Source organism: Mobula birostris, chromosome 11, assembly GCF_030028105.1.
Source record: "Mobula birostris isolate sMobBir1 chromosome 11, sMobBir1.hap1, whole genome shotgun sequence".
In the NCBI taxonomy this organism is placed as follows: domain Eukaryota; kingdom Metazoa; phylum Chordata; class Chondrichthyes; order Myliobatiformes; family Myliobatidae; genus Mobula; species Mobula birostris.
In genome coordinates this window covers 116,522,008-116,594,096 of record NC_092380.1, presented here as the reverse complement: position 1 = coordinate 116,594,096, position 72,089 = coordinate 116,522,008, and the positions used below count along the sequence as shown (strand labels likewise).

At 46.0% G+C, this 72,089-nt stretch overlaps 2 protein-coding genes across 2 annotated transcripts; one reads left to right on the top strand and one right to left on the bottom strand.

Moving 5' to 3' along the window:
• The first annotated feature begins 4,299 nt into the window (after window positions 1-4,299).
• cox8b (cytochrome c oxidase subunit 8B) lies at window positions 4,300-5,479 on the top strand. Its single transcript, XM_072272941.1, has 2 exons — window positions 4,300-4,570; window positions 5,304-5,479. The coding sequence occupies exons 1-2, from the start codon at window positions 4,451-4,453 to the stop codon at window positions 5,409-5,411; spliced, it is 228 nt and encodes a 75-aa protein (XP_072129042.1). The 5' UTR covers window positions 4,300-4,450; the 3' UTR covers window positions 5,412-5,479.
• Window positions 5,480-12,416: 6,937 nt separating this feature from the next.
• On the bottom strand, window positions 12,417-59,862 carry psmd13 (proteasome 26S subunit, non-ATPase 13). The gene is made up of 13 exons (XM_072272940.1): window positions 59,717-59,862; window positions 48,198-48,276; window positions 48,081-48,115; window positions 46,181-46,236; window positions 43,919-43,962; window positions 43,695-43,781; window positions 34,604-34,775; window positions 30,916-30,995; window positions 28,403-28,528; window positions 27,888-27,950; window positions 15,922-16,002; window positions 13,899-14,015; window positions 12,417-13,221 (listed from the first exon to the last, which is right to left on the bottom strand). The coding sequence occupies exons 1-13, from the start codon at window positions 59,815-59,817 to the stop codon at window positions 13,126-13,128; spliced, it is 1,137 nt and encodes a 378-aa protein (XP_072129041.1). The 5' UTR covers window positions 59,818-59,862; the 3' UTR covers window positions 12,417-13,125.
• Between the last annotated feature and the right edge of the window lie 12,227 nt (window positions 59,863-72,089).

Sequence of the window (72,089 nt, the reverse complement as noted above, 5' to 3'; positions counted from 1 at the left end):
TGGTTCGGGAGGGTTTAAACTAATTTGCAAGGGGGATGGGACCCAGAGTGATAGAGCAGTGAAAGAAGTGCATGGAGTAAAGCCAGATCTAACACACAGAGAGGCTTTGAGGAAAGAGAAGCAGAATAAACGGTGTAAAGACAGTAAGGTAGAAGGGCTGAAATGTGTGTACCTCAATGCAAGAAGCATCAGGAACAAAGGTGATGAACTGAGAGCTTGGATACATACATGGAATTATGATGTAGTGGCCATTACAGAGACTTGGTTGGCACCAGGGCAGGAATGGATTCTCAATATTCCTGGATTTCAGTGCTTTAAAAGGGATAGAGAGGGTGGAAAAGGGGGAGGAGGGGTGGCATTACTGGTCAGCGATACTATTACAGCTACAGAAAGGGTAGGTAATGTAGCAGGATCCTCTTTTGACTCAGTATGGGTGGAAGTCAGGAGCAGGAAGGGAGCAGTTACTCTACTGGGGGTATTCTATAGGCCCCCTGGTGGCAGCAGAGATACAGAGGAGTAGATTGGGAGGCAGATCTTGGAAAGGTGCAAAAATAACAGGGTTGTTATCATGGGTGACTTTAACTTCCCTAATATTGATTGGCACCTGATTAGTTTTAGGGTTTAGATGGGGCAGAGTTTGTTAAGTGTGTCCAGGATGGATTCCTGTCACAGTATGTGGACAGGCCGACCAGGGGGAATGCCATACTAGATCTAGTACTAGGTAATGAACCGGGTCAGGTCACAGATATCTCAGTGGGTGAGCATCTGGGGGACAGTGACCACTGCTCCCTGGCCTTTAGCATTATCATGGAAAAGGATAGAATCAGAGAGGACAGGAAAACTTTTAATTGGGGAATGGCAAATTATGAGGCTGTAAGGCTAGAAGTTACGGGTGTGAATTGGGATGATGTTTTTGCAGGGAAATGTACTATGGACATGTGATCAATGTTTAGGGATCTCTTGCAGGATGTTAGGGATAAATTTGTCCCGGTGAGGAAGATAAAGAATGGTAGGGTGAAGGAACCATGGGTGACACGTGAGGTGGAAAATCTAGTCAGGTGGTAGAAGGCAGCATACATGACGTTTAGGAAGCAAGGATCAGATGGGTCTATTGAGGAATATAGGGAAGCAAGAGAGGAGCTTAAGAAGGGGCTGAGAAGAGCAAGAAGGGGGCATGAGAAGGCCTTGACGAGTAGGGTAAAGGAAAACCCCAAGGCATTCTTCAATTATGTGAAGAAAGAAAGGATGACAGGAGTGAAGGTAGGACCGATTAGAGATAAAGGTGGGAAGATGTGCATGGAGGCTGTGGAAGTGAGTAAGGTTCTCAATGAATACTTCCCTTCGGTATTCATCAATGAGAGGGAACTTGATGATGGTGAGGACAATATGAGTGAGGTTGATATTCTGGAGCATGTTGATATTAAGGGACAGGAGTTGTTGGAGTTGCTAAAGTACATTAGGATGGATAAGTCCCCGGGGCCTGACGGAATATACCCCAGGCTGCTCCACGAGGCGAGGGAAGAGATTGCTGAGCCTCTGGCTAGGATCTTTATGTCCTCGTTGTCCACGGGAATGGTACCAGAGGATTGGAGGGAGGCGAATGTTGTCCCCTTGTTCAAAAAAGGTAGTAGGGATAATCCGGGTAATTATAGACCAGTGAGCCTTACGTCTGTGGTGGGGAAGCTGTTGGAAAAGATTCTTAGAGATAGGATCTCTGGGCATTTAGAGAATCATGGTCTGATCAGGGACAGTCAGCATGGCTTTGTGAAGGGCAGATCGTGTCTAACAAGCCTGATTGAGTTCTTTGAGGAGGTGACCAGGCACATAGATGAGGGTAGTGCAGTGGATGTGATCTATATGGATTTTAGTAAGGCATTTGACAAGGTTCCACATGGTAGGCTTATTCAGAAAGTCAGAAGGCATGGGATTAAGGGAAGTTTGGCCAGGTGGATTCAGAATTGGCTTGCCTGCAGAAGGCAGAGGGTGGAGGTGAAGGGAGTACATTCAGATTGGAGGATTGTGACTAGTTGTGTCCCACAAGGATCTGTTCTGGGACCTCCACTTTTCATGATTTTTATTAACGACCTGGATGTGGGGGTAGAAGGGTGGATTGGCAAGTTTGCAGACGACACAAAGGTTGGTGGTGCTGTAGATAGTGTAAAGGATTGTCAAAGGTCGCAGAGAGACATTGATGGGATGCAGAAGTGGGCTGAGAAGTGGCAGATGGAGTTCAAGCCGGAGAAGTGTGAGGTGGTACACTTTGGATGGACAATCCCCAAGGTAGAGTACAAAGTAAATGGCAGGATACTTGGTAGTGTGGAGAAACAGAGGGATCTGGGGGTACATGTCCACAGATCCCTGAAAGTTGCCTCACGGGTGGACAGGGTAGTTAAGAAAGCTTATGGGGTGTTAGCTTTCATAAGTCAAGGGATAGAGTTTAAGAGTCGCAATGTAATGATGCAGCTCTATAAAACTCTGGTTAGGCCACACTTGGAGTACTGTGTCCAGTTCTGGTCACTTCACTACAGGAAGGATGTGGAAGCATTGGAAAGGGTACAGAGTAGATTTACCAGAATACTGCCTGGTTTAGAGAGTATGCATTATGATCAGAGATTAAGGGAGCTAGGGCTTTACTCTTTGGAGAGAAGGAGGATGACAGGAGACATGATAGAGGTGTACAAGATAATAAGACGAATAGATAGAGTGGATAGCCAGCGCCTCTTCTCCAGGGCACCACTGCTCAATACAAGAGGACATGGCTTTAAGGTAAGTGGTGGGAAGTTCAAGGGGGATATTAGAGGAAGGTTTTTTTACTCAGAGAGTGGTTGGTGCGTGGAATACACTGCCTGAGTCAGTGGTGGAGGCAGATACACTAGTGAAGTTTAAGAGACTACTAGACAGGTATATGGAGGAATTTTTAGGTGAGGACTTATATGGGAGGCAGGGTTTGAGGGTCGGCACAACATTGTGGGTCGAAGGGCCTGTACTATTCTATGTTGCATGGTTTTGGGGTACTTGAAGGCACATGAAAAAAATAGGCAGTAGTCAGCATGGTTTCCTCAAGGGAAAATGTTGGCTGACAAATCTTTTACTGGTGAGGCCTCACTTGGAATATTGAGAGTTTTGCACCCCTTATCTAAGAAAGGATGTGCTGAATCTGGAGAGAGTTCAAAAGAGGTTCACGAGAATGATTCCGGGAGTGAAAGGCTCACATGATCATATGAGGAGTGTTGATGGCTCTGGGCCTGTACTCACCGGAATTCAGAAGAATGGAGGTCGGGGTGGGGGGTCTCACTTAAACCTATTGAATGTTGAAAGGCTTCCATAGCGTGGATGTGGAGTGGATGTTTCCCATGGTGGAGGAGTCTAAGGCCAGCAGGCGCAGTCTCGGAATAGAGTGCCATCCATTTAGAACGGAGAGGAGGAGGGATTTCTTCAGACAGAGTGGTGAATCTGTGGAATTCGTTGCCACAGGCGGCTGTGGAGGCCAAGTCATTGGGCAGAGGGTGATAGACTCTTGATTAATCAGGGCCCGGAGGGATAAGGGGAGAAGGCAGCAGACTGGGGCTGAAAGGGAAATGGATTGGCCATGATGACATGGTGAAGCAGACTCGATGGGCCAAATGGTCTAAATTTGCTCCCATATCTTGTGGAATGACGTAATTGTCAACACTTTGAGGAATTTCTAGGGGGCATAGATTTAGGGTGGGAGGGGTAAGTGTTAAAGGGAACCTGAGGGGTGATTTCTCACCCAGAGGGTAATGAGCATATATAGAACCAACTGCCAGAGGTAGCGGTTCAAGCAGATACAGGTACAACCGCATCATTTAAGAAACACTTGGATGGAGCGGCGAAGCCAGAAGGGATTATGCATCAAACGAGGCAAAATGCTCCTGCTGGGTGGAATGGGGTAGTTGGGCGAAGGGCCTTATCGGCGCTTTCAGTGAGTAACGAGTTTGTGACAAGGAGAAAATCCAGAGCCTATGTGTCAGTAGCGGAGGTTAGCCGCCAATTTGGAATTGGGAAGACGTTTGTCGAGGTAAAGCAACACAGATTAGCCGTAACCTCCCGAAAAGTGTCGAGATGATGAATGGCTGTAGTTGTGTTCAGCCTGGCGACAAGTGGCTGTTTGAAAGTTGGCGGAACTCTGTTAACAAGTGCGAGACTGTAAATCGATCCACCACCAACTGTTGCGACACGGGTTGGTGTTAACAGGTGCCCTCTCCAAATTTATTTCAAAGCAAGCAACACGTCCCTCAAAGTCAGTGCGTCACCAGTTAGCGGAGTTAATACCCTACTAGGTAATAGATCACTAGTGGCTGCTGGGGCCGAGAAGAGGCCAACCTCACTGATAGTGAAGTGTTGCGTTAACCCAGTGTCCTTGCCGTTGACTTTGGCGTGACGGGAATCCCACCCGCACTAGTTCAGCAGCTAGCCGTGCTCGAACGCGATGCAGAGTGTGAAGCGCCCCGCTGCCCGGGCCCTACGCCTCCTGCTCCCGCCGCTTCAGCGACTCGTCCCCGCCGCCAGGATCGTGTCCAAACCGGGCAGGGAGAAACTGACCGCGACGGTAGGAGGCTGCATCATCGCGGGGAGGGGTGTGGGGATGGAGAGAGGGTGGGGGGCTCCAGTGTTCACACCCAGCAATACTCCTTCCACTTGTTGTCCGCGCGAGGGGCTCATCCCCCTCTCCCCAGATATTGTCCATGCGGCGGACGCAATCTCAGTCCAGCTCTTATTCTTGCGGGGGTCCCACCCTCAAGTCCGACTTTTGTCCGTGTGAGGTACGCACCCTCAGCCCAGCTGTTGTCCGCGTGTGGGATACACCCTCAATCCGGCTGTTGTCCGGTGTGTGGGACGCACCCTCAGTCCGGCTGCTGTCCGGTGTCAGGTACGCACCCTCAGTCCGGCTGTTGTCCGTATATGGGACGCACCCTCATTCCGGCTGTTGTCCGTGTGAGGGACGCGCCCTCAGTCTGGCTGTTGTCCGTGTGAGGGACGCACCCTCAGTCCGGCTGTTGTCCGTTTATGGGACGCACCCTCATTCCGGCTGTTGTCCGTGTGAGGGACGCGCCCTCAGTCCGGCTGTTGTCCGTGTGAGGGACGCGCCCTCAGTCCGGCTGTTGTCCGTGTGAGGGACGCACCCTTAGTCCGGTTGCTGTCCGGTGTGTGGGACGCACCCTCAGTCCAGTGTGAGGGGCGCAGCTTCCAGTTGTTCCGTTCATAAACAGGCCCTCACAGATGTGATACAGAGCGGTGGCACCCTCGCTTCAGCCCCTCACCAGCTGTTGTTTGCCCTACAGGATCAGATCGTGGCATTTGTGGTGATAACCGCCACTCTGCTGCTGCCCAGCAGCTGGGTCATCAGTCACCTGGAACCACACCGGCGTCGAATGAGGAAGGGCCAGTGACGAGGCCGCAGCCAGAGACCATCGGGAGTCGAAGCTGGAGCCGCTTTAATAAACCCTTCTAACCGTAACCCCGGAACCGTTGCAGATTCTTCAACCCCGGCCCCTTCTCCTCCAACACCGACCCCCCACCAATCCCAACACTCTCTTCCAATCACAGATTCACCACCCTCTTAAGAATTCCCTCACCTCCGCTCCGAATTCCAAGCCTTTGGTCTTGGACTCCCCCACCATAGGAAATATCATCTCCACATTCACTCTGTGAAGGCCTTTGGATAGGTTTCAATGAAGTCACCCATTCTGAATTCCAGTGCGTAGAGGCCCAGGGTCAAACACTCCCCAAAGGACAAGCTTTTCAATCCAGAACCATAGAAACTACAGCACAGAAACAGGCCTTTTGGCCCTTCTTGGCTGTGCTGAACCATTTTCTGCCTAGTCCCACTGACCTGCACACGGACCATATCCCTCCATACACCTCCCATCCATGTATCTGTCCAATTTATTCTTAAATGTTAAAAAAGAACCCGCATTTACCACCTTGTCTGGCAGCTCATTCCATACTCCCACCACTCTCTTGTGTGAAGAAGACCCCCCTAATGTTCCCTTTTCCCCCCTCACCCTTAACCCATGTCCTCTGGTTTTTTTTCTCCCCTTGCCTCAGTGGAAAAAGCCTGCTTGCATTCACTCTATCTACACCCACCATAATTTATATACCTCTATCAAATCTCCCCTTATTCTTTTACGCTCCAGGGAATAAAGTCCTAACCTATTCAAATTTTCTCTGTAATTCAGTTTCTCAAGTCCTGGCAACATCCTTGTAAACCTTCTCTGCACTCTTTCAACCTTATTTATATCCTTCCTGTAATTTGGTGACCAAAACTGAACACAATACTCCAGATTCAGCCTCACCAATGCCTTATACAACCTCATCATAACATTCCAGCTCTTATACTCAATACTTCGATTAATAAAGGCCAATGTACCAAAAGCTCTCTTTACAACCCTATCTACCTGTGACGCCACTTTTAGGGGATTTTGTATCTGTATTCCCAGATCCCTCTGTTCCACTGCACTCCTCAGTGCCTTACCATTAACCCTGTATGTTCTATCTTGGTTTGTCCTTCCAACGTGCAATACCTCACACTTGTCTGTATTAAACTCCATCTGCCATTTTTCAGGCCATTTTTCCAGCTGGTCCAAGCCTCTCTGCAGGCTCTGAAAACCTTCCTCACTGTCTACTACACCTCCAATCTTTGTATCATCAGCAAATTTGCTGATCCAATTTACCACATTATCATCCAGATCATTGATATAGATGACAAATAACAATGGACCCAGCACTGATCCCTGTGGCACACCACTAGTCACAGGCCTCCACTCAGAGAAGCAATTCTCTACTACCACTCTTTGGCTTCTTCCATTGAGCCAATGTCTAATCCAATTTACCACCTCTCCACGTATACCTAGCGACTGAATTTTCCTAACTAACCTCCCATGCGGGACCTTGTCAAAGGCCTTACTGAAATCCATGTAGACAATATCCACTGCCTTCCCTTCACCCACTTTCCTGGTAACCTCCTCGAAAATCTCCAATAGATTGGTCAAACATGACCTACCACGCACAAAGCCATGTTGACTCTCCCTAATAAGTCCCTGTCTATCCAAATGCTTGTAGATTCTGTCTCTTAGTACTCCCTCCAATAACTTACCTACCACCAACGTTAAACTTACTGGCCTATAATTTCCCGGATTACTTTTCGATCCTTTTTTAAACAAAGGAACAACATGAGCCACTCTCCAATCCTCCGGCACCTCAACTGCAGACAGCGACATTTTAAATATTTCTGCCAGGGCCCCTGCAATTTCAACACTAGTCTCCTTCAAGGTCCGAGGGTACACCCTGTCAGGTCCCGGGGATTTATCCACTTTAATTTTCCTCAAGACAGCAAGGACCTCCTCCTTTTCAATCTGTACAGTTTCCATGATCTCACTACTCGATTCCCTTAATTCCATAGACTTCATGCCAGTTTCCTTAGTAAATACAGACGCAAAAAACCTATTTAGGATCTCGCCCATTTCCTTTGGTTCCGCACATAGCCGACCACTTTGATCTTCAAGAGGACCAATTTTATCCCTTACAATCCCTTTGCTCTTAACATACCTGTAAAAACTCTTTGGATTATCCTTCACTTTGACTGCCAAGGCAACCTCATGTCTTCTTTTAGCACTCCTGATTTCTTTCTTAAGTATTTTCTTGCAATTCTTATACTCCTCAAGCACTTTATTTACTCCCTGCTTCCTATACATGTCATACAACTCCCTCTTTTTCTTTATCAGAGTTGCAATATCCCTTGAGAACCAAGGTTCCCTATTCCTATTCACTTTGTCTTTAATCCTGACAGGAACATACAAATTCTGCACTCTCAGAATTTCTCCTTTGAAGGCTTCCCACCTACCGATCACATCCTTGCCAGAGAACAACCTGTCCCAATCCACGCTTTTTAGATCCTTTCTCATTTCTTCAAATTTGGCCTTCTTCCAGTTCAGACCCTCAACCCTAGGACCAGATCTATCCTTGTCCATGATCAAGTTGAAACTAATGGTGTTATGATCACTGGAACCAAAGTGCTCCCCTACACAGACTTGCGTCACTTGTCCTAACTCGTTTCCTAACAGGTGATCCAATATTGCATCCCCTCTAGTTGGTCCCTCTATATATTGATTTAGAAAACTTTCCTGAACACATTTTACAAACTCTAAACCATCTAGACCCCTAACAGTATAGGAGTCCCAATCAATATATGGAAAATTAAAATCCCCTACCACCACAACTTTATGTTTTCTGCAGTTGCCTGCTATCTCTCTGCAGATTTGCTCTTCCAATTCTCGTTGACTATTGGGTGGTCTGTAATACAATCCCACTAATGTGGCCATACCTTTCCTGTTTCTCAGCTCCACCCATAATGACTCAGTAGACAAACCCTCTAATCTGTCCTGCCTGAGCACTGCTGTAATATTTTCCCTAACAAGCAATGCTACTCCCCCACCTTTCATTCCTCTGCCTCGATCACATCTGAAACATTGGAACCCTGGAATATTAAGCTGCCAGTCCTGCCCCTCCTGTAGCCAAGTTTCACTAATTGCTATGTCATAATTCCACGTGTCAATCCACGCCCTCAACTCAACTGCCTTCCCCGCAATACTCCTAGCATTGAAATATATACACCTCAGAAGATTTTTACCACCATTCACAACCTTTCTATTAGTGGATTTGCTTGAACTTTTAACATCATTTATTTTCACCCCAGCCACACTGTCAGCTCTGGCACCGTGGTTCCCATCCCCCTGCAAATCTAGTTTGAAGCCTCCCCAATAGTACTAACAAACCTCCCTGAAAGGATATTGGTCCCCCTGTAGTTCAAGTGTAACCCGTCTCTCCTGAACAGGTCCCACCTGCCCCAGAAGAGGTCCCAATGATCCTGAAATCTGAAATCCTGCCCCCTACACCAGTTCCTCAGCCATTTGTTCATCCTCCAGAGCATCCTATTCCTACCCTCACTGGCACGTAGCGCAGGTAGCAATCCTCAGATTACCACCCTGGAGGTCCTGCTTTTCAACTTCCTACCAAGCTCTCTATACTCACTCTCCAGGACCTCCTCACTCTTGCTTGCTATGTCTTTGGTACCGATGTGCACCACGACATCTGGCTGATTACCGTCCCACTTCAGAATGTCATGCAAGCGATCAGAGACATCCTTGACCCTGGCACCCAGGAGGCAACAAACCATCCTAGATTCTCTGTCATGACCACAGAACCTCCTATCTGTACCTCTAACTATCGAGTCCCCTATCACTACTGCTCTCCTCTTTTTCCACCCTCCCTTCTGCACTGCAGAGCCAGACTCAGTGCCAGAGATCCGGCTACTACAGCTTGTCCCAGGTAAGTCATCCCCCCCAACAGTCTCCAATGCGGTATACTTGTTGTTGAGGGGAATGGCCATAGGGGAACCCTGCTCTGCCTGCCCTTTCCTCTTCCCTCGCCTGACAGTGACCCAATTTCCTGTCCTCCGCTCCATTTTTGTTAACCTCTCAATTCTCTCCAATATCAGCACCTTTCTAAAGCCTCAACTGTATATTCTAATCCTCTTGAAATGGATGCTAACATCACATTACCTTCCTCACCCACAGACTCAATCAGAAAACTAACCTTTAGGGAATATTGCACGAGGACTCCCAAGTCCCTTTGCACTTAAGATTTTTGAATTTTCTCCCCATTTAGAAAACAGTCCACTTTTATTTCCTTTACCAAAGTGCATGACCATACACTTCTCTACACTGTATTCCACCTGCCACTTCTTTGCCCATTCTCCTAGATCTGTCCTTCTGCAGCCTCTGTGCTAGCTGCCGCTCCACCTACCTTCATATCATCTGCAAACTTTGCAACAAAACCATCAATTCCGTCAATTGAATCATCAACACCGAACATAAAAAGAAGCGGTCCCAATACCATCCCTGCAGAACAGCACTACTGACTGGCAGCCAAACAGGAAAGGACCCCTTTATTCCCACTCTCCACAGAGTCAGGGAAAAGTACAGCCCAGAAACAGGCTCTTCAGCCGATCCAAATCATTTAAACTGCCTGCTCCCATCGACCTGCACCAGAACCATAGCCCTTCACACCCATGTACCTATCCAAACTTCTCGTAAATGTTGAAACTGATGTCTCATGCACCACCTTTACTGGCAGCTGGTTCCACACTCTCACCACCCTCTGAATGAAGAAATTTCCACTGGTGTTCCCCTTAAACTTTTCACCTTCACTCCTAACCCACCACCTCTAGTTGCAGCTCCACCCAACCTCAGTGGAAAAAGCCTGCTCGTGTTTACCATCATAATGTTGTATACTGCTATCAAATTTCCTCTCAATCTTCTCCGTTCCAAGGTCCTAACCTATTTAACCATTCCTTTCAAAACTTATTTGCATCTTTCCTATAGGTAGGTGACCAAAACTGCACAATTAGGCCTCACCAACATCTTATACAACTTCAACAAAACAACCCATCTCCTGTACTCCATACTTTGATTTATGAAGGCCAACGTGCCAAAAGCTTTTTTTGAAGCGACCCTACCTACCTGCGACACCACTTTCAATGAATTCTGGAGCTGTGGTTCCAGATCCCTTTGTCCTACCGTTCCTTATGTAAAACCTACCCTGGTTGGTCCGACCAAAGTACAACACCTCGCACTTGTTTGCATTAAATTCCATCTGCCATTTTTCAGCCCATATGTCCAGCTAGACTCTGCAATCTCTAATAGTCTCCTTTGCTGTCCATTCTCCCATTTAGTCCCGCTCCCCCATCTTCTCACCATAACCTTTGATGCCCTGGCTACTCACATACCTATCAATCTCTGCCTTAAATACACCCAATGACTTGGCCTCCACTGCCGCCCGTGGCAACAAATTCCATAGATTCACCACACTCTGACTGAAAAAATTTCTTCGCATTTCTGTTCTGAATGGGCACCCTTTAATGCTTAAGTCATGCCCTCTCGTACTAGACTCCCCCATCATGGGAAACAACTTTGCCACATCCACCCTTTCCATGCCTTTCAACATTCGAAATGTATCTATGAGGTCCCCCTTCATTCTTCGAAACTCTAAGGAATACAGTCCAAGAGCGGACAAACGTTCCTCATATGTTAACCCTCTCATTCCCGGAATCATTCTAGTGAATCTATGCCAATCAGCCAATGCTGTAACTGTGCTAGTATCTTAGCTGTAATACCATGGGCTCTTAACTTATTAAGAGCCTCATGTGCAGCCCCTTGTCAAAGGCCTTCTGAAAATCCAAGCATACATCATCCACTGATTTTCCTTTAAAAATCCGGCTTGTTTTTTCTTCAAAAAATTCCAACAGATTTGTCAGGCAAGATTTTCCCTTAAGAAAAACGTGCTGACTGTGGCCTGTTTTATCATGTACCTCCAAGTACACCGAAACATATCCTTAACAATCTACTCCAACATCTTACCAATCACTGAGGTCAGACTAACTTCTTTCCTTTTTTCTGCCGCTCTCCCTTCTTGAAGAGTGGAGTGACATTTGCAATTTTCCATTCATGCAGAACCATGCTAGAATCGATTGCTTTTTGAATGATCATTACTAATGCCTCCACAATCTCTTCAGACACCTCTTTCAGAACTCAGGGGTGTAGCCATCTGGTCCAGGTGACTTATCTACCTTCAGACCTTTCAGTTTCCCTTCTATCTAGTAATGGCAAATTCACTCTCTATTGCCCCTGACACACTCAATCTTCTGGCATACTGCTAGTGTCTTTCACAGTGAAGACTGATGCAAATACTTAATCAGTTTGTCCACCATTTCCACCTCTACAGCATGATTTTCCAGTGGTCTATTATCTACTCTCACCCCTCTTTTACACTTTATGGATCTGAATAACTTTTGGTATCTGTTTTAATATTATTGGCTAGCTTACCCTCGAATTCCATCTTTTCTTCTTTATGACTTTTCTAGTTGCTTTCTTTCATACCGGACAATCTCCTACTGCACTACAAGATCATCCTTTCCAGTTTAGTCCCCATTATAACTCATCTCATGCAACACCCTGTACACCCTTGTCCAACCCCAACCCACTCCACCCACCCCCGGACCACTTCTGCCCAGTCCCCTCCTCCAATTCCAAGCCCCTCCTGTCTTCCTCAGCAACCCCATTCTATCCCCCCTCCAATCCAGAGCCCCAAAATCTCTTCACTCCCCACCCCAATACAGCCTTCAACACCTTCATACTTGTGGGGAGGACAAACAGCCAGATACCAACATACAAGGTGCCGGAGGAATCAGGTTGTGTCGGGGGTGGAGGTGGTCTCGGGTGCAGATGGGGCCACAGAGAGGGGGAAAGCAGGAGGTGATGGAGAGGAGGGAGAATGTGGGAGTTGGGGCGAGTGAAGGGAGAGTGCAAGAAGGGTTACTGCTGAATAATGAGGGGAAGTGCAGAAGGTCACACTTTATTAAAAGCAGCGTCAACTCACAAACAAATGCTTCCTCCCCCCAATGAGCTGCCACTCTAGGGGCTCCTTCCCCGAATAATTTGTTGCCCCACTCCCAAGATGATTTCATAAAAACTTCAATCCTAACATCTAAAAAATCAGTTTAAAAAGGAGGGGTAGCGGACTAACCCATTGCCACAGCCCTACTCCTAGGGAAACTCTGGTAGCCAGGACCATCTGCCTCCCTGCCCTTTTCCTCCAAGGAGTGTGGATGTCAGGGACATGGGCCAACACCCCTTCTGCATCAGGTACACAGGACCACCCCCACTCACCCTCATCCCCGGGGTGTGTGAAGGTCAGGAGTACGGCACCACTCATTTCTCCACCCTCAACCACTCAGGCTGTGAGGCAGTAGAAGATGTGAGAATGCCTTGGGCAGTGGGAGAGGTAGGGGGTGAGTGAGGGGCCGGGGGAGGGGGGGCGGTCAGTGAAAATGCCCTGGGCGAATGGAGTGACCCAGACTCAGAGAACTGCTCCAGCCTGAGGAAACCCCCAGCCCAAGCAGCTGACTCCCTGACTCCAGGCAAAGAAATCAAACTGCTTCATCCTAATCCCAACACCGTCCCCGCACAGACGAGATTAAAATGTGTGGTTGTAGAGGTGACTGATGGGTGTCTGCGATGGGGCTGGTGTGCAAAGGGCAGCTATGGCTCAGGTGAGGATGTCCTGTGCTTGGTGTTCCACCAACAGGGCCACATTCTTCACGTCTTCGCACCAGTAATCCAGACGCTCCTTCATGCCTTTGATCTGGAAAGGAGAACAGGGGTTTAAATGCCTGTGTGGCTCCGGCCCTGGGAACCGGATAGATATAACAGTTTTGAAAGAAAGATTAGCTTTACCTATCAAACAAAAAAGTGAAATGTGTCATTTTTGCATTGATGTCCAACAGAGTCCAGCTCAACTAGATGTCCACAGTACCGACCTCGCACCAATGTCACTGCTGTGCATCAGCCTCCTTACACCCTCTTCTGAGAGGGCAGTACAGGCAGGTCGTTATGCTGTTTAAAGGTGACTGGACAGGTACTTTAGATAGGAAAGGCGTGGAAGGGCAGGGGTATGAATCAGACCATGGGATTAGCATACATATACATCATAAACAAGAGATTCTGCAGAGACTGGAGGGACGCAGCAGGTCAGGCACAATCTATGAGCTGGATGGAGAAGGCATATTCGTAAAGGTGAGCTTCATTTGTCACGTACATCAAAACATACAATGCTGGTTACATCAGCAACCACAGTCCAAGGTTGTGCTGAGGACAGCTTAGACTGTTGCTACGCTTCTGGTGCCAACATAGCGTGCCCACAGAAAGAGGTTGGCACCAGAACAACAGAACTTCCTTTCTATGGAAATGTTACTTCAAACCATGTGATTCCTCACATGCTAATATCGGGATACTCTGTAATACCCAAACTCTGGCACTTACCTGCTGCAGATCAAGCACTCGGGGCTGGACCCACGTCATGTGAACTCGCTCGTCCACCTCGTCAATGCTTCCCTTCACCAGACCCACAGACAATGCCTTCATCACCAGCAGTTCCACCTGTGGGCACAGCACAGGTTTACACTCAGCCGCACTCAAACAAAGAGACACACCAGCAAGGGGATGTAAAATCCTCAACGTTACCATTTCAGAGGATCTGCCCAGGGCCCGCATGGAGAAAACACAGCATCATCTCTACTTTCTTAGCTTTGTGAAGCTCTGGCATGTCATCTAAAACTCTGACACACCTCTACAGATTCACAGTGGAGAGTGTCCTGACTAGTCACATCACAGCCTGGTACGGAAACACCAATACCCTTGAACAGATAGTCTGCAAAAAGTAGTGGACGTGGCCCAGTCCATCACGGGTAAAGCCCTCCCCGACATTGAGCACATCCACATGAAGGGTTATCGCAGGAAGGCAGCAATCCTCAACAACCAACACTACCCAGGTCATGCCCTCTTCTCACTGCTGCCATCAGGAAGGTGGTACAGGAGCCTCAGGACCCACATCACCAGGTTCAGAAACAGTTATTACCCCCCCAACATCAAATTCCTGAACCAGAAGGGATAACTTCACTGAACATCACTCATCCCAACATTGAATTGTTTCCACAAGCTATGGACTCTCTTTCAAGGGCTCTTCATCTCATGTTCTCGATAATTATTGCTTATTTAGTTATTTATTTATTTTTGTTTTTGTATTTGCACAGCTTTTGCACACTGATTGCCTGTTTTATATGTGGTTTTTCATTAATTCTATTGTGTTTCTTTGTATTTACTGTGAATGCCCACAAGAAAATGAATCTGAGGGTTGTACATGGTGACATACACTTACTTTGATAATAAATTTACTCTGAACTTTGAACACTGATAGAGCAGTGGCAGGAGGCAGAATGATCCGAATTGGAGCACCCTGGACTCTGGAAACAAGGACGCAGTCCGGTGCTTCCTAGCGTTCCATGAGGAGAGCTGATCTCAGTACGACACTGAGGAAATGACAGAGTAGATGCTAAGAGGTTCTTACCACTGACTAAATTTGAATTGAAGGGGCTGCCGAGAAGTTGCTTTACTGAAAGTCACAGATCCTTTGTAAATCACCAAGTATATTCGTGAGCAAGGTAGAGAGGCATGGGATTCAGGGACAGAGCAGTGGAGGGCAGGATGTCATGAAATGAAAACAGAAGACTCTGCCCCTTCGCTGCATGGACTGACAACAGCCAAACGCAAATACTTCTAACACTTAACCATCCTATCACGTTTAACCATTCACAGAGAACAGCAGAGCCCGGAGGACTGTTGTAGAACAGAAGGCACTACGAGTACAAGTACAAGTGGAGCTACAGGTAAACAGGGTGGTGAAAGTGGTTTTTTGGCATACTGGCCTTCATCATTCAGGACACTGAGTAAAATTTAGAGGTCATGGTGCAGTTGTAGAGGTTGCTGCCAAGGCCACACTTGAGGGAGTATTGTGTTCAGTTTTGACCAAACTGCTGAGGAAAGATATCATTAAACTGGAAATAATACAGAACACATTTACAAGAATGTTGAGGGACAGCGTGAGAAGCTGGGACTTTATTTAGTAGAGCACAGAGACAGAGGACATCTGGTAGAGGTGTATAAAATCATGAGGGGAACTGAGGTGAATACACTCTCTTTTTCTGAAAGAGTTGCAGTATTCAGTATCAGATGGTATGAGCTTAAGATGAGAGGGGAGAAATTTAAGAGGAACTTAAGGGGCAATTGTTTTTGTTTTACACAAAGGGTGGTGTGTATGTGGATTGAGCTGCCAGAGGAAGCGATGAACAGCTACCTTAGCAATGTTTAAAAGACAGTTGGACAGCTGTATGGATTGGAACACTTCAGCAGGTAATGGGTGAAATGCAGGCAAATATGACGAGTATGGTGGGCCAAAGGGCCTGTTTCTGTACTCTATGACTCTAGACACTATCACAATTCAGCTCACCTCACTAACAGGAACCTTGGCGATTTCCGAGATCTCCCTGAAGGTCAGCTGCCGGTGGTTAGCTGGGCGGGTGAAGGTCATCTATACAAAGAGAAAACTTACACTAAGACACACTGAATAATCAGCCATTGTAACCAGGGACCCCATTGGTTAACCATGTACCCAACCTGACAGTGCTGTTGTGCAATACCCCACCATCTCCAAAACTCCATCACCCTTTGCATTTTTAGTCCTCATGGTATTTCAGACAGTACTGACTTGTCCTTGCTGAATTCCACATGAACCAAGATGAATGAAAGGAGATGAGAGGGGCTGTATTCACCAGAAGGTGGTAAGCAAAAAGGATGAGATGCCAGAGCAAGCTGAAGAGGTGGGCACAATTACAACATCTCAAAGGCATTTGGACAGGTAGGTGCATAGGAAAGATTTAGAGAGACAAAGCTAAACGTGAGCAAATGGGACCAGCAAAGGAAGACACCTTGGCTAACAGAGACAAGTTGGCATCTCCCATGGCAGGGAACTAGAGCTGCAGCTCAATGACCTACGGCTTGCTAGGGAAAGTGAAACAGCAATAGACAAGAGCTACAGGGAGTTGGTCACCCCAAGGCTATAGGAGACAGTTAATGAGTGACTGTCAGGAGATGGACGGCGGAATGTCAGATAGCGGAGAGCACACCTGTGGCTGTCCACCTCAACAATAAGTACTTCATTTTGAGTCTTGTTGGGGGGCATGACCTTCCTGGGCGAAGTAACAGCGACAACAAACAACAGGAATTCTGCAGATGCTGGAAATTCAAGCAACACACATCAAAGTTGCTGGTGAACGCAGCAGGCCAGGCAGCATCTCTAGGAAGAGGTGCAGTCCACGTTTCAGGCCGAGACCCTTCGTCAGGACTAACTGAAGGAAGAGTGAGTAAGGGATTTGAAAGTTGGAGGGGGAGGGGGAGATCCAAAATGATAGGAGAAGACAGGAGGGGGAGGGATGGAGCCAAGAGCTGGACAGGTGATAGGCAAAAGGGGATACGAGAGGATCATGGGACAGGAGGTCCGGGAAGAAAGACGGGGTGGAGGGACCCAGAGGATGGGCAAGGGGTATATTCAGAGGGACAGAGGGAGAAAAAGGAGAGTGAGAGAAAGAATGTGTGTATAAAGATAAGTAACAGATGGGGTACGAGGGGGAGGTGGGGCATTAGCGGAAGTTAGAGAAGTCGATGTTCATGCTATCAGGTTGGAGGCTACCCAGACGGAATATAAGGTGTTGTTCCTCCAACCTGAGTGTGGCTTCATCTTTAAAGTAGAGGAGGCCATGGATAGACATGTCAGAATGGGAATGGGATGTGGAATTAAAATGTGTGGCCACTGGGAGATCCTGCTTTCTCTGGCGGACAGAGCGTAGATGCTCAGCAAAGCGGTCTCCCCGTCTGCGTCGGGTCTCGCCAATATATAAAAGGCCACATCGGGAGCACCGGACGCAGTATATCACCCCAGCCAACTCACAGGTGAAGTGTTGCCTCACCTGGAAGGACTGTTTGGGGCCCTGAATGGTGGTAAGGGAGGAAGTGTAAGGGCATGTGTAGCACTTGTTCCGCTTACACGGATAAATGCCAGGAGGGAGATCAGTGGGGAGGGACGGGGGGGACGAATGGACAAAGGGAGAAGTAACAGCGGCCATGCCTCTGGCACTAAGGCCCAGAAGGGTAAGGAACTGAAGATGGCAGCAGTTTTTGCGGACTCTATACTCAGGGGGACAGTGAGGCGATTTTGTGGATGCAAAAAGGAAACATGGAGCCAGGGTCCAAGATGTTTATGGGCAGGTCCACAATATCCTGATACGGGAGGGTGAGCAGCCAGAAGTCGTAGTACATATTGGTACCAACAACATAGGAAGAAAAAGGAAGGAGATCCTGAAAAAAATATATAGGGAGTTAGGAAGGAAGCTGAAAAGAGGGACCACAAGGGTAGTAATCTTGGAATTGCTGCCTGTCCCACTAGATAAAGAGGACAGGAATAGAATGAGTTGGCAAATAAATGGATGGCTGAAGAATTGGAGCAGGGGGCAGGAATTCAGATTTCTGGATAATTGGGACCTCTTCTGGGGCAAGTGTGACCTGTATAAAGGGGGCGGTTTGCACTTGGATCCAAACGGGACCAATATTCTTCTGGTCAGATTTACTAGTGTTGTTGGGGGTGGTTTAAACTAATATGGCAGGGGGATGGGAACCAGGATGATAGAGCTGAGGATGAGCCAGCAGGTTTACAAGTAAGGAATGTACTAACTGCCAGTTGGTCCTGACGAAGGGTCACAGCCTGAAACGTCGACTGTACCTCTTCCTAGAGATGCTGCCTGGCCTGCTGCGTTCACCAGCAACTTTTATGTGTGTTGATGAGTTCGGAGAAGGACATACAGATACAGAAGGTGCTGGCATGGAGGGCTATGAATGTCATGAAGGAAATCTGGAAGTTGAACCTGACCAGAGGGATTAAAAAGAGGATTTTCATAGCAGTCATACAGCCCATTCTCACGCACGGATGCGAGAGGTGGACACTCACCAAGACAATGCAGAAGTCCCTAGGTGGCTGCTATACACGAATGCTCCGGATGGCTCTTGATGTGAGTTGGCAATAGCACATGACGAACATCGAGCTCTATAACGACCTACCGATGCTCACCACTAAAATCGAGGCGAGAAGACTGCAACTAGCAGGGCACTGTCTACGCCACCCCGAGCTACCTGACGGCCTAGTCATCATGTGGGAGCCCAAGCACGGGAGGACGAACCCTGGGCGCCCTCCCAAGACCATGGTCAACACGCTCCTAGAAGACAGCGGCGCGGCTAACGTAGAAACATAGAAACATAGAAAATAGGTGCAGGAGTAGGCCATTTGGCCCTTCGAGCCTGCACCGCCATTTATTATGATCATGGCTGATCATCCAACTCAGAACACCGCCCCAGCCTTCCCTCCATACCCCCTGATCCCCGTAGCCACAAGGGCCATATCTAACTCCCTCTTAAATATAGCCAATGTACTGGCCTCAACTGCTTCCTGTGGCAGAGAATTCCACAGATTCACCACTCTCTGAGTGAAGAAGTTTTTCCTAATCTCGGTCCTAAAAGGCTTCCCCTTTATCCTCAAACTGTGACCCCTTGTTCTGGACTTCCCCAACATCAGGAACAATGCATCTAGATGCTTCCTGCATCTAGCCTGTCCAATCCCTTTAGGATTTTATACGTTTCAATCAGATCTCCCCTCACTCTTCTAAATTCCAATGAGTACAAGCCCAGTTCATCCAGTCTTTCTTCATATGAAAGTCCTGCCATCCCAGGAATCAATCTGGTGAACCTTCTTTGTACTCCCTCTATGGCAAGAATGTCTTTCCTCAGATTAGGGAACCAAAACTGCACACAATACTCCAGGTGTGGTCTCACCAAGGCCTTGTACAACTGCAGAAGTACCTCCCTGCTCCTGTACTCAAATCCTCTCGCTATAAGTGCCAGCATACCATTCGCCTTTTTCACCGCCTGCTGTACCTCCATGCCCACTTTCAATGACTGGTGTATAATGACAGCCAGGTCTCGTTGCACCTCCCCTTTTCCTAATCGGCCACCATTCAGATAATAATCTGTTTTCCTATTTTTGCTACCAAAGTGGATAACTTCACATTTATCCACATTAAATTGCATCTGCCATGAACTTGCCCACTCACCCAACCTATCCAAGTCACCCTGCATCCTCTTAGCATCCTCCTCACAGCTAACACTGCCACCCAGCTTCGTGTCATCCGCAAACTTGGAGATGCTGCATTTAATTCCCTCATCCAAGTCATTAATATATATTGTAAACAACTGGGGTCCCAGCACTGAGCCTTGCGGTACCCCACTAGTCACCGCCTGCCATTCTGAAAAGGTCCCCTTTATTCCCACTCTTTGCTTCCCGTCTGCTAACCAATTCTCCATCCACATCAATACCTTACCCCCAATACCATGTGCTTTAAGTTTGCACACTAATCTCCTGTGTGGGACCTTGTCAAAAGCCTTTTGAAAATCCAAATATACCACATCCACTGGTTCCCCCATCCACTCTACTAGTTACATCCTCAAAAAATTCAATGAGATTCAGACATGATTTTCCCTTCACAAATCCATGTTGACTTTGTCCGATGATTTCACCGCTTTCCAAATGTGCTGTTATCACATCTTTGATAACTGACTCCAGCAGTTTCCCCACCACCGACGTTAGGCTAACCGGTCTATAATTCCCCAGTTTCTCTCTCCCTCCTTTTTTAAAAAGTGGGGTTACATTAGCCACCTTCCAATCCTCAGGAACTAGTCCAGAATCTAACGAGTTTTGAAAAATTATCACTAATGCATCCACTATTTCTTGGGCTACTTCCTTAAGCACTCTAGGATGCAGACCATCTGGCCCTGGGGATTTATCTGCCTTCAATCCCTTCAATTTACCTAACACCACTTCCCTACTAACAAGTATTTCACTCAGTTCCTCCATCTCACTGGACCCTCTGTCCCCTACTATTTCTGGAAGATTATTTATGTCCTCCTTAGTGAAGACAGTACCAAAGTAATTATTCAATTGGTCTGCCATGTCCTTGCTCCCCATAATCAATTCACCTGTTTCTGTCTGTAGGGGACCTACATTTGTCTTTACCAGTCTTTTCCTTTTTACATACCTATAAAAGCTTTTACAGTCAGTTTTTATGTTCCCTGCCAGTTTTCTCTCATAATCTTTTTTCCCCTTCCTAATTAAGCCCTTTGTCCTCCTCTGCTGAACTCTGAATTTCTCCCAGTCCTCAGGTGAGCCACTTTCTCTGGCTAATTTGTATGCTGCTTCTTTGGAATTGATACTATCCCTAATTTCTCTTGTCAGCCACGGGTGCACTACCTTCCTTGATTTATTCTTATGCCAAACTGGGACGAACAATTGTTGTAGTTCATCCATGCAACCTTTAAATGCTTGCCATTGCATATCCACCGTCAATCCTTTAAGTGTCATTTGCCAGTCTATCTTAGCTAATTCACGTCTCATACCTTCAAAGTTACCCCTCTTTAAGTTCAGAACCTTTGTTTCTGAATTAACTATGTCACTCTCCATCTTAATGAAGAATTCCACCATATTATGGTCACTCTTACCCAAAGGGCCTCTCACAACAAGATTGCTAATTAACCCTTCCTCATTGCTCAAAACCCAGTCCAGAATAGCCTGCTCTCTAGTTGGTTCCTCGACATGTTGGTTCAAAAAACCATCCCGCATACATTCCAAGAAATCCTCTTCCTCAGCACCTTTACCAATTTGGTTCACCCAATCTACATGAAGTGAACACACTGATGAGGGAGAGGGAGAAGTGGAGAGTCCGTCATCGTGCCCAACGCCAGTCACCTAGGCGAATTGACGTAGTAGTAGTAGTAGGTAGTGCCTGAATACGAGAGCATGCCTTACGAAAATAGGTTGAGTGGAACTTCGCATTTTCTCCTTAAAGCAATGGAGGATGAGAGGTGACCTGATAGGGGTGTTTAAGATGATGAGAGGCATTGATCATGTGGATAGCCAGAGGCAATTTCCCAGGGCTGAAATGGCACAGTTTTAAGGTGCTTGGAAGTAGGTACAGAGGAGGTGTCATGGGTAAGGTGTTTTTTTTAAACACAGAGAGTAGTGGGTGTATGGAATGCACCGCCAGCAGATAACAGTAGGGTCTTTTAAGAGACTCTTAGGCACACAGAGCTTAGAAAATCAGAGGGCTATGTGGTAGGGTAATTCTAGGCAGCTTCTCGACAACGTTACATGGTTGCCACAACATTGTGGGCTGAAGGGCCTATAATGTGCTGTAGATTTCCATGATTCTATGTTACTATAAAGGAAAATCTAGCCGACAGCCCTGTTAAGAGTTTTTTCAAAGAAGTAACAAGCATAGTGGACAGAGGTGAGGCAGTGGATGTCATTTACTTGAATTTTCAAAAGATGTTAGTTACGGTGCCACGCATGAGGCTGCTTAATAAGATAAAATCCTAAACCGTTACAAGAAAGACACTGGCATGAATAGCAGAATGGCTGACAGGCAGGGGGCAGTGAGTGGGAATAAAAGGGGCCTTTTCTGTTTGTTCCTCAGGGGGTCAGTATTGGGACCGCTACTTTTCACATTGTTTGTCAATGATTTAGATAATGGAATTGATGGCTTTGTGGCAAAGTTTGCGGATGATGCGAAGATAGGAGGGAGGGATAGGTAGTGCTGAGGAAGTAATGTGATTGCAGCAGGTCTTTTACAAATTGGAAGAATAGGCAATAAAGTGGCAGATATAATAGTATTGGGAAATGAATGATAATGCATTTTGGTAAAATTAACAATAGTGTGGACTATTATCTAAATCAGCGGTCCCCAACCACCGGGCCGCGGACTGGTACCGGGCCGCGAGGAAGCGATATGATTTGGCGATAGGAGTCAGCTGCACTGTTCCTCATTCCCTGTCACGCCCACTGTTGAGCCATTACGCACTTGAAATCATTACCCGCGCGACATCCACGTCAGCACGGGAAGAAGATCAACTCCTCGAGCTTGCAAATGACGGCAGGCTGAAAAGTATGTTTGACATAACATCTCTGCCGGCATTCTGGATCAAAGTCAAGGCTGAATATCCTGAGATAGACACGAAAGCACTGAAAACATTGCTTCCATTTCCAACATATCTCTGCAATGAATGCAACGAAAACTAAATTGTGGAATAGACTGGACATAAGGAACCCCCTTCGAGTATCACTGTCTCCCATCAACCCTCGATAGGACCGTCTTGTTGCAGAAAAACAAGCCCAGGGCTCCCACTGATTCAGCGATATTGGTGCGTTACAATGATTTTATATGTTCATACGAGGAAAATATGCGCTGTGTGTTTAATATCCAAACGTTACTTAAAATGTTATGATGCTATTGACTTATATAACTATATAACAATTACAGCACGGAAACAGGCCATCTCTGCCCTTCTAGTCCGTGCCGAACGCTATTCTCACCTAGTCCCACCGACCTGCACTCAGCCCATAACCCTCCATTCCTTTTCTGTACGTATACCTATCCAATTTTTCTTTGAATGATAATATCGAACCTGCCTCTACCACTTCTACTGGAAGTTCGTTCAACATTTACTTCAAGCTCCCCTCATCCTCCCCTGATAATTGACATCACTATATTCATGCGAGGAAAATATGCGCTGTGTGTTTAATATTAAATTCGTTAGATAATCCCTTTTAGAAATGAAATTGAGTGTATTAGCTAATTATCATCTATATTGCGGTCGTGATTAACACCAACCACCGAACAGAATCGCCAAAAACGATTTGTAGAAAAAAAATCGCACACGCATGCGCAAGTTACGCATGCGCACTGGTGCCCGCGCAAGGCTTCATGGTCATTGTAGTCTTTTCTGGGTAAACCCAGCGTATGGACCGGTCTGCAGTGCGAAAAAGGTTGGGGACCCCTGATCTAAATGGGGAGAAGGTTCAAACAGCAGAGGTGCAGAAGGATTCGTGCAAGACTCCCAGAAGGCTAATTTACAGGTTGAGTCTGTGGTAAAGAAGGCAAATGCAATATTGGCATTTATTTCAAGGGGAATCGAATATAAAAGCAAGGAGATAATGCTGAGCGCTTATAGGACACGAGTCAGGCCACACTTGGAGTATTGTCAACAGTTTTGGGCCCCATATCTCAGAAAGGATGTGATTGTCATTTGAGAGAGTCCAGTGGAGGCTCACAGGGGTGATTCCAGGAATGAAGGGGTTAACACATGAGGAGTGTTTGGCAACTTTGGGCCTGGACTCACTGGAATTTGGGGGGGATCTCACTGAAACCTACCTAGTGTTGAAAGGACCATAGAGGGTGGATGTGGAGAGGATGTTTCCTATGGTAACATGAATGTAAGGAAGGAGAAGCCAATGATTGGGTACAACTGCAGACACAGCAAAGAGTTAAGCTGTAACACAGAGGCAAAATTCATCAGAGCAAAGAATGCAGGAATGCAGACTGTATTTAAATGCACGTAGCATTTGGAATAAGGTGGACAAACTCCTGACAAATTAGAGATTGGTTGGTATGAGACTGTGGGCATCACTGAGTTGTGGGTGGAAGAAGGTCATAGTTGGGAGTTTAACATCAAAGGATATATTTGTATCGAAAGGACGAGCAGAAAGGCATAGGCGGTGGTGTGGTTCTATTGGTAAAAGATGGAATTACAACTTTAGAAAGAAGTGACATAGGGTCAGAGAATGTTGAATCTTCATGGGTGTAGTTAAGGAACTGCAAAGATATTTTAAAGATCATTATCGCCACCCACAGCTCCAATCTGCTAATTAAATTTGCCAATGACACAACATTGATTGGCCTTATCTCAAACAATAATGAGACGGCCTACAGTGATATCAAGAAAACAACCTCTCCCTCAAAGTCGCAAAAACAAAGCAGCTGGTTGTGGATTACGGGAGGGATGGAGACAGGCTAACCCCTATTGACATCAATGGATCTGGGGTTGAGAGGGTAAACATCGTTAAGTTCCTCATCACCGAGGACCTCACCTGGTCTTGTACACACCAGCTGTGTGGTGAAAAAGGCACAACAGTGCCTCTTTCACCTCAGATGGGTATGGGCCCCCAAAACCTAAGAATTTTCTACAGGGGCACAACTGAGAGCATCCTGACCAGCTGCATCACTACCTGGTGTGGGAACTGTACCTAAATCACAGGACTCTGCAGAGAGTGGTGTGGACAGCCCAGTGCATCTGTAGTTGTGAACCTCCCATGATTCAGGACATTTACAAGAACAGGTATGTAAAAAAGGCCTATAGGATCACTGGGGACCCAAGCCAGCCCAACCACAATACATTCCAGCTGCTACCATCCAGGAGGCAGTACCGCAGAATAAATGCCAGGACTAACAGGCTCCGGGACAGCTTCTTCCACCAGGCCATCAGACTGATGAACTCACACTGATTTGAGTGTATTTCTATATTACATTGACTGTTTTATTTATTATAATTTACTATGATTGCACACTTAGATGGAGACGTAACGTAAAGATTTTTACTCATGTATGTGAAGGATGTAAGAAATAAAGTCAATTCAAATAAGGGCTTCAAATAGTAGTCAAAATGTGGGGTTGAGATTGCAAAGGGAGCTGGAAAAGGTATGTAATATGGGATTGAGAAAATCAGGTTGGTGTTGGATCGCAAGAGAGGGAAATTGTTGAACGCCTATGAATGGCTTTTTAGAGCAGCTTGTGCTTGAGCCTACTTGGGGAAAGGTTACCTTAGATTGGGTGTTGTGTAATAACCCATATTTTATTAGCTTATCGTAAAAGATTCCTTAGGAGGCCATGACCATAATGTGATCGAATTCATTCTGCAATTTAAGAGGGAGAAGCACAAGTCACATGTATCAGTATCACAATGGAATAAAGGGAATTATAGAGGCATGAGAGAGCAGCTTGCCCAGATGGATTGGAGGGGGATACTGGCGGGATGATGGCAGAGCAGAGGTGGTTGAAGTTTCTGGGAATAATTCACAAGGCGCAGGATAGACATGTCCCACAAAAGAAGTAGTTCTGAAATGGGAGGGGTAGGCAACCATGGCTGACAAGGGAAGTTAAGGACTGCATAAAAGCCAAGGAAAGGGCATATAGGGTAGCAAAAGTGAGTGGGAAGTTGGATGCTTAGGAAGCTTTTAAAATCCAACAAAAGGCAACTAAAAACGCCCTCTTACAGTATATAAAGAGTAAAATGGAAGTGAGAGATGATTTTGGATCACTGGAAAATGATGCTGGTGAGGTAGTAATGGGGGGACAAAGAAATGGCAAGATGAAATTATTAAGTACATTGGTTCAGACTTCACTATAGAAGACACTAGCTGTATGCCAGAGGTCCGTGAGTGTCAGGAAGCAGGAGTTGGTGCCATTGCTATTACAAAGGAAAATGTGTTAGGCAAACTGAAAGGTCTTAAGGTGGATAAGTCACCTGGGCCTGATGGACTACATCCCAGAGTCCTGAGAGGTTGCTGAAGAGATAACAGATGTATTGGTCCTGATCTTTCAAGAATCACTGGATTCTGGCATGGTCCCAGAGGACTGGAAACTTGCAAATCTCACTCCACTCTTTTAAGAAGGGAGGAAGACAAAAAAGGAAATTATAGGCCAGTGAGATTGACGTCAGTGGTTGGGAAAATGTTGAGAGTCCATCATTAAGGACGAAGTTTCAGAATACTTGGAGGCTAATGATAAAATAAGACAAAGTCAGCATGGATTCTGTGAAGGGAAATCTTGCCTGACAAATCTGTTGGAGTTCTTCAAGGAAGTAACAAGCAGGGTGGACAAAGGAGAGGCAGTGGATGTCATTTACTTGGATTTTCAGAAGGCGTTTGATAAAGCGTCTCACATGAGGCTGCTGAACAAGTTAAAATCCTGTGGTGTCACAGAAAAGATACTGGCACGGATAGAGGAATGCTGACAGGCAGGAGGCAGTGAGTGGGAATAAAGGGGTATTTTCTGGTTGGCTGCCAGTGACTAGTGGTGCTCCTCAGGAGTCAGTATTGGGACTGCTGGTTTTCACATTGTTTGTCAATGATTTAGATAATGAAATTAATGGCTTTATGGCAAAGTTTGCAGATGATACGAAGATAGGCGGAGGGGTAGGTAGTGCTGTGGAAGCAATGTGATTGCAGCAGGATTTAGACAAACTGGAAAATGTGGCAGATGGAATACAGTGTTGGGAAATGTATGATAATGTATTTTGGTAAAAGGAACAACACTGCAGACTATTTTCTAAGTGGGGAGAAAATTCAAATATCAGAGAGGCAGAGGGACCTAGGAATCCTTGTGCAAGACTCCCACAAGGTTATTTCACAGGTTGCATCTGTGTTAAAGAAGGCAAATGCAATGTTGACATTATCAACAGTTTTGGGCCCCATATCTTAGAAAGGATGTGTTGTCATTGGGTAGAGCCCAGAGGAGGTTCATAAGGATGATTCTGGGAAAATGAAGAGGTTAGCATACGAGCAGCGTTTGGCAGCTCTGGGCCTATACTCACTGGAATTTAGAAGAATGTAGGAAAATCTCATTGAAACCTACCAAATGTTAAAAGGACTACATAGGGTGGATGTGCAGAGGATGTTTCCCTTGGTGGGGGTATCCAGAACTGGAGGGCACAGCCTCAAAATTGAGGGATGACCTTGTAAAACAGAAGTGAGGAGGAATTTTTTTAGCCAGAGAGTGGTGAATCTGTGGCACGCTCTGCTACAGACTGCGGTGGAGGCCAGCTCCATGTGTACATTTAAAACAAATGTTGATAAATTCCTGATTGGTCAGGTATCAAGGGATATGGTGAGAAGGCAGGTGGTTAGGGTTGAGTGGATCCAGGATCAACCATGATGAAATGGTATAGCAGACACGATAGGCTGAATAGCCTAATTCTGTTCCTATGCCTTATGGTTTTAAGGTGGGCTGAAAGGCCTGTTTCTATGCTGTATAACGTCATGACTGACTTGGTTCTATCCACGAGGAACTTTGTCAAATGTCAATATGGACAGCATCTACTGTCTTACCTTCTCAAAACACTCATCCAAGTTTATATGATGTTACACCCTACAATGGTATTCCAAGTGCTCTTACATCCTAGCCCAAAAGTTCTTCCCAACAGCTTCCCTCCCACTGCCTTGAGTCTCACTGGCCTATAATCTCCTGGATTATTACTATTAACCTCCTGAAATAAAATAACAGTACTAAAACACAAAAAGAGATTTTAAATGCAAAACAAAATAAATAGATATTAAAAAACAATTTAAGTGAAATAGAGGGTTATGTGGGATGGAAAGCTTCGATTGATAGGTTAAAATGTTGGCATCGTTCGATGTTTATGGTTTTCCTCCACCATCACAGGCAATAACAGAGGTTGAACGGGGCTGGGGGGAGTTTGTTCACTCACCTCCATCAGACATAGCAGTTGGATTTTCTCCATCAGCCGCAGTTCGTTAGCCCTCAGGTCCGGCTGCAGACACATAACAGTCAGACTGTTCATCAGTAACCTGCCAAATTATCCTGCCCACACCATCCCCAGTCACACATCTCCTCCGAATCAGTCTCTCCTCCACACACCAACCACCAGCTCCACGTGATCCATTTCCGCAGCCTCCTGCAACAACGACCCAGCTTTTCTCCGACCTGTCCCGGCCAACCATGTGCACAGCCCTACCCACCTCCCCAACCTCCCACCTTCGGAGCCACAGTCCTGCCAAACCAACCTTCCTCCTGACCATCCCTCTCCATGCGTCCCACCACCCCAAACCATTGGCCCACACAGCCCTGTCTCCACAACATGGCGCCTTCTCAATCTCCACCCACTGAACAGGTATCCCATCCATATCCCACCTCTAGTGCTCCCCCCATTATCCACCGACCCTTGTCCCACCCACAAACATCTCCTTCCCCAGAATATCCCACCTGCTGCCCCCAGGATGTCTTCAGAGCCTGGAACTTCTCCACGTTGCCACTGTTGAAGGCATACAATGTATCGATCAGCCACTGCTTGTCGGTGCTCCGGAGCGATTCCAACACAGGATGCATCAGCTGGAGAAGGTCACAGGACAATCCAGTGTCACTCACACACAACAACACAGTTATAGACAGTTAAACACTTCCCACCCGGAGACGCTCACTGGGTAAACTGCCCCACCCAGAGACACTCACCAGCTAAACTCCCCCACCCAGAAACACTCACCAGCTAAACTCCCCCACCCAGAAACACTCACTGGGTAAACTCCCTCACCCACAGACCCTCACCAGGTAAACTCCCTCACCCAGAAAAACTCCAGGTAAACTCTCCCACCCAGAAACACTCACTGGGTAAACTCTCTCACCCAGGAACACTCACCGGGTAAACTCCCTCACCCAGAAACACTCTCCGGGTAAACTCCCTGGCCCAGAGACACTCTCCGGGTAAACTCCCTGGCCCAGAGATGCTCTCCGGGTAAACTCCCTCACCCAGAGACCCTCACCGGGTAAACTCCCTCACCCAGAAACACTCTCCGGGTAAACTCCCCCACCCAGAAACACTCACCGGGTAAACTCCCTCACCCAGAGACCCTCACCGGGAGAACTCTCTCACCCAGAAACACTCTCCGGGTAAACTCCCCCACCCAGAGACGCTCTCCGGGTAAACTCCCTCACCCAGAGACCCTCACCAGGGAAACTTCCTCACCCAGAAACACTCTCCGGGTAAACTCCCTCACCCAGAGACGCTCTCCGGGTAAACTCTCTCACCCAGAAACACTCACCGGGTAAACTCCCTGGCCCAGAGACACTCACCGGGTAAACTCCCTCACCCAGAGACGCTCTCCGGGTAAACTCCCTCACCCAGAAGCACTCACCGGGTAGACTCCCTCACCCAGAGACGCTCTCCGGGTAAACTCCCTCACCCAGAAGCACTCACCGGGTAAACTCCCTCGCCCAGAGACCCTCACCAGGTAAACTCCCTCACCCAGAAACACTCTCCGGGTAAACTCCCTCACCCAGAGACGCTCTCCGGGTAAACTCCCTCACCCAGAGACGCTCTCCGGGTAAACTGCCTGGCCTAGAGACGCTCTCCGGGTAAACTCCCTGGCCCAGAGACGCTCTCCGGGTAAAATCCCTCACCCACAGACGCTCACCCGGGTAAACTCCCTCACCTACAGACACTCACCGGGTAAACTCCCTCACCCACAGACGCTCACCTGGTAAACTTCCCCTCACCCAGAGACGCTCTCCGGGTAAACTCCCTCACCCAGAAAAACTCCAGGTAAACTCTCCCACCCAGAAACACTCACTGGGTAAACTCTCTCACCCAGGAACACTCACCGGGTAAACTCCCTCACCCAGAAACACTCTCCGGGTAAACTCCCTGGCCCAGAGACACTCTCCGGGTAAACTCCCTGGCCCAGAGATGCTCTCCGGGTAAACTCCCTCACCCAGAGACCCTCACCGGGTAAACTCCCTCACCCAGAAACACTCTCCGGGTAAACTCCCCCACCCAGAAACACTCACCGGGTAAACTCCCTCACCCAGAGACCCTCACCGGGAGAACTCTCTCACCCAGAAACACTCTCCGGGTAAACTCCCCCACCCAGAGACGCTCTCCGGGTAAACTCCCTCACCCAGAGACCCTCACCAGGTAAACTTCCTCACCCAGAAACACTCTCCGGGTAAACTCCCTCACCCAGAGACGCTCTCCGGGTAAACTCTCTCACCCAGAAACACTCACCGGGTAAACTCCCTGGCCCAGAGACACTCACCGGGTAAACTCCCTCACCCAGAGACGCTCTCCGGGTAAACTCCCTCACCCAGAAGCACTCACCGGGTAGACTCCCTCACCCAGAGACGCTCTCCGGGTAAACTCCCTCACCCAGAAGCACTCACCGGGTAAACTCCCTCGCCCAGAGACCCTCACCAGGTAAACTCCCTCACCCAGAAACACTCTCCGGGTAAACTCCCTCACCCAGAGACGCTCTCCGGGTAAACTCCCTCACCCAGAGACGCTCTCCGGGTAAACTGCCTGGCCTAGAGACGCTCTCCGGGTAAACTCCCTGGCCCAGAGACGCTCTCCGGGTAAAATCCCTCACCCACAGACGCTCACCCGGGTAAACTCCCTCACCTACAGACACTCACCGGGTAAACTCCCTCACCCACAGACGCTCACCTGGTAAACTTCCCCTCACCCAGAGACGCTCTCCGGGTAAACTCCCTCACCCAGAGACACTCACCGGGTAAACTCTCTCACCCAGAGACTCTCACCTGGTAAACTTCCCCTCACCTAGAGACGCTCTCCGGGTAAACTCCCTCACCCAGAGACACTCACCGGGTAAACTCCCTCACCCACAGACGCTCACCCGGGTAAACTCCCTCACCTAGACACTCACCAGGTAAACTCCCTCACCCACAGACGCTCACCCGGGTAAACCCCCTCACCTACAGACACTCACCAGTTCCCCGAAGTTGTAGACACCTTCACCCAGCAGTCCCGCCAGTCCCAGGGTGAACGCTCGCTCCTGGTGCTCGGCCACTGCAGAAGGAGGAAGGAAGGATTACCATGAGTCTGCTGCAACAAACAGCTGGGGTCAATAGGTTGAAAGAGCTCGCACTGAGGAACTATTGATGAAACAGGGTGAGGTGTTCTCCCCATGCACTGCTGAGTCCCCTCCTCATCCAATAACGCAAGGGCTCCCCTGCACATGGGCCACAAACTCAAGCCTTGACCGCAAGTTGGAGGGTGGGAATTAAAGTTAAATATCAACAGCATTTGTCGCTCATACATCAAGGCATGCAGCACAACGTGTGGTTTCCAGTCAAAGACCAACACAGTACAACGAATCTAATTCTCCTATTATATGTTATGGTCTTATAGGATGGGACTGGGAGATACACGGCCAAGAGCTAAGGACGTGCGGCCTCACTCCTGGCACCACAGGAGCTGATCTGGACATAGCAATCAGACCCGTTATATCTGCCAAAGTACCATACTGTCATAGGGTTCCCAAGGACAAGAATTCAACTAATGTACTTCACTCGGTAAGAAAAAGCTGGGATTTACATCACAAGACTTAGAAGAAGAATTAGGCCATTTGGCCTATCGAGTCTGCTCCACCATTCAATGATGGCTGATCCTTTTTCCCCTCCTCAGCCCCACTCCCCGGCTTTCTCCCCATAACCTTTGATGCCATGTCTAACCCAGAACCTATCAAGCTCTGCCTTAAATACACCCAACGACCTGGCCTCCAAAGCTGCGTGGGGTAACAAATTCCATGAATTCACCACCGTCTGGCTAAAGAAATTTCTCTGCATCTCTGTTTTAAATGGAAGCCCCTCTATCTTGCGGCTGTGCCCTCTTGTCCTAGATTCCCCCACCATGGGAAACATCCTTTCCACATCTACTCTGTCTAGGCCTTTCAACATTCAAAGGTTTCAATGAGACTCCCCGCTCATCCTTCTAAATTCCAGCAAGTACAGATCTAGAGCTATCATACATCCCTTGTATGATAGCCCTTTCATTCTTGGAATCGTCCTTTTGAACCTCCTCTGGACCCTCTCCAATGCTAGCAATCTTTTCTTAGATGAGGAGCCAGAAACTGTTCACAATACTCAAGGTGAGGCCTCACCAGTGCCTTATAAAGCCTCAGCATCACATCCTTGCTCTTGTATTCTAGACCTCTTGAAATGAATGCTAACATGGCATTTGCCTTCCTCACCACCGACTCAACCTGCAAGTTAATCTTTAGGACTCCCAAGTCCCTTTGCATCTCAGATTTTTGGATTTTCTCCCCATTTAGAAAATAATCTACACATTTATTTCTTCTACCAAAGTGCATAACCATACATTTTCCAACATTGTATTACATTGCCATTTTTTTGCCCATTCTCCTCATCTGTCTAAGTCCTTCTGCAGCCTACCTGTTTTCTCACTACCTGCCCCTCCACCAGTCTTTACATCATCTGCAAACCTGGCAATCCAGCCATCTATTCTTTCATCTAAATCATTTATATACAGCATAAAAACAAGCGACCCCAACATTGACCTCTGCGGAACACCACTATTTACTGGCAGCCAATCAGAAAAGTATTCCCACTCGCTGAATCCTACTAATCAGCCAATGCTCTAAGCACGTTAGTAACTTTCCTGCAATACCATGGGCTCTTAACTTGGTAAGCAGATTCATGCGTGGCACCTTTCAAGGCCTTCTGAAAATCCAAATATACAACATCGACTGTATCCCCTTTATCTATCCTACTTGTAATCTCCTCAAAGAATTCCAGCAGGTTCACCAGGCAAGATTTTCTCTGAAGGAAACCAAGCTGATTTTGTCCTATCTTGTCTTGTGTCACTAACTACTGCTTAATAATGGACTGCACATCTTCCGAACCACTGAGGTCAGGCTAACTAATCTATAATTTCCTTTCTGCTGCCTTCTTCCTTTCTTAAAGACTGGAGAGACATTTGCAATTTTCCAGTACTTTGACACCTTACCAGAGCCCAATGATTTTTGAAAGATCATTACTAATATCTGCACAATCTCTACCGTTACCTCTTTCAGAACCCTAGGGTGCAATTCATGTTGTCCGGATGACTTATGTACCCTTAGGTCTTTCAGCTTTCGACCACCTTCTCCCCTTGTAATAGTAACTGCACTTACTTCTCTTCCCTCACACCCTTCAACATTTGGCATACTGCTAGTGTCTTTCACAGTGAAGACTGATACAAAATACACAGTTAGTTCATCTGCCATCTCCTTGTCCCCTGTTATTATTTCTCTGGCCTCATTTCCTAGCAGTCCTATATCCACTCTCATCTCTCTTTTACTAGAAAAAACTTTTACTATCCACTTTTTTGCCAGCTTGCCTTTCAGATTTCATCTTTTTTCCTTTGAATGATTTTTTAGTTGCTCTCTGTAGGTTTTTACAAGCTTCCCAACCCTCTGTCTTACCACTAATTTTTGCCTTGTTATATGCCCCCTCTTTTACATTAATTGACTTCCCTTGACAGCCACACTTGTACTATTTTGACATTTGAGTATTTCTTTGTTCTGAGAATACATCTGTGCTGCTCTTCTGTCAACCTTGCCAGCATCCCTTTCTAACTTACTTTGGCCGACTCCTCTCTCATACTACTGCAATTTCCTTTACTCAACTGATATATGCTATGTCAGACTTCAATTCCTCCCAATCAAATTTCTTCCATAGTGATTAATTAATCAATCTGGTTATCAGTGGTGGGCATGATGGGGACTGGTTAATAGAACAGTTAGAATAAAACAGGTAACCTTCCCTTTGGCAGAGGGGGATTAACACTGAGATTCCAGTCGTTACAACCATTCCACTAATTCAAAAGAGGATAAGTGTAAAAAATATACCAAGCTGGGAAACAGTGAGTGGTGAGAACTCAGTGAGGCTTCAGGAGGGTACAGATAGGCTGGACAAGTGCGGATACTGGCGTTCAGAGAGATCTCAGTATCCCTGTTTGCAAATTAATGAAAGACCACACACAGGTGCTAAGTTACCTGTAGAGCAGAGAGGCTGAATACAAGAGCATAGACCACACCTGGAATACCGTGTACAGGTACGACCTGTCCATGGAAGGAGATACTGTGATGAACGGTGAACAGCCAAGATTCATCAGATGCAGACAGCTCAGACAGATTGCACTACACTCAAGTTTGCAAAGTCTGAGAGATGACAAAATTCCGAAATCACAGGAGGAAGGTGGGGGACATGGTTGAAAAACTCGGCTCGGACTCAAAATGACCACTTGGTCATTCACCACCAGAAGCCGGCATAATTTTAGAATTCTCTAGTCAGGATGTGTGGGGAGGCTCGGTCACCAAATACACTCAGGTCAGAGCAGTAGTTATTGATGCTGAGGAAAGCAATGAAAATGGTTAAGTGTAGGAAAGTGGTTTTATTGAATGATGAAGCAGACCCCGGGATTGAAGGAAAATCTCCCGTTTCTGCTGAGGGGGAGTTTGCATTACCAGACAGACAGACTGTACCCAGAATTTTAGATCTTCCTAAATGAACAGGTGAAGGGCCGCAGCTGGGGATTAATTGCAGTGTTACCTTTTTCATAAGCCCAGCAGGATCAATATCAAATCTGCAGCAAGACTTCCTTGCCATCTTTACCTGGAAGATCTTTGATGTCAATGCAGCCCAGAAACCTCAGGGCATCCTTGTAGTAGGAAGCGTAGTTTCCAACGATCTGATAATACTTGCTGGAGAGATCATAGAAGCGCCCGTGAACTGAAGTGATCCCTGGGAGGTTGGTGAGCATCTCATCTACCTCTTCAATTGTTTTCTGGAAAGAAACCAGTAAGCGTTATAGCCATCACAGAAACACTTTTGTTTTATAATCCTGCTCGAGCTCTCAGTTATTCATTCAGCAGTCTCTTGAATTTAAAAATCACTTACAAAGGATAATTGGCAGGTCAGGTTTTTGGGCTATACTCCTGAACTGTGGACCTCAATACCTAAACCTGGCAGACTCAGTTGAACTTTTTAACACGCCAGCTCAAAACCAATTTATTTAACCTTGCCTTTAATTAACATCTTTTTGTCTTTAATTTTTATGTTGGCACTTAATCCCATTGTAAACCACATCGTTTGTATGAAAAGCGCTCTATAAATAAGTCATTATTGTTCTTATTCTGAAAAACACGTACATCTGGGCAAAATGGCACCAGTGACCAACGCAACTAACAGCGACGTCCTGCAGACTGTTCACAAAACTACTACTTCTTCTCCTTTGTAATATACTTCTACTACTGATCTGCGTGCGACTGGACCCTGCAACTTTACATTTTGAGAGTGTATTTTTGGGCTGATGAGCGATCCGGCACTTTTGCTGTCTCCAGGGGAAGTCGGTGTGGTTGAGAACGAAGTGAGCGCGAACCCGTGACCAGCTCTAATTCTCGTCCAACTCACCAATTAAAGGGTTGAGCAAGATTGAAAACAATGAGGACGAGCACCGACTGCCTGCATTGGACTGGTTTCCCTCGTCCTCTTACTTGCTGCTGCTGCAGCAGGTGCCTTGGGTCTTGGGCAAGGTTTGATCAGTGTGCTTTGTGGATTGGACTCATTTTTAGAGAACTGCGCAGCTCATGTTATATGTGTGTCTTTTTTTAACTGCTATTTTGAGCGATTTTGATTGGGGTGGACAGTCTGAAGTCAAAACAACACAGCATTAAATTGAACTGGACTGAACTAAACTGGACATTCCTAGACAGTTTCAAGGACCCTGCAGTTTGATATTTGATATTCTGTGTATTATTCATTCATTTTTTACCGCCTGCACAATTTGTTCTTTTTTGCATGTTGGGTGTTTAATGTTTTCTTTGAACAGGTTCCATGTTTCTTTGTTTCATGGCAGTCTGCGGGAAGACAAATCTCAGGGTTGTTTACTGCATACATACTTTGATAATAAATGTACTTTGAATCCTTCCAAATAGTAGAAGCAGAAAAAGGCAAGCTGAAGATGAGATGTATTTGTCACACATACATCAAATCAAACAGTGAAATACATCGTTTGCATCAAATTAAATCAGTGAAGGAATGTCGCATGGCAACACAGAATGTCAACAACTCACTAACCGTAACCACACATCTCATATGGGAGGAAACTGGAGCACCCAGAGGAAACCGGAGCACCCAGAGGAAACTCATATGGCCACAGGGAGATGGTACAAGCTCCTCATAGAGTGCTGAGAATTGAACCCCCATCTTACAGCAGATGCTGTAGTGTTACACTCACCACTACAGCAACATAGAAAACCTACAACAAAATACAGGCCCTTCGGCCCACAGAGTTGTGTCCAGCATGTCCCTACCTCAGAAATTACTAGGCTTACCTATAGCCCTCTATTTTTCTAAGCCCCATGTACCTATCCAAAAGTCTCCTAAAAGACCCTATCGTATCCGCCTCCACCACCATTGCCGGCAGCCCATTCCACACACTCACCACTCTCTGAGTAAAAAAAACTTACGCCTGACATCTCCTCTGTACCTAATCCCCAGCACCTTAAACCTGTGTCCTCTTGTGGCAACCATTTCAGCCCTGGGAAAAAGCCTCTGACTATCTACACGATCAATGCCTCTCACCATCTTATACACCTCTGTCAGGTCACCTCTCATCCTCTGCCGCACAAAGGGGAAAAGACAAGCTCACTCAACCTATTCTCTTAAGGCATGCTCCCCAATCCAGACAACATCCCTGTAAAGCTCCTCTGCACCCTTTCTATGGTTTCCACATCCTTCCTGTAGTGAGGTGACTAGACTGAGCACAGTACTCCAGGTGGGGTCTGACCAGGGTGCTATGTAGCTGCAACATTACCTCTCGGCTCCTAAATTCAATTCCACGATTGATGAAGGCCAATACACCGTATGCCTTCTTAACCACAGAGTCAACCTGCGCAGCTGCTTTGAGTGTCCTATGGGCTCAGACCCCAAGATCCCTCTGATCCTCCACACTGTCAAGAGTCTTACCATTAATACTATATTCTGCCATCATATTTGACCTACCAAAAGAACCACTTCACACTTATCTGGGTTGAAATCCATCTGCCATTTCTCAGCCCAGTTTTGCATCCTATCAATGTCCTGCTGTAACCTCCGACAGCCCTCAACACAATCCACAACACCTCCAACCTTTGTGTCATCAGCAAATTTACTAACCTATCCCTCCACTTCCTCATCCAGGTCATTTATAAAAATCATGACGAGCAAGGGTCCCAGAACAGATCCCTGAGGCACTCCACTGGTGACCGACCTCCATGCAGAATATGACCCTCTACAACCACTCTTTGCCTTCTATGGGCAAGCCAGTTCTGGATCCACAAAGCAATGTCCCCTTGGATCCCATGCCTCCTTACTTTCTCAATAAGCCTTGTATGGGGTACCTTATCAAATGCCTTGCTGAAATCCATATACACTACATCTACTGCTCTTCCTTCATCAATGTGTTTAGTCACATCCTCAAAAAATTCAATCTGGCTCGTAAGGCACGACCTGCCCTTGACAAAGCCATGCTGACTATCCCTAATCATATTATACCTCTCCAAATGTTCACAAATCCTGCCTCTCAGGATCTTCTCCATCAACTTACCAACCACTGAGGTAAGACTCACTGGTCTATAATTTCCTGGGCTATCTCTACTCCCTTTCTTGAATAACAGAACAACATCCGCAACCCTCCAGTCCTCCGGAACCTCTCCTGTCCCCACTGATGATGCAAAGATCATTGCCGGAGGTTCAGCAATCTCCTCCCTCACCTCCCACAGTAGCCTGGGGTACATCCGATCCGGCCCCAGTGACTTATCCAACTTGCTGCTTTCCAAATCACGCCATCCCAAATCATGCAGCAGTTCAAGTAGAGAAAAAGAGCAAGAATTAGCTATTAGATGTTCCCCCGTGCCATTCCATGACCGACTCCACACTCCTCATCCCCCTGATCCTCCATCGACACCACACTCCTGATCCACTTCCACCCTCCATCACTGATACCACACTCATCCCTCTGACCTCCATCACTGACACCAGTCCTCATCCCTTTCCAACCTCCATCATTGACACCACACTCCTCATCCCTCTGACCTCCATCACTGACACCACACTCCTCATCCCCCTCACCCTCCATCACTGATATCACACTCATCCCTCCTCACCCTCCATCAGACACCACACTCATCCTGACCGTCCATCACCGATACCACACTCATACTTCCTCATATGCCTAGATGTGTTTTGTCTCTATAACTCCATCTGCCATGTTACTATGTTCAGAGTCTGCCCTGAACGGCACGTTCCATACATTAAGTGGGTCACCCATGGGTCTAGCAAAGATCAGCCAGCCAGACAGACTAGCAAGTTTCAGTGACATGCCCTCATTTTTCCAAACCTTTCATGCTTGTTAACAAATTTTCATTATCCCAATCCCACCTGTTTGCATGCCATCTTTTTATACGAACCTTATCAATTATCTTTTGAAAAGCAAATACACCAGTTTTTTCTCGTCTATTCTGTTGTTGCATCTTCAAAAAATCCTCTGTAGATTCACCAAACACAATCACCCTTTATAAATCTACAATCACTTTGTTTATTCCAGACATTTTCCCAAGTGTCGACACTTTCTTTATTTTAGGAATCCTGTTTGTTCCCCTCCATAGGTGCTGCCTGACCCGCTGAGTTCTCCAGCATCTGATCAGTACACTGGAGGAAATCAGCGGGTCAATGTGGGAGCAACTGGCCTGTCGAGCCAACTCCGCCATTCAATAAGATCATGGCTGATCTGACCATGAACTCATCACCACCTACCTGCCTTTTCCCCAGAACCCTTAATTCCGCTACTTTGAGACTTTTTTTTAACCATGCCCATGGTCTGCTCTTTATCAAATTACGGTATTGCTTTGCACTGTTGTAACTATATGTTATAATTATGTGGTTTTGTCAGTTTTAGTCTTGGTTTGTCCTGTGTTTCTTGTGATATCATTCTGGAAGAACATTGTATCATTTTTTAATGCATGCATTTCTAAATGACAATAAATGAGGACTGAGTGTCCTCATAATCTAATCTAATCTAATCTATGCAAAAATCTATCCAACCTTGTCTTAAATATATTTACTGAGGTAGCTTCCACTGCTTCATTGGGCAGAGAACTCCTCAGATTCATCACTCTCTGGGAAAAGCAGTTCCTCCTCATCTCTGTCCTAAATCTACTTCCCTGAATCTTGAGGCTATGTACCCTAGTAGTAATCTCACCTACCAGTGAAAACAACTTTCCTGCCTCTATCTTATCTATCCTCTTCATAATTTTATGAGGGGTGATTGATAAGTTCGTGGCCTAAGGTAGAAGGAGTCAATTTTAGAAAACCTAGCACATTTATTTTTCAACATAGTCCCCTCCTACATTCATACACTTAGTCCAGCGGTCTTGGAGCATACGGATCCTTCTTTGTAGCGATCGGTGTCTTGGACCTCCAGAAGTGGTCCACAGCGTGGGTCATTGATAAGTTCGTGGCCTAAGACAGACCATGAGTTATACAGCTTTCGTTACATGCCTGTGCAGTTCAACTCTTTGAGTGAGCATGCAGAAAGTTTGAGGTTAATAACCCATCTTCTTCTACCTTAGGCCACGAACTTATCAAGCACCCTTGCTGTGGACCACTTCTGGAGGTCCAAGACACCGACTTCTACAAAGAAGGGATCCGTATGCTCCACGACCGCTGGACTAAGTGTGTACATGTAGGAGGGGACTAGGCTGAAAAATAAATGTGCTAGGTTTTCTAAAATTGACTCCTTTTACCTTAGGCCACGAACTTATCAATCACCTCTCATAAGATTATGAAGGGGATAGATAAGATAGAGGCAGGAAAGTTGTTTTCACTGGTAGGTGAGATTACTACTAGGGTACATAGCCTCAAGATTCAGGGAGGTAGATTCAGGACAGAGATGAGGAGGAACTGCTTTTCCCAGAGAGTGATGAATCTGAGGAGTTCTCTGCCCAATGAAGCAGTGGAGGCTACCTCAGTAAATATATTTAAGACAAGGTTGGATAGATTTTTGTATAGATTAGATTATGCTGTCCCATGATCCTTTTGCCAATCACCTGTCCAGCTCTTGGCTCCATCCCCCCCCCTCCTGTCTTCTCCTATCATTTTGGATCTCCCCTTCCCCCTCCAACTTTCAAATCTCTTACTCACTCTTCCTTCAGTTAGTCCTGACGAAGGGTCTCGGCCTGAAACGTCGACTGCACCTCTTCCTAGAGATGCTGCCTGGCCTGCTGCGTTCACCAGCAACTTCGATGTGTGTTGCTTGAAAAATAAATGTGCTAGGTTTTCTAAGATGGACTCCTTCTACCTTAGGCCACGAATTTATCAATCACCCCTCGTGTATGTTTCTATAAGATCTCCTCTCATTCCAGCAAGTAGTCCCAGGCGACTCAATCTCTCCTCATAGTCTCACGCCCTCATCTCTGGAATATCACCTCCAAAGCCAGTATGTTCTTCCTCAAGTAAGAAGACCTGAACTGCATGCAGTACTCCAGGTGCGGCCTCACCAATACCCTGTACAGTTGCAGTATAACCTCTCTACTCTTAAAATTCAATCCCTCTAGTAATGAAGACCAACATTCCATTTGCCTTCTTGACAGCCTGCTGCACCTGCAAACCAACCCTTTGTGATTCATGCACAAGCACTCCCAAGTCCCTCTGCACAGCAGCATGCTGCAATTTTTTACTATTTAAATAATAATCTGCTCTTTCATTTTTCCTTCCGAAGGGGTGACCTTGCATTTATCAACATTGTACTCCATCTACCAGACCCTCGCCCACTCACTTAACCTATCGATATCTCTCTGCAAACCTAAAAATAACCGATCTATTTCCTCCCACAGATGCAGCTCAATCGCTGAGTTCCTCTAGCAGTTTGTGTGTTGCTCCATTTCCAAGTACACTGGATGCAGATTATCAACCCTGGGTATTTATTCAGTGCCATTAATTTCTCTTAAGTGTGGGCATGTGGCCAAGTGGTTAAGGCATTGGACTAGCGACCTGCCGAGAGAACGTGTTGTGTCTTTGAGCAAGGCACTTAATCACACATTGCTCTGCGACGACACTGGTGCCAGGCTGTATGGGTCCTAATGCCCTTCCCATGGACAACATTGGTGTCATGGAGAGGAGAGACTTGCAGCAAGGCAACTGCTGGTCTTCCATACAACCTTGTCCAGGCCTGTGCCCTGGAGAGTGAAGACTTTCCAGGCACAGATCCATGGTCTCACAAGACTAACGGATGCCTTTAATAATTCATCTAAAACTGATTTTAACTTGACACCAATTCTCATTAACTGCTGTCACTTCTTGCTTACCTATTATAAATCTCCTGTTCAAACTTCTGTGGGTGAATGTGTTATTGCTGAGTAAACAGCACCTGAGTAAATGCTGTTGATGGCACCTTCCAACACTCTGGTAGAGGTGACATTGATAGGGTGAGTGGATTTCCCCTACTTTTCTACACAGGAGATACCTAGGCAGTCTCCAAGGTGAACCAGATCAACTAGACTAGAAACACACCAAATTCTGAAGCACAAATTTTCAATTTGACATCTGGGATGCTGTCTGGTTCCACAAACGTTGCTGTATCTCGTACACTCAGCAAATTCTCAATATCCCACAGGTGATTCGAAAGTGCTGGAAAACCACATTTCTGGAGAATCTACATAGAATGGATTACACTGGGAAATCAATAGAGAGTATCAAATTGATTCAGGGAACATTGTGGTTAAGGGTCAAACCTGAATGGTGGTTTAGAAACTTACTCATACAGTATACTTCGTTCCTGCAGAGCATAGGTATAACCCCTGACCTCTAACTACTTAACCATTAATCTCACTGCTTGCTGGTCCATCAGAGAACCAGCAAGAGGATAAGATTTGAGAGAATAGGGCCAATCGAATGTGACAGTGAAAAAGTGTGTATGGAACCGGAGGAGATAGCAGAAATACTTAATGAATACTTTGCTTCAGTATTCACTACAAAAAAAGGACCTTGGCAATTGTAGGGATGATTTATAGTGGATTGAAAATCTTGAGCATATAGACATTAAGTAAAAGGATGTGCTGGAAATTTCAGAAAGCAACAAGTTGGATAACTCTTTGGGTCTGAACGATATGCAACCCAGGCTACTCTGAGAGGTGAGGGATGAGATTGCTGAGCCTCTGGCAATGATCTTTGCATCAGCAATGGGGACACAAGAGATTCCAGAGGATTGGAGGGTTGCAGATATTGTTCCCTTATTCAAGAAAGGGAGTAGAGATAGCCCAAGAAATTATAGACCAGTGAGTCTTACTTCAGTGGTTGGTAAGCTGATGGAAAAGATCTTGAGAGGCAGGATTTATGAACATTTGGAGAGGTATAATATGATTAGGAATAGTCAGCATGGCTTTGTGAAAGGCAGGTCATGCATAACGGGCCTGACTGAATTTTTTGAGGATGTGACTAAACATGTTGATGAAGGTAGAGCAGTAGATGTAGTGCATATGGATTTCAGCAAGGCATTTAATAAGATACCTTATGCAAGGCTTATTGAGAAGGTAAGGAGGCATGGGATCCAAGGGGACCTTGTTTTGTGGATCCAGAATTGGCATGCCCCACAGTGACTGAAGACACGTCATATTCTGCATGGAGGTCGGTGACCAGTGATATGCCTCACGGATCGTTTCTGGGACCCTTACTCTTCGTGATTTTTATAAATGACCTGGAGGAGGAAGTGGAGGGATGGGTTAGTAAATTTGCTGATAACACAAAAGTTGGGGGTGTTGTGGATAGTGTGGAGGGCTGACAGAGGTTCCAGCAGGACATCGATAGGATGCAAAACTGGGCTGAGAATTGGCAGATGAGTTCAACCCAGATAAGTGTGAGGTGGTTCATTTTGGTAGGTCAAATATGATGGCAGGATATAGTATTAATGTTAAGACTCTTGGCAGTGTGAAGGATCAAAGGGATCTTGGGGTCCGAGTCCATTGGACACTCAAAGCTGCTGCGCAGGTTGACTCTGTGGATAAGAAGGCATACGGTGCATTGGCCTTCATCAACCGGAGGATTGAGTTTAAGAGCCGAGAGGTAATGTTACAGCTATATAGAACCCTGATCAGACCCCACTTGGAGTACTGTGCTCAGTTCTGGTCGCCTCATTACAGGAAGGATGTGGAAACTATAAAAAGGGTATAGAGGAGATTTAAAAAAGATGTTGCCTGGATTGTGGGGGGCATACCTTATGAGAATAGGTAGAGTGAACGGCCTTTTCTCCTTGGAGCAGCAGAAGATGAAAGGCGACCCGATAGAGGTGTATATGATGATGAGAGGCATTGATTGTGTGGATAGTCAGAGGCTTTTTCCCAGGTCTGAAATGGCTAACGTGAGAGGGCACAGTTTTAAGGTGCTTGGAAGTAGGTGCAGAGGACATGTCAGGGGTAAGTTTTTTTTTACGCAGAGAGTGATGAGTGCGTGGAATGGGCTGTCGGCGATGTTGGTGGAGGCGGATACGATAGGGACTTTTAAGAGATTCCTGGATAGGTACATGGAGCTTAGAAACATAGAGAGCTATGGATAACCCTAGGTAATTTCTAAAGTACATGTTCGGCACAGCATTATGGGTCGAAAGGCCTGTATTACGCTGTAGGTTTTCTATGTTCTATGTTTCTAGAATAGAACGGTCTTTTAATTCTACCTTTGTCACCGGCAGATCACCAACATTTAACTTCAATGCCCCAATCGCTGTTTTGCACAGAATCACTGCCTCATCACTTGATTTGACCTAAATAAAGACAAATCAGCACACTAAATAAAAAAGATTTTCCACGGTAAAATTAATACAACTGAAATCAAAGCACAAATTAAATACAATTGATTTACACACAGAAAAATCAATATACTGGTAGTCAAAGCACTGACCTTTTCTTTTGTTTTTTCCAAAAACGTTAAAGCCACATTCGGATCTACAATTAAACGAAGCACATCAGCAGGCATCCGAGGAGAGCAATAGCTATTGATCAGGATAAAGAAAATCTCCAAGGTACAACTCGCAGTTGTGTGATGCTGTTAATGCAGTACTGACCATCCCTAAACATTCCACAGCAGCACATTAAACATTCACTCTAATTCATAACATATTCTAATATAAAAGATGCTATAATATATAGATCGTAGAAGAGTAGAGCACGGTGCAGGCCCACAATATTGTGTTGACATTTTAACCTACTCTAAGATAAATGTAACCTTTCCTTCACACATAGCCCTCCATTTTTCTATCATCCATGTGCCAAACTAAAAGTTTCTTTAATGTCCCTAATGTATCTGCCTCTACCACCACCCCGGCAGCATGTTCCATACACCTTCCACTCTATGTAAAAAACATACCTCTGATATCCCCCTATACTTTCCTGCAAATACTTTAAAATTATGCCCCCTCATACTAGCCATTTCCATCCTGTGAAAAAGTCTCTGGCTGTCCTCTCAATCTATGTCTCTTATCATCTTGTACACATCTATCACGTCACCTCTCACCCTCCTTCGCTCCAAAAAAACAAAAGCCCTAACTTGCTCAACCTTACCTCCTACGATCCTCTCTAATCTAGGCAGCATTCTGGTAAATCTCCTCTGCCCCTCTCTAAAGCTTTCACGTCTTTCCTATAGAGTAATAGAGATAACCCTGGGAATTATACACCAGAGCACCTACACAAGACAATACTCCAAGTGTGATCTTACCAGGGGTTTATAGAACTGCAATATTATCTCGCGGTTCTTAAACTCAGTTCCCGACTAATGAAGGCCAATAAAGCATACATCTTCTTAACAACCAAATCAACTTGCATTGCAACTCAAGATCCTGCTAGTCCTCCACACTAAAAATTCTGTCATTAACCCTGTACTCTGCTTTCTACAACTACTTGGAACCACAAGATCTGTACCTTATGGGCTCATAAACTTGTGGCTGCAGACATGGGAAATCCATAATTCCTCCAAACCTGGAAAGGTACAGATCAATCAGAAAACAAACTTGGATCAAGGTCACTGGTGAAAAAATGCCTCGTTCCATTACTGAAGTGGAAGGTGCTGAGGATGAGTGCTGACATCCCCACCTGTCAAAATCCCAGTGACAGCTCCCCCCTTCACCCACCTGTCCGAGTCCTTGTGTAGTTTCCACGCTTCACCCACCTGTCCGAGTCCTTACGCACCACTCCCCCCTTCACCCACCTGCCCAAGTCCTTATGTAGACTCCCTCCTTCATCCACCTGTCCGAGTCCTTATGCACCACTCCCCCACTTCACCCACCTGTCCAAGTCCATCTTCAGACTCCCTGCTTCCTCTACACTACCTTTCCCTACACCTATCTTCATATCGTCCACAAACCTGGACAAAAATTCCAAATCATTGACATGTAACATGAAAAGAAGTGGTCTCAAAACAAACCCCTTAAGAACACACTAGGCACCAGCAGCCAACCAAGAAAAGCCCTCTTTATTCTCACTCTTTGCCTCCTGCCAGTCAGCCAATCTTCTGTTCCGTGAAGGGAGAAACCCATCTAAAGTTCAAGGGCCCCCTCACTGGACTATTTTTGAGAGAAAACAAACTAAAGTTACAGAGAAGGAAAGGGAGGATTGCGACATTATGGAAAGGTAGATGGATGGGAGAGATATAGAGGGCTAGGTCCAGATGTAGGTTCATAGAACTAGGCAGAATAATAGTTCGGACCAGATGGGCTGAAGGGCCTGTTTCTGTGCTGCAATGTTCTATGTCTCTAAGGTGAGTGAGGGATAGACAAAATAAAGGGAATGTCACTGATAGGATGGGATCAGGGCTGCCATGCAGGTCAGTGGCTGTAGTCGTGGTTGGGTTTTTGGAGGCAGTTAACATTTACAGCAATTCAAACCACCACAAGGGTCATCTGGTGCGCTCCACAGCAACGAGCCAGTGCCAGATGAATAACACAATACACATTTAGCAGTCTACTCCAACGACATCAATGGCTTTCTGATTAATGGGAAAGAGAATCCTGATGAAAGGGAGGGAATCTCATGGTGAGATTCCAGGAACCTTCCCCACACAGCAAGCAATGGGACTAGGAAAGCATTCCCTCCAACACTGAGCGCAGGAACTTCATGGAAGTCTCGGAAGTAGATTGTTTATTGATCCTCTGGTCAGGGAAACACTCACCTGTCATTTGCCTCACCACATGCAGAACAATTTCCACAAGGGACAGAGGGTTAATCCTGTAACAACACATTGCAAAAGTTTTATCCACAGCAGAAACAATATCTCAACAAATTCCAGTTTGCACCTCACTCCATTTGCAAGGGATTCACAGCTCGAATTCCTGAGAGGCGTCGAATTAATGTGCCAGATCCTACCTACAGGCCTGGCAATGTGCGGACATAAACACATGAGCACATCAGAAGGTGAGTGGCAGCTCAAGGCTCCCGTAATGTAATCCCAATTATAGCACAGTAAGTATGGCATCCCATTTCCAGTGTCACTGAAGGCTGGGACACATGGGCACGGACCTGAACTTGGCCATCTCCATCATGGACACTAGCCTCCCCACCACTGAGGATACCTTCAAAAGGTGATGCCTCAAAAAACCGGTATCCATCATTAAGGATTCCCATCATCTCAGACATGCCCTCTTCTCATTGCTACCATCAGAGAGGAGGTACAGGAGCCTGAAGACACGTGCTCAATGTTTCAGGAACAGCATTTTCCTCTCTGCCCTCAGATTTCTACATGGACATAGAACCCATGAATACTACATCACTATTTTTGGTCTCTATTTGTATTAATTTAATTTAATTTTTCATACATATATTTCTTATGATGATTGGTAGTATTTGTTAAGTATTGCCTCGTACTGCTGCCACAAAACTATGAACTGTGACTTTTGTCAGCTGATTCTGATTGTGAAATGAAGAACCTGCCCCCTCAGCAGGAAGGTCAGCAACCAGGTAAGTAACCAGAAAGATTACAAAGGAGCTGAACAAGATCTACCCCCAGAATGAATGGGGAGGGCTGGTACTCAGCGTGAGACAGAGAGGCTCCACAACATTTAACTTGGGAGCACTGGAATTACAATAGGCATGAACCAAGAGCTGAGAGTTACCATTGGTCTCAACAACTGTGTGTGAATGAGGGGGAGGAACAGGACTTGCTTTGTTGCTTTTTGTGTTCTGTGTTACTCTGCCAAGCAGTGCGGACGTGCTGTGTTGCCGCTGGAATGTGCGGTGACATTGCAGGCTGCCTCAGGCACATCCCCCCACACAGGCTGTGCTGGTTGTTAACGCGAACAACACATTTCACTCTATGCTTCAATGTACATATAATTAATCTGAATCTGAGTCAAAAACTCCAGTGATCATGATCTGACTACTCAGCAATCCCAACCCTACCCTCCCACTCTCCACCTCCTTTCCCACCCACAACTCCTCCCTCCCCTACCTCCTGGGGCCATGGCACCCCTGCTGCGTTTCAACTTGTGGTTCACAGAATGAAGCGTCACAAAAAACAGTGAATTAAGCAGTCCAGAAAATCTGCTAACGTGACACCAAAGTCCCGAGCCTGCCACAGCAGGGTCAAGGATGCAGAGGAGATTCACCAGCACGCTGCCTGGATTGCAAAACCTGGTTAGACGTGAGATGGGAAAGGTTGGTTTTGTTCACAGGAGGCTGAGGGAAAGTTTATGGAGGTTTATAAAATTACAAGTGGAATAAACAAAATCACTAGACTAGAACAGGAGAGTGCAAGATTGACGTGAGAATGGTAAGTTCGAAGCAGATCACAGGGAAGAATTTTCTAAACTGAGGGCGCTGGTTAGAACAAGCTGCCTGAGGTAGTGGTGGAGATGGGCACAACCTTCAAAAGGCATTCGGACATGTAGGTGGATGGGAAAGATACAGGCGTAATGTGGGCAGATGTGATAAGGGAAGACAGTCAGTACGGACCAGGGCCCATTTCAGCGCCACATGGTTCTATGTTTATCGCAGCTTTCCAGGAAGAACCTGAAATGGAAATGTGCAGCAAATTAAAATACATTAAACTCAATAATTAGGAGTAAAACTCTCACCTGTGTTCAAACTCACTGATAAAATTTTCATACAGCTGAAAGAGAAAAATATCTAATTATAGAGACACAATTAGCAAATTAAAATAACTGTACAAAATTACACTGTGCATTGCCTACCTTAATTAAACCATCGCCAGTGGCAAAGCAAGGATTCTGGACAAAGCTTTGCAGTCGCACTGTCAGCTGGTGCCAGAGTCTGTGGTTCAAAAAGGAAGGTTGAGAGAAAGGAGCACAGCCTAGCGCAGACCCAGCCCTCTCCTTATAAAGGCAAGGAAACCCACCGACAACCTGAAGCCCTACCCCCTGCTCCAGCTTCTCAGCCGCACATTAATCTGCCATATCATCCTGTTGCTACACAGGCAGCAATCCAGAAATTACTAACCTAGAGGTCCTTCCTCTCAGCTTTTTATCTAGCTTTCTAAATTCTCTTTTTAAGGATCTCCTTGCTTTTCCTTCCTATGTCACTGGTATCACTAAGACATCCGGCTGCTCTCCCTCCTTCTCCAAAATGCTGAGGACACAATCCAAGACATCCCTGACCCTGGTGCCACTGAGGCAACATACCATTAGTGTGTCCCATTCACGTCCACAGAATCTCCTGTCTGTTCCCCTGTCTATTGAGTGCCCTATCACTACCACTCCCCTCTTCTCTCTCTTTCCCTTCTGCACCACAGACCTATGCTCAGTGCCAGTAACCGGGTCTCCCTGGGAGGTCATCCCCCCCCAACAGTATCCAAAACGGCATACTTATTATTGAGGGGAATGGCCACGGGGTGCTCTGCGCTAACTGCCTTTTAACATTTCCATTTCTCCTGACAGTCACCCAGCTACCCACCTCCTGCGACTTAGGGGTGACTCCTTCCCTGTAATTCTGATTGACTATCTCGTGACTCTCCCAAACAAGCTGAAGATCATCCAGCTGCTGCTCCAGATCCCTAACAGGGTGGGTGCACTTCACACAGATGTAGTTCCAGCATCTGGCATGAAGAGCACACAACAGCTATTTACAACACCAGGTACAGTAAGAGAGGAGAAAAAAAAACCTTAACAGAAGCTTATCCAGAGCTAACACCTCAATTGAACTGAAGCCTCCTTTGTACCCAAACCTAACACTCCTACTCACACCACTGGCCTGCTCCCAGCAATGGCCCTTCTGTACTTTTAACAAGCACCACTAACCTGGGAAAAACCTCATAGCTGTGGCAAAAATCCATTACCAAAATCAGGCAGAGGTTGTGGAGCACTGGTAATGACCTTCCGGAAATCATTGGACTCTGGCATGGTGCCAGAGGATAGAAAATTGCAAATGTCATTCCATTCTTTAAGAAAGGAGGAAGGCAGCAGAAAGGAAGTTATAGGCCAGTTAGCCTTACCTCAGTGGCTGGGAAGATGTTGGAATCAATTATTAAGGATGAGGTTATGGAGTACTTGGTGACACAGAACAAGATAAGATAAAATTAGCATAGTTTCCCTATGGGAAAATCTTGCCTGACATACCTGTTGGAATTCTTTGAGGAAATTACAAGTAGGATAAAGGGGATGTAGTATATCTGGACTTTCAGAAGGCCTTTGACAGGGAGCTTCAAGTGAGGCTGTTAACTAAGTTAAGAGCCTATGGTAAAACAGGAATGGTTAGAGCATCGGCTCATTGATAGGAAAAAAGGTAGCCTTTTCTGATTTCCTGCCAGTGACTAGTGGTGTTCCGCAGGGATCGGTATTGGGACCGCTTCTCTTCATGCTGTATATGAATGATTTAGATGATGGCATTGATGGCTTTGATGCCAAGTTTTCAGATGATATGAAGATTGGTGGAGGGGCAGGTAGAGTTGAGGAAACAGGTAGGATGCAGAAGACTTAGGCAGATGAGGGGAATGGACAAGAAAGTGGCAATGGAATACCATGTCAGGAAATGCATTGTCATGCACTTTGGTAGTAGAAATAAATGCGCAGATTATTTTCTGAACAGGGAGAATATCCAAAAAGCTGAGATGCAAAGGGACTTGGGAGACTTTGTGCAGAACACCCTAAAGGTTAACTTGCATGTAGTTGGTGGTGACAAGGCAAGTGCAATGTTAGCATTCATTTTACAAGGTCTAGAATACAAAAGCAGGGATGTGATGCTGAGGCTTAAAAAGGAACTGGTGAGACCTCACCTTGAGTATTGTGAACAGCTTTGGGCTCCTCAGCAAAGAACAGATGAACTGACATCAGAGAGAGTTCAGAGGAGGTTCACAAGGATGATTCCGGGAATGAAAGGGTTATCATATGAAGAACGTTTGATAGCTCTAGGTGTATACTCACAGGAATTTAGAAGGATGGTGGGGGGCGGGGGGGTGGAGAATCTCATTGAAACCTTTCAGATGTTGAAAGGCCTAGACAGAGTAGATGTGGAAAGGATGTTTCCCATTATGGGGGAATCTCAGACAAGAGGACACAGCCTCAGGATAGAGGTACTTCTATTTGAAACAGATGTGGAGAAATTTCTTTAGCCAGAGGTGGTGAATTCATGGAATTTGTTACCACACGCAGCTGTGGAGGCCAGGTCATTGGGTGTATTTAAGGCCAAGCTTGATAGGTTCTTGGTTGGACACGCATCGGAAGGCTGGGGTGTGGGGCTGAGCAGGGGGAAAAGTATCAGCCATGATTAAATGGTGGAGCAGACATGGTAAGTCAAATGGCCTAATTCTGCTTCTATGTCTTATGGTATCAGTATTACAGTGGAGTAAAGGGAATTACAGAGGCATGAGAGAGGAGTTGGCCAGAATTGATTGGAAAAGAACACTGGCAGGGATGACAGCACAACAATGGAAGAATTTCTGGAAGAAATTCAGAAGGCATAGGATATATGCATCCCAAGGAGGAAGATATATGCTGAAGATGACACAACTGTGGCTAACAAGTGAAGTCAAAACTAACATAAAAGCCAAAGAGAGGGCATATAATAGAGCAAAAATGAGTGGAATGTTATAGGATTAGGAAGCTTTTAAAAACCAACAGAAGGTGACTAAAAAAAGTCATGAAGAAAGTAAAGATGGAATACGAAGGTAAGCTCGTCAACATTATTAAAGAGGATACCAAAAGTTTCTTCCGGTACGTAAAGTGAAAAAGAGAGGTGAGAGTGGATATCGAATTGCTGGGAAATAATACTGGAGAGGTAGTAATGGGGGCGAGGAAATGGCAAATGAACTGAATAAGTATTTTGCATTAGGTTCAGTCCCTTTCTTCCGACACCCGTGACACTTCACACGATCTGGATCTTTTCAATGATTTCAAGTTCCTTGGCCCCAATCATTTTATTTTCACAATGGATGTCCAGCTCCTATACACTTCCATCCCCGATCAGGAAGGCCTCAAAGCTCTCCATTTCCTTCTGGACATCAAACCCAACCAGTTCCTCTCCACCATCACTCTCCTCCGTCTGGTGGATGTGGTCCTCAATCTCAATAATTTCTCCTTTGGCTCCTCCCAACTCCTCCAAACGAAAGGTGTAGCCCTGGGCACTCGCATCGGTCCCAGCTGTGCCTGCCTTTTTGTTGGCTATGTGGAACAGTCTGTGTTCCAAGCCTACACTGGTATCAATCCCTAACTCTTCCTGCCCTACATCAATGACTGCATTGGTGCTGCTTCCTGCACCCATGCAGAACTCATCGACTTCGCCCCTAACTTCCACCCTGCTCTCAAATTTACCTGGTCCATTTCTGACATCTCCCTCCCCTTTCTCAACCTGTCGTTCTCTCTAAAGACAGTTTATCTGCTGATATCTTTTATAAACCCACTGACTCTCACAGCTTCCTGAACTACACCTCTTCCTACCTGTTACTTGTAAGAATGCCATCCCCTTCTCTCAATTCCTCTATCTCCACCACATCTGCTCTCAGGATGAAGCTTTTCATTCCAGAACGAAGGACATGTCTTCCTTCTTCAAAGAAAGGGACTTCCCTTCCTCCCCCATCAACGCTGCCTTCACGCAATCTCTTCCATTTCACGCACGTCGCCATCCTCCCATCCTCCCGCCACCCTACCATGGATAAGGTCCCTTGTCCTCACCTGGATGTCGTCCGCATCCAGCACGTAAGTCTCTGTAACTTCTGCTATCTCCAGTGGGATCCCACCACCGGGTACATCTTTCCCACCCCCCCCCAATACTTTCTGCTTTCCACAGGAATCAATCCTTAAACGATTCTCTTGTCCATTCGTTCTCCCCCCCACTGATCTCTCTCCTGGCACTTATCGTCGCAAACTGAGCAAGTGCTACACCTGCCACTGCCCCTTCTCCTTCACTACCATTCAGGGGCCCCAAACAATCCTTTCAGGTGAGGCAACACTTCACCTGTGAGTCTGCTGGGGTCATCTACTTGTGTCCAGTGCTGCAGGTGTGGCCTCCTGTTTATCAGTGAGACCCAAATAGATTAGAAGACTACTTCACTGCACACCTAGGCTCTGTACGCCAGAAAAGGTGGGCTCTCCCAGTGGCCATCCATTTTAATTCCACTTCCCATTTTGACATGTCACACCATGGTCTCCTCTACTGCCATGAAGAGGCCACACTCTGGTTGGAGGAGCAACACCTTATATTCCTTCTGGGTAGCCTCCAACCTGATGGCATGAACACTGATTTCTTGAACTTCTGGTAATGGAACCCCCAGCGCCCCCCCACCTTATCTCCTTAACCTGCCCATCACCTCCCTCTGGTGCTCCTCCCTCTTCCCTTTATTCCATTGCCTTCTGCCCTCACCTATCAGATTTCCCCTTCTCCAGCCCTTTATAAAATCTCTTTCACCAATCAATTTACCAGCTCTTTCCTTCACCCCTTTCCCTCCTCCTGGTTTCACCTATCACCTACTACCTTATATTTCTTCCCCTCCCCCCCACACTTCTCACTCCGACTTCTCAGCTTTTTGAAGGGTCCTGGCCTGAAACGGTGACTGTTTACTCTTTTCCATAGATGCCGCCTGGCCTGCTGAGTTCCTCCAGCATTTTGTGTGCGTTGTATTTTGCATCAGTCTTCCCTGTGGAAGACACTAGCAGGATGGCAGAGTTCCAGGTGTCATGGGGCACGAAGTGTGTGAAGTTACCATGACTAGAGAGAAGGTTCCTAGGAAGCTGCAAGGTCTGGTCACTTGGACCAGATGGTGTACAACTTAGGGTTCTGAAAGAGGTGGTGGATGAGACTATGGAGGCAGTAGTAATGATCTTTCAAGAACCAGTAGATTCTGGAATGATTCAAGGAGACTGGAAAATTGCAAATGTCACTCCGCTCTTCAAAAAGGGAAAAGGGCAGAAGAAAGGAAATTATAGGCCAGTTAGCCTGACCTCAGTGGTTGGGAAGATGCTAGAGTCAATTATTAAGGATGAGGTTTCAGGATATTTGGAGGCACGTGATAAAATAGGCTGTAGTCAGCATGGCTTCCTCAAGGGAAAATCTTGCCTGACAAATCTGTTGGAATTCAAATAACAAGCAGGAGAAAGCAAAGGAGAATCAGTTGATGCTGTGTACTTGGATTCACAGAAGGCCTTTGACAAGGTGCCACACAGGAGGCTTCTTATCAAGTTATGAGCCCATGATATTTCAGGAGAGATTCTAGCATGGATAAAACAGTGGCTGAGCATCACAAGAAAAAGTGTGAATAAAGGGAGCCTTTTCTGACTGGCGGCCGGTGACTGTCAATTCTCAGGGCTGACTGATTCTTTTTACGTTATATGTCAATTATTTGGATGATGGAATTGATGGTTTTGTTGCAACGTTTGCAGACCTTTTGAAGATAGGTGGAGTGGAGGGGAGGTAGTTTAGGGGACGTAGAGAGGCTACAGAAGGACTTAGACAGATGAGGAGAATGGGCAAAGAAGTGGCAGATGGAATACAATGTCAGGAAGTGTATGGTCATGCAGCTTGGTAGAAGAAATGAAAGGATTGACCATTTTCTAAATGGAGAGAAAATACAAAAAAAATGAAGTGCAGAAGGACTTGGGAGTCCTTGTGCAGGATTTCCTAAAGATTAACTTGCAGGTTGAGTCTGTGGTGAGGAAGGCAAATGCGATGCTAACATTCATTTCAAGAGGACTAGAATATAAAAGCGAGGGTGTACTGTTTTAAGTTTATAAAGCACTGGTAAGGCCTCACTTGGGGTACTGTGACAGTTTTGGGTCCCTTATCTTTGAAAGTATGTGATGACACTGGAGAAGGTTCAAAGGAGTTTCACAAAAATGATTCCAGACTGAATGGCCTGTCATATGAAGAGCATCTGATGGCTCTGGGCCTGAATTCACTAGAATTCAGAAGAATGAGGGTGACCTCATTGAAACCTTTCGAATAGTGAAACGCTTTGACAGAGTGGATGTTGAGATGATGTTTCCTGTGGTGGGAGAATCTAAGACCAGAGGCCAATGCCTCAGAATAGAGGGGCATCCTTTTAGAATGGAGATGAGGAGGAATTTCTTTAGCCAGAGTGTGGTGAATCTGTGGAATTCTTTGCCACAGGCAGCTGTGGAGGCCAAGTCTTTATGCATATCTAAGGCAGAGGTTGATAAAATTCTTGATTGTTCAGAACACAAAGGGAGAATGGGAGAAGGCAGGGGAATGGGGCAGAGAGGAAAATTTGATCAGGCATGGTGAAATAATGAAGCAAACTTGATGGGCCAAATTGCCTAATTCTGCACATATCTCTTATGGTCTATCTTATAATAATGAACTCCAAAATCTTCCCAACCACTGAATGGCCTATCATTTCCTTTCTTCTGTTTTCCTCCCTTCTTAAAGAGTGGAGTGATACTTGTTTAAAAAGAGCTGGGGTGCTTTCAGGTTTTTCGGCGGGCTGCAATCACAATGATCTGTTAGGAACTCGGCAGGGTTCAGTAAAAAGTAGTGAGGTGTAAGCAGAGAAGCCAGTGCATGGGACAGTGTCAGAGTGACCAGCCTTTGGCTCAACAGGCTAAGACAAGAACAGACTTGGGCAAGCACAACTGGAAATTCTAAGTAAGTTTCTAGTAAGTTTTTTTCTCTATTAGTACATAGCAAGTGCACTGAGAATGGGTCTGGATATAGTGGTATGTTCCTTGTGTGAGATGTGAGAACTCTGAGAGAGCTCCAATCTCCCTGATAACAACATCTGCATGAAGTGCACCGAGATGCAGCTTCTTAGATACTGTATTAAGGAACTGGAGCTGCAGCTCAATAGCCTTTAGTTCACACAGGAGATTGAGGAGATGACAGACAGGAGCAACAGGGAGGCAGTCACCCCCAAGATGCAGGAGGCATCCACTGATAAGTACGCTGCTTTGGATACTGTTGGGGGGGACCCACGAAGGGGAAGCCATAGCAACCCAATCTCTGGTAATGAGTCTGCTTCCGTGGCTCAGAAGGGAAAGAAAGGCGAAGAGGATTACAGTAGTGATGTGTTTCTATAATTGGAGCAGCAGAAAGCAGATTCTGTGGATGTAAAGGAAACACCCAGATGGTATTTTGACTCCCGTGTGCCAGTGTCAGGGATGTTTCCGATAGGGTCCACAACATTCTAAACGGGAAGGATGAACAGCCAGAAGTCATGATACTTGTATCAGAGACATAGGTAGGAAAAACGATTAGGTCCTGAAGAGAGAATATAAGACCATAAGAAAAGGAGCAGAAGTAGGCCATTCGGCCCATCGAGTCTGCTCCGCCATTTTATCATGAGCTGATCCATTCTCCTATTTAGTCCCACTCCCCCTTCTTCTCACCATAACCTTTAATGCCCTGGCTACTCAGATACCGATCAATCTCTGCCTTAAATACACCCAATGACTTGGCCTCCACTGCTGCCCGTGGCAACAAATTCCATAGATTCACCACCCTCTGACTAAAAAAATTTCTTCGCAATTCTGTTCTGAATGGGCACCCTTCAATCCTTAAGTCATGCCCTCTTGTACTAGACTCCCCCATCATGGGAAACAACTTTGCCACATCCACTCTGCCCGTGCCTTTTAATATTCGAAATGTTTCTATGAGGTCTCCCCTCATTCTTCTAAACTCCAAGGAATACAGTCCAAGAGCGGACAAACATTCCTCATATGTTAACTCTCTCATTCCCAGAATCATTCTAGTGAATCTTCTCTGTACCCTCTCCAACGTCAGCACATCCTTTCTTAAATAAGGAGACCAAAACTGTCCACAGTACTCCAAGTGAGGTCTCACCAGCGCCTTATAGAGCCTCAACATCACATCCCTGCTCCTATACTCTATTCCTCTAGAAATGAATGCCAACATTGCATTCGCCTTCTTCACCACCGACTCAACCTGGAGGTTAACTTTAAGGGTATCCTGTACGAGGACTCCCAAGTCCTGTTGCATCTCAGAACTTTGAATTCTTTCCCCATTTAATTAATAGTCTGCCCGTTTATTTTTTTTCTGCCAAAAAATAATAGTCTGCCTGTTTATTTTTTTCTGCCAAAGGGTTAGGGAGAAAGCTTAAAGGCAAAACCTCCAGGGTAGCAACCTCTGGATTGCTCCCAGTGCCACACGCCAGTGAGGGTAAGAATTGGATGATTTCCCTAATCAAAACCGGTTCATTACACACCTAATGCTGATCCTCGAGTGGGCTCAACCACGAGCTGTTCTAAAAAGCCAACTCGTAGATATTCTACAAACTCTTTCTCTTAAGAATCAGTACCAACCTGATTTTTCGTATCTACCAGCACATTGAAATCACCCAAGACTATCATAACATTGTCCTTTTCACATGCCTTTTCCATCTCCTGTGATAATTTGTAGCCCGCATCCTAGCTGGTATATAACTCCCATCAGGGTCTTTTCACATTTGCAGTTTCTTAACTCTACCCACAAGGACTCTACATCTTCCAATCCTATGTCACCTCTAATCTATCTGTGTCTTACAAGTATTTAATGAGGTAGAATATACTGCTTTCCCTATCTCTGGGAAAAGCAGTCTTTCCTCATTATCGTCCTAAATCTACTTCCCTGAATCTTGAGGCTGTGTCCCCTAGTTCTACTCTCATTTACCAGGGGAAACAACTTTCCTGTCTCTATCTTATTTATTCCTTTCATAATTTTATGTTTCTGTAAGAACCCCTCTAATTCTTCTGAATTCCAGTGACTATTGTCCAAGGTGACTCAATCTCTCTTCATAGGCTAATCCCTTCATCTCTGAATCACCCAGGTGAACCTCCTCTTCACCATCTCCAAAGCCAGTATGTTTCCTCAAGTAAGGAGACCAGAACTGTGTGCAGTACTCCAGGTGTGGCTTTACTAGATCATTACTTTGCAGCATAACCTCCCTGCTCTTAAATCTAGTCCCTCTAGCAATGCAGGCCAATGTTTCATTTGCCTTCTTGATAACCTGTTGCACCTGTAAGCCAGCCTTGTGCAGTTCATGCACAAGCACTCCCAATTCCCTCTGCACAACAGCAGGCTGCAATCTTTCACCATTTAAACAATAACCAGTTTTTCCTTGACCTCACATTTGTACTCCTTCTGCCAAATCCTTGTCCAAGCACATAACCTATCTATATCTCTCCACAGACCCTCTGCACCTTCTGCTCAATTTTCTTTTCAACTTAAGTTAGTGTCACAGAAACTTAGTGACTTAGAAACATTACATCAGGTCCCATCTTGCAAATAATGAATGTTTACAGTTAAATTACAGGCCCAGCACTGACCTCTGCAGCACTTCACTCACCACTGACTGCCAACCAGAGAAACACAGAGATCTGGTGCTGCAAAGTTTTGCTGTTCATCTCTGATTTGGAATGAATATAATATCTCATTAGCACTTGAGATTTGGTATGTCACCCAAAACACATGCGAATTTCTAGCGGTACCGTGGCGAGCATTCTAACTGACTGCATCATCTAGTAATGGGGTGGCTGCTGCCGCACAGGTTCCAGGTGAGCTGCAGAGAGTGGAAAACTTCGTCAGCTCCATCATGGACACTGGGCTCCACAGTACCCAAGACATCTTCAAGGAGTGATGCCTCAAAAAAGCAGCATCCATCACTGAGGACCAACCCTCACAACCTCTGCCCCACATCACCCAGGAAATGCCCTCTTCTCACTGCTACCATCAAGGAGGAGGCACAGGAGCCTCAAGACACACTCTCAAAGATTCAGCAACAGCTTCTTCCCCTCTGCCATCAGATTTCTGAATGGACATTAAACCCATGAACACTACCTCACTACATTTTATTTTATTCCTATTTTTTGCACTAGTTACTAAATTTAACTACTTGATATGTATACTTACTGTAATTAACATTTTTTTCTGTATAATTTTGTATTGCATTCTACTGCTCCCACAAAGTTACCAAATTTCACGACAAATGCCAGTGACATTAAAACTCATTCTGACTCTGATATACAACACGGTTACTGAGCTTATAAAGGATGCTAAAATAAGTGACCTAGTACAGTGATGAAAGCTATCAAAAGTTACAAGGGGACGTTGGTCAGCTGGGTAAGTGTGCTAAGCACTGACAAATAATTTTTAATTTATTAAAATCTGAGGTGTTACATTTTGGGAGGTCAAATGAGGATAGGAATTCTACAGTGAATGGCAGGGCCATGGGAAGTGCATGGAACAGAGGGAGCTTGTACTACAAGTGCATGGCTCGCTGCAAGTAAACATACTGTCCGATGGCAAGTAAATTAACAATATGGAAAGGTCAGTTGAATGGGCACATAGTTACGAAAGGTTTAGAAGAAAAGGGCCAAATCTGGGTAAGTGAGACAAGATCTGATGGGATTTTAGCTGGATGACAGCAGAGACGGCATCTTTGGCCCAGGACATGGAACCATACTGAGTGGCCTGCATCTCACTGGAGCTCACAGTGGGGCCAACCCAGACCAGCGATGAGTGACACGGACTAGCAGGGGCCCCTGAGTTACCTGAAACCTCCCTCAGACCACTGATTCAATCCCCCACACCCTGAGCACAATCTGATCCTGTTCTGCCACCCCCAGGACATCCTGATGCCCTCTCCCTCCCTCCCCCCCAGACACCCTGATTCCCTCTCCCTCCCGAAACACAATTCCTTTTCCCTGCCCCCAAAACACTTCACTCCCTCCTGCGAGGCATCCCGATTCCCTCTCCCTCCCCCGAGACACCCCGATTGCCTCCCCCCAGCACACCCCGATTCCCTTTTCCTCTTCCCCTGGGACACCCCGATTCCCTCTCGCTCCCCCACTGAGACACCCCGATTCCCTCTCCCCAGCACACCCCGATTCCCTTTTCCTCTTCCCCTGGGACACCCCGATTCCCTCTCCCTCCCCCACTGAGACACCCCGATTGCCTCCCCCCAGCACACCCCGATTCCCTTTTCCTCTTCCCCTGGGACACCCCGATTCCCTCTCCCCAGCACACCCCGATTCCCTTTTCCTCTTCCCCTGGGACACCCCGATTCCCTCTCCTCCACTCCGGGACACCCCGATTCCCTTTTTCTCTCCCCTGAAACACCCTGATTCTATTCCCCCCCCCGACACCCCGAATCCATTCTCCCCCCAGACACCCCGAATCCATTCCCCTCTCCCCGCCTCCTCCTGGGCCACCGGGAACCGGCCTCTTAGAGAAGTCAAGGCTGAGGCCCCGGTCCCACGCGGGTCCCTCAGGGCTGCCCACCAGGGGATGGGGTGGGTGCAGAGCCCGCACTCACTTCTTGTTGTAGAGCTCCTCCATGCTGTGCCATTCCTGCCCGAGTTCGGCGCTAGCGCTGCCGCTCTGTTGCTCCTGAAGGAAACTGCTGACATCTCGCATGGCGGCTGCCGTCCACACAGGAAGAGAAGAATCAGCTTCCGCTGTCGTAATCCTCCGGCTAGAGGCGCTCGCCGCCTCGTTCTACCGTAATCCATGGAGGTAGGGGACCGGTGACGTAATACACCGATTTCACTCGCATACAACCCCACTCCACTCTACCGTAAGACCCTGGAGAGACTTGTTCTGGAGCTGCTCCGGCCTATGGTCAGACCACACTTAGGTCCCCTCCAGTTCGCCTACCAGCCCCGACTAGGAGTTGAGGATCCCATGTGAGGGTCATGTTTTTTGACTTCTCCAGTGCGTTCAACACCATCCGCCCGACAGCGATGCAGGTGGATGCTTTCCTGGTATCGTGGATTCTTGATTACCTGACTGGCTGACCACAGTACGTGTGCTTGCAACACTGTGTGTCCGACAGAGTGATCAGCAGCACTGGGGCTCCACAGGGGACTGTCGTGTCTCCCTTTCTCTTCACCATTTACACCTCGGATTTCAACCACTGCACAGAGTCTTGTCATTTTCAGAAGTTTTCGGATGACTCTGCCATAGTTGGATGCATCAGCAAGGGAGATGAGGCTGAGTACAGGGCTACGGTAGGAAACTTTGTCACATGGTGTGAGCGGAATTATCTGCAGCTTAATGTGAAAAAGACTAAGGAGCTGGTGGTAGACCTGAGGAGAGCTAAGATACTGGTGACCCCTGTTTCCATCCAGGGGGTCAATGTGGACACGGTGGAGGATTACAAATACCTGGGGATACGAATTGACAATAAACTGGACTGGTCAAAGAACACTGAGGCTGTCTACAAGAAGGGTCAGAGCCGTCTCTATTTCCTGAGGAGACTGAGGTCCTTTAAAGCTGCCAGATGATGCTGAGGATGTTCTACGAGTCTGTGGTGGCCAGTGCTATCATGTTTGCTGTTGTGTGCTGGGGCAGCAGGCTGAGGGTAGCAGACACCAACAGAATCAACAAACTCATTCGTAAGGCCAGTGATGTTGTGGGGATGTCTGAAAAGAGGATGCTGTCTAGGTTGCATGCCATCTTGGTCAATGTCTCCCATCCACTACATAATGTACTGGGTGGGCACAGGAGACTCATTCCACCGAGATGCAGCACTGAGCGTCATAAGAAGTCATTCCTGCCTGTGGCCATCAAACTTTACAACTCCTCTCTTGGAGGGTCAGACATCCTGAGCCAATAGGCTGGTCCTGGACTTATTTCATAATTTACTGGCATAATTTACATATTACTATTTAACTATTTATGGTTCTATTACTATTTATTACCTATAGAGCAACTAACGAAAACCAATTTCCCCCGGGATCAATAAAGTATGACTATGAATATGACTATGAATCCATATAGGGTAAGGGACCGGTGATGTAATTGTAATACACCGATTACACTCGCATACAACCCCACTCCACTCTACCCTAATCTATATAGGGTAAGGGACTGGTGACGTAATACATCGATTACACTAGCATACAACGCCTCCCCACTCTGCCATAATCCATGTAGGGTAAGGGACTGGTGATGTAATACACCGAATACACTCGCATACAACCCCACCCCGCTCTACCATCATCCATATAAGGTAAGGGACCGGTGCTGTAATACACCGATTACACTCGCATACAACCCCACTCCACCCAATCCACATCAGCAGCGTATGTCATGAAATGTGTTGGCTCTTGGGCTTATTATGTACAACAAAATACATAATAATAGAAAAATTCTCTGAATTACGGTATATGTATATAGTTAAATTAAATAAGCACTGTATCCGCAGAAACGTAGAGGTGGTGTTCATGGGTTCAATGGCCATTCAGAAATCTGATGGCAGAGGGGGAAGATGCTGAATCGTTGAGTGTGTGCCTTAGGACTGATATTGTAATCCACTGCCTTCCAGGAGCACTGGAGTGTAGGGGTTGGTGTGTCCCCTGTTGTACATTTTGACTTTGTGTAACCTACTTAGTGAATGTGATCAGAGGGCGGGGTATGGTGACAATTAAAGGACTTGAAGTTCTGAGTGCGTATCCGTCTGGCTAGAGGCTGGTTTCAGAGTGGGTGCATGCATGAATGTGGTTTGGAACTTGTCGAGGGAAAGGGAGTGGGAAAGGAGCGGGAATTGCTGGGAGGGGGTCTTGCGGGTCCGGTAATGACAGACGAGGTGAGGGGGTGGGTTGAGGGAAAAAGAGTGGAGGAGGAGCGGGATAGGGATTTGGGATCAGAGGTAGGCAGCTGGGGAGAGATGGATTATTGTGAAGGGAGAAATAAAGGGAATGAGGAGATAGTGAGGGGACGGATGAATGAAAACTGAGACAAAGGGAATAAAAAAATAAGAAATGACAGTGCAGAGAGCTCTGAAAGTGAGGAAGATGAACAAGCTCAGAGAGGAGGTGTTGTCATAATTAGGTTTAATGAGAAGGCTCAGGGACATATGAAGAAAATTAACCCGTTCATGCTAACAACAACTCTGGCAAATAAGATCGGGGAAATAGTATTTGCAAAAGTCCTTAATGATGGCAACCTATTGGTGAGATGTGCGAATGAGGAACAACTTGAGAAAGCACTCAAGCTAAAAGAGTTAGGAAAATGCAAGGTGGAATACACAGGGAGGGTGGGAGCACGAAATGGTGGTTGTAAAGGAGTGATTACGGGGGTACCAATGAGTATAGATATGGAGGAGTTAAAGAGGAATATCAAAGGAGGGAAAGTAATGAATGTTCGAAGACTTAAAACAGCAAAGGAGGGAATGAAAAAGGAAAGTGAATCAGTATTGATTGAATTTGAAGAAGAAAGAGTGCCAAGGAAGGTGTTCCTGGGTTTCATGAGTTATCCAGTAAGGGTGTATGTGCCAAAACCACTGAGGTGCTATAATTGTCAAAGGTTTGGACACATAGCTGAAAACTGTAAAAAGTCAGAGGAGATGTGCTAGATGTGGGAGTGATCATGAATGTGGAAAGTGCGGGACAGGAGTTCAACCAAAATGCTGCAATTGTGGAGGAGCTCATAATGTTGCATATAGTGGGTGTGAGGTTATGAGACAGGAGAATAAAATTCAAGAAATAAGAGTGAAAAGAAAGATCACTTATGCAGAAGCTATAAGAATGTCAAGAGAACAGAATAATGCTCCTAATGAACAGGGAGCAATAGGGATACGAGAGATGCAACAAAGAGCAAATGACAGGATTTATGTAGACAAAAAGGCTCTAGTAACATTCATTGCAGGAGTGATTAATAGTACGGCTGAGGTAAAGTCAAAAAGTGACAAAATTCAGCTGGTGGTAAAAGCAGCAGTGAACCATTTAGGGTTAGTAGGACTGACATGGGAAGAAGTGAGGGAGAACCTCACTAATCAGTCAAGCCATGGGTTGGTTAATACTAATTATGGTGATCCTTTTGCAATGCAATGCAAGGAGCTTACTGGCCAATAGCCAGGAATTCAAGCACTTTATTAAAGAAATGGTTGTAAAACCGGATGTAGTGTGTATTCAGGAAACTTTAGACTTGAAACCAACTTTAGACTTTGTGGTTCATAGGTATACAATGATAAAGAAAGATAGAAATCTGGGGGGGGAGGGGGTTGTGCTATGTTAATCAAGCAAGGTATACCATATAGGGTACTGGAAAAAGGAGATGATCAGGAATACATAGTGGTGGAAGTGTGGGAGAGAGGGGAGGGAGTGGTTATAATTAACTACTACAATCCATGTAAAAGGTTGGATTTGTACAGCCTATTAAGGATACAAGGACAAAACAGACATAAAGTAGTGTGGTGTGCTGATTTCAATGCTCACAGCACAATATGGGGGGATCCGATTACAGATTCAAATGGAAAGGTAATTAAAGATTTGATGGAAGAAAGGGATTTGGTGTGTATGAATGATGGTAGAGGAACAAGGATAGACATAACAACAGGAACTGAGTAAGTGACAGATGTTATGTTAGTGTCTAATACCTTGGCTGGTGTTAGTAACTGGGGAGTTTGCTTCAACAGTGGCAGTGATCACTACCCAGTTTTATGTTCAGTGGGTGAAAGAGTTGAAGTAAGACCGGGTGGTGGAACCCCAAAGTGGGTGTTTGGAAAAGCAGATTGGGGTAAGTTCCAGAAGTTGAGTGAAGAAGCATTGACAAGGATTGACATTTCTGGAAATATAGGTGAATTAAACAGTCAGGTGACTTCAGCAATTATTATGGCAGCAGAAAGAGTAAAAATAGGATGAATGGAAAACTGGTACCATGGTGGACAGAGAAATGTTGTCAGGCAGCAAAAAACAGAAATAGAGCATTCAGGCTAGTTACAAGAACCCATAATATGCAGCATTTGATTCAATATAAGAAAGCACAGGCAGTGGTGAGAAGAACTATACGTCAAGCTAAAAGGGCAAGTTGGAGGAGTTTTTGCAACAAAATAGAACAACACCAGTGGGAGAGGTATGGGGGAATGATTAAGAGGATGGGAGGAGATAGAAGGGAATGGGAATCTCCAGTAATGATATCTGAGGAGGAAACAGCAGTCTCCAGTAGGGATAAGGCTGAGATCATGGCCAAGTCGTTTGTACAGATACACAGTTCAGAAAATTTGTCTGAAGAAGGGAGAAGGAGAAGGGAAAGAACAATGAGTCAACATCCAGGTGTGTTAAACAGGAGGCAAGGAACAGATGATATAATTGGTTATCCATTTGCATTGGCAGAAATGGTGAGAGCAATAAAGAGATCGAGACCAACCTCCCCAGGGAAAGATCTGATGTGCTCCGTTATGCTAAAAAATCTAGGAGAAGGAGCGCTCTTGAAGTTGCTGCATTTTTATAACAGAGTGTGGGAGGAGGGAAGATTACCAAGTGCATGGAAAGAAGCAGTAGTAATTCCAATAAGGAAACATGGCAAGGATCCATCAAAACCCACTAGCTACAGACCAACAGCATTAACATCAAATATATGCAAGATAATGGAAAGGATGATAACAGAAAGGTTATCGTATGAGCTTGAGAAGAGGGAAATGCTGGCAAGTTGTCAGAGTGGTGTTAGGGAGGGAAGGAATTCCATGGACTCAGTGATAAGGTTAGAGACTGAAATAAGAAAGGCCCGGGCAAATAGAGAGTCAGTAGTGGCAGTGTTCTTTGACATTGAAGGATTGTTAATTAAACTGCACAAGATGGGGATTGGTGGGGGATTTTTTAATTGGATTAAAGATTTTTTGTTTGGTAGAAAAATTCAAGTTCGGATTGGATCAGAATGATCAAATCAGTACATAGAGGGAAATGTACACCTCAAGGTAGTGTGATTAGCCCGTTACTTTACATCATTATGATCAATGATGTCTTCACAAAGGTACCAGTGGATATAGGTAGGTCACTGTTTGCAGATGATGGGGCCTTGTGGAAAAGAGGCAGGAACATGGGGCATATAATCAGGAAACTACAAGGAGCAATTGATGAAGTGGTGGGGTGGGGTTATGATTGGGGATGTAGATTTTCAATAGAAAAAACTCAAACTGCATTTTTCACCAGGAAAAGAATTGAGGTAGGGAAGAAGTTAAGGACGTATGGGATTGAATTAGAAAGGGTTGGATCATTTACATTTCTGGGAGTTATATTTGATTCACGATTCACATGGGCAGATCATATCAGGAAAGTTGAGGAGAAATGTAAAAAGTAATAAATGTGATGAGATGTTTGACTGGTAGGGAATGGGGAGCAAGTTGTTCAGCGTTGAAGAGAATGTATGTGGCTTTAGTGAGATCTGTGTTGGACTATGGTCTCATCACATTTATAGGAAACTGGATGTGATTCAGGCTCAGGCTTTGAGAGTGTGCAGTGGGGCTTTTACCAGTGTCAGCCCTACGGGTAGAAATGGGAGTAATGCCTTTGGAACTAAGAAGGATGCAATTGATGGCAAACTACTTGGCTAATTTGCAGGGGCACAATGATTCTCACCCTGCAAAAGGAGTGTTGCAGGAGTGCTGGGAAAATTGCTAAAGAATGTGGAGTGTTTGATCCAAGGATAAGTCCTTCAGTAGTTTATCCGGTTGTAGCTCCATGGAAGCTTGTATGGCCTGACATAGACTGGCATTTGTTAGAGTTAAAAAGGAAAGGAAAATATAAAACTGATTTGGTAAATGCATTTAACTGTCATGTGATGGAAAAGTATAGTGATTATACTCAGATTTATACGGAGGGTGCTAAGGAACCTGAAACAGGAGTGACAGGGTTTGGGGTAGCTATACCAGCAAAAGAAATTTGGAATCAGCAGAAGAACATCTAATAAATTAGGGGTGTATACAGTGGAGATGCTGGCAGTGTTGGTTGCGTTACGATGGGTGGAGAAAGCTAGACAAGTCAAAGTGTTGATATGCTCAGATTCATCCTCAGTTCTAGCAAGTGTAAGGTCTTTACACTCAAACAGTCGGCAAGATGTACTTTATGAAGTCCTTCAGTTAGTCACAAGAATTGAAAATCAGGGAGGTCAGGTAAAATTTCTATGGGTTCCTGCACATGTAGGGGTGAAGGGGAATGAGAGGGTGGATGAGTTGGCAAAGAGGACGTTAAAGAAAGAAAATATAGAAATGCACATTAGTATCAGTAAAGCAGAGATTAAGTGTGTAATCTGGAAAAAAATCAACCAAATGTGGCAAGAAAGATGGGAAAGGGAGGGGAAAGGGAGGCATTTATATCGTTGCTGGGCATGGGTGAGAGAGCACAGGTCAGGATATTTTTAGCTTTCTTAAAGGGTACAGGGTTTTTTTTATAGGATATGATGGATAAACAAGAATAGGGTACTAGGATGGCCAAAGATGGGAGGATAAAGTGTAGGTTAGGGTGGGTAGGTGGGTGGGTGGGGGTGTGTGTGTGTGTGTGTGTGTGTGTGTGTTTGGGTGAAGGGATTTAGAATGTAAGTCTATAGCACACTCTGGAGCAGGAGGTGGTGGTAATGCACTATTAAGCTGGGTGCCAACCGCCGTAAAACAAGATGGAGAGAGAGAGCATCCATCGCGAGTGATGAGGACCGCTCACACCCTTATGTGGCTGTGTCTGTTATTTGTATCTCTGGAGGTGACTGGGGAGTCCAACCCGGGCTAGGAATTACCTGACACACCTGGGGCCAGTTTAAACCAATATGGCAGGAGGATGGGAACTAGGATAATAGAACTGAGGATGAGCCAACAGCGTTACATGTAGATGATGGGCGGAGCATGACTGGGGACAAATGCAGACAGAGCAAAGAGCACAGAGGCAAATACCAAAAGGCAGGAGGGCAGGTGGTAGAGTGGCTCTGTTGGTAAGAGATGGAATCACATTTTTATAAAGAGGTGACATAGGGTCAGAGAATGCTGATTCTTTCAAGATGGAGATAAAAAATTGCAAGTGTAAAAAAAACATTATGGGAATCATTTAAGCCTCCAAATAGTCACCAAAATGTGGGGTTGAGTTTGCAAAGGGAGCTGGAAAAGGCATGTAATAATGGTAATATCACAATTGTAAGGGGGGACTGCAATATGCAAGGAGATTGGGAAAATCAGGTTAGCGTGAGATCGCAAGAGAGGGAATTTCTTGAATGCCTACGAGATGGCTTTTTAGAGCAGCTTGTGCTTCAGCCTACTCAGGGAAAGGCTATCATAGATTGGGTGTTGTGTAATAAATCAGATCTTATTAGGGAGCTGAATGTAAAGGAACCCTTAGGAGGCAGTGATCATAATATGATTGAATTCATACTGCAATTTGAGAGCGAGAAGCATAACTCACATGTATCAGTATTGTAATTGAATAAAGGGAGTTACAGGGACACGCCCAGGTGGATTGGAGGGGGATATTGGCAGGATGACAGCAGAGCAGAGATGGCTGAAGTTTCTGGGAATAGTTCACAAGGCGCAGGATAGATATGTCCCACAGAGGATGTAGTTCCCAATGTCACTGTTGTAGCGTGGATGAAATTACCGGAGAGACAGAGTCACTGGTAGATACAAAGCAGCTTCTTTATTCCACACAACAAGGTACAGCAGGCGTCATATGGACGGAGACACTTTCGGTAGAAAGGTCTGCTAGCCCAATGTGGGCTTGATATTTATATGCTAAACACAAAGGCAATCGCTACTTAAAACGTTATAGACAATGCACAGACAGTGCTTCCTTTTGAAGCTACATACAAAACATCACACCTTCTGACTTCATCCTTTCCTCCTGACGCCAACATGTCTGGGTTGGTACTCACAGCCTTTAGGAGTGCAAGTCAAATCCACGATACATCTATTTGGTATGTTACGTGCTAACATAGAGGATAATTAAAATTATAAAGTATAGATAATACGGTCTTCAAAACTACAGCATCTGGTCAGACTACAGCATCAGTAGCGTCTGTATTCACAGCTTTTAGGAAATGCATTGTTGTGAACTCAATCCACAGTACTTTGTCAAATAGAAGCCTATCTGTCTGTCTGTATCTTGTTTTACGGCGGTTGGCATCCAGCTTAATGGTGCATTACCACCACCCTCTGCTCCGGAATGTGCACTAGACATATATTCTAAATCCCTTTACCCAATCACGCACGCACACACACACACACACACACACACAAACCTACACTTTACCCTCCCATCTTTGACCATCCTAGTACCCTATTCCTGTTTATCCGTCATATCCTATAAAAAACCCCTGTACCCCTTAAAAACGCTAAAAATACCTGGACTTGTGCTCTCTCACTCATGCCCAGCAACCCTTTTAATGTGAATTCCTGCACCCCCAACTCCCTTAATTTAATTATCATTATCTCTCTCTGTAACCCATACTTCCTGCAACACAAAACTACATGTTCTACTGACTCCTCTTCCTGACATTCCTCACACAATCCTGTCTGGTGTTTCCCTATCATTTTCAATGTTTTGTTTAATGCACAATGCCCCAGCCTTAACCTAGTCCACACAGTTTCCTCTCTTCTGTTTCCATTACCTACCCTAGTACCTGCAACACTCTTTTGTATTTGATATAAATGCCTCCCTTTCCCCTCCCTGTCCCATCTTTCTTGCCACATTCGGTTGACTTTTTCCCAGATTACACACTTAACCTCTGCTTTACTGATACTAATGTGCATTTCCACATTTTCTCTCTTTGCCAAAAAATAGAAGACTGGTGGCCAGAGTCATTTAAGTGTAAATGAATCATCTGCCCAAAAACTCACTCTAACAGTCACAACCACAGATTCGGCAGCGCAGTAGATACGGCAATTGCGCTTGTGAATTTGCACGTGTCAGGTAATTATTATTTAATCGTGATGTTATTTAACCACACTCTTGTCGTCGTAGTGCTTGTCGAGACTTGGACACAGCATAGCAAAGCATTGCTGCTGTTTTGCATTCAGCCTTCCCTGAGCCATTGGACTTTCAAAATCAACTGACTCTGAAGACTAGCGCCATTCGTTTAATGTTTAGATATTCTTTTCGGCTGCGGTATAGGCTTCGTTTCCCTTTTGAGAGTTTCAGTTAACGACCCTGTTTGGCCTAGCGTTTATTGTTTTATTTACCCTTTCTCAAATTAAAGTCTGTGAACTGTGAACCTGTTTCAGTGTCTCTCACTCCGCATTTGGGCCATATCCGAACCGTGGTGACACCCAAATAGCAGGGGTAGGCAACTGTGACTGACAAGGGAAGTTAAGGACTGCATAAAAGCCAAGGAAAAGGGCATATAAGGTAGCAAAAGCGAGTGGAAAGTTGGATGATTGGGAAGCTTTTAAAATCCAACAAAAGGCAATTAAAAAAAACTATAAGAAGGGAAAAGATGAAATATCTGGGTAAACTTGCCAATAATATTAAGAAGGATACTAAAAGTTTTTTTTCGGTTATATAAACAGTAAAAGGGAGGTGAGAGTTGATATTGGACCACTGGAAAGTAATGGAGAACAAATAAATGGCAAGTAAACATAATAAGTACTTCGCATCAGTCTTCACTGTGTAAGACACCAGCAGGGTGCCAATGGTCCGTGGGTGTTAGGGAGCAGGAGTGAGTGCCATTGCTATTACAAAGGAAAATGTGCCAGGCAAAACTGAAAGGTGGATAAGTCACCTGGGCCAGATGAACTACATTGCAGAGTCCTGAGAGAGGTTGCTGAAGAGATAACAGATGCATTGGTCATGATCTTTCAAGAATCACTTGATTCTGGCATGGTCCCAGAGGACTGGAAGATTGCAAATACCACACCACTCTTAAATAATCATATAACCATATAACAATTACAGCACGGAAACAGGCCATCTCGGCCCTTCTAGTCTGTGCCGAACTCTTACTCTCACCTAGTCCCACCGACCTGCACTCAGCCCATAACCCTCCATTCCTTGCCTGTCCATAAAGAGGGGAGGAAGGTGTGACGCCAAACCAAGCTATCGGATGATTGATTCTAATGAGAGAGATAAGAGAGACAATGGAGAAACCTTCAAAATGCTAATAAGAGAGAAGAGAGGGATTAACGGAAAAGAAACACAATTCAGAATATTGACAGACCGGTTGCCTTGAACCTGAACTGTTTGAAGTTTGATGGACAGGTGATACCCCAGCAAGGGGATAAAAAGAGCAGGTTCACTAAGGCACGGGACACCATGAGACCACGAGACAACGAGACCCTGGAAAGAGCAGTGTGCCCCCACAAGTGGTGGGAGTTTGGAGGTCCAGTTCACGGGAACCGACCATAGGCTCACAGGGCGTAAAGGTACGATCGGTGGGAACCTGGTGTGCGTGTCCGCCCTTGCCTGGGTGCCGGGTTCACCGCAGAAGAACGATCGTATCCGGAACGGAGGGGTCACAGTCAGTGACCAGAGCGGGATAGAAGACATCAAAGGTCTGCCTGAACCAAATTGCATCCCCCCCCCCTCCCCGTCCAATGGTACCACAACAGCGATTACTGCGAACTGCACTAAACTGAACTGAACTCTGCGTCACTTAAGACTGATCATTTTACCCCTAGACTGCGATAGAGCTTGATTGATTCCTATTACCCTAGTTCTGTGTACATGTGTGTATTATCATTGCTAACCTGTCACATTTATATCCTTACGATTAGAGTACTGCATTACTTAGGTCTTTAATAAAACTTTATTAGTTCCTAGTAATCCAGACTCCGAGTGTTCCATTTCTGCTGGTTTGGCAACCCAGTTACGGGATACGTAACAAAGGCAAAAGAAAGGATAACACTGAGGCTTTATAAGACACTAGTCAGGCCGCACTTGGAGTATTGTCAACCGTTTTGGGCCGCATATCTCAGAAAGGTTGTGTTGTCATTGGAAGGAGTGCAGAAGAGGTTCATGAGGATGATTCTAGGAATGAAGGAGTTAATGTATGAGGAGCATTTGGCAGCTTTGGGCCTGTACTCACTGGCGGGGTGGGGGTGATTCCCATTGAAACCTACCATATGTTGAAAGGACTAGATAGGGTGGATGTGGAGAGGATGTTTCCTATGGTGGGGGTATCCAGAACTAGAGGGCACAGCCTCAGAATTGAGGGGCGACCCTTCAGAACAGTGGTAAGGAGGAATGCTGTTATCCAGAGAGTAGTGAATCTGTGGAACCTCTGCCACAGACGGCAGTGGAGGCCAAGTCCGTGGGCGTACAGTATTTAAGTTTCCTGTACAGTGAGGGCATCAAAAGATATGGCGAGGATGGGGTTGAGTGGGATCCAGGGTCAGGCATGATGGAACGGCAGAGCAGACTTGATGGGCTGAATGGCCTAATTCTGCTCCTGTGTCGTATGGTCTAAGTGTGTGTGTGTGTGTGTGTGTGAGGTGCCTGCTGCTCGTTCTTTCCACTGTTGTCAACTCCTTTTTGCTTCAGCATTGTCATTCTTTTCAGCTTTGGTGGCGCCTTGATTGAGAAGCTGCACCCCAGGGTGAGCAGTTCAAGGCTGCACCCTAGGGTGAGCAGTTCAAGGCTGCCCCCCCACCCCAGGGTGAGCAGATCAAATCTGCCCCCCCCAGGGTGAGTAGTTCAAGGCTGCCCCAGGGTGAGCAGTTCAAGGCTGCCCCCCCCCACCCCAGGGTGAGCAGATCAAACCTGCCTCCCCAGGGTGAGCATTTCAAGGCTGCACTCCAGGGTGAGTAGTTCAAGGCTGCCCCAGGGTGAGCAGTTCAAGGTTGCCCCCCCACCCCAGGGTGAGCAGTTCAAGGCTGCCCCCCCACCCCAGGGTGAGCAGATCAAATCTGCCCCCCCCCCAGGGTGAGCAGTTCAAGGCTGCCCCAGGGTGAGCAGTTCAAGGCTGCCCCCCCCACCCCAGGGTGAGCAGATCAAATC

Bases quoted from the DNA above. Each gene is read 5' to 3' on its own strand.
- cox8b (XM_072272941.1), top strand. From the start codon at position 4,451: ATGCAGAGTGTGAAGCGCCCCGCTGCCCGGGCCCTACGCCTCCTGCTC. The intron at 4,571-5,303 runs GTAGGAGGCTGC...TTTGCCCTACAG, and splicing joins GGGAGAAACTGACCGCGACG to GATCAGATCGTGGCATTTGT.
- psmd13 (XM_072272940.1), bottom strand. From the start codon at position 59,817: ATGCGAGATGTCAGCAGTTTCCTTCAGGAGCAACAGAGCGGCAGCGCT. The intron at 48,116-48,197 runs GTAGGCAATGCA...TTTCTCTTTCAG, and splicing joins CTGGCGATGGTTTAATTAAG to CTGTATGAAAATTTTATCAG. The intron at 46,237-48,080 runs GTGAGAGTTTTA...GTGTTGTTACAG, and splicing joins ATCAGTGAGTTTGAACACAG to GATTAACCCTCTGTCCCTTG.